The sequence below is a fragment of the Leopardus geoffroyi genome, chromosome A2 (assembly GCF_018350155.1).
Source record: "Leopardus geoffroyi isolate Oge1 chromosome A2, O.geoffroyi_Oge1_pat1.0, whole genome shotgun sequence".
NCBI lineage: Eukaryota > Metazoa > Chordata > Mammalia > Carnivora > Felidae > Leopardus > Leopardus geoffroyi.
In genome coordinates this window covers 9,758,142-9,820,577 of record NC_059331.1, presented here as the reverse complement: position 1 = coordinate 9,820,577, position 62,436 = coordinate 9,758,142, and the positions used below count along the sequence as shown (strand labels likewise).

Below are 62,436 nucleotides of genomic sequence, written 5' to 3'. Positions count from 1 at the left end.
GGCCCTGGGCCGGGACATTCCTCATCTCATCTCAGAGCCTCGGCGTAACTGCAAACTGCACGTTTTCAATATAAGGAAACTGAGGTTCAGAGAGGTGTGATCACTTGGCCAACGATATTCAGCCAGAAAGTTGGGGAGCAAAGATTTGAAATTCAGTTCTTCCACCCTGCTCCCCTCGTCCGTCCATCACACTGTTCTCCTCATTGTTTCTCAAATACCCCAGGCATGTTTCTGCCTCGGGGACCTTTGCACTGGCTGTTCCCTCCACCTTGAACTTCTCCTCCAGATGTCTGGACGACTCCTCCTTCACTTCCTAGAAGTCTTTGTTCAAGTGTCACCTGGTCTTCATGCAGCCTTTCCTGACCTGGCCCCCACCTCCTCAGCCCCTTTCTATTTTCCCTTAGCATGGATCACCCAACACACAATATATCTTTATACCTGTCTGTTTTGTGTGTGTGTGTTCCCTACAGATGTCAGTCCCATGAGGGCAAAGCTTTTTTTTTCTGGCTTGTTCTCTGCTGTGGTCTCCGGTGCCCAGAACGGTGCCTGGCACACAGCAGGCACTCAGCGAATGTTTGAAGAACGAACAGATGGGCGTGTGTGTGATCCCTATGCCACTTGACCACTTAAGCTGGCCTCACCCTGGCCCTGTCCCCCTATCCCTCCCTGTCGTGACAAAGGATCTGTTGGCTAGTTTGGAGAACTCCTATCCCTGTTGGCTGCTGTCCCTGGGTAAACTGGCCAACTCAGGACCAGGGCGTACGGGGCAAGCACTGGGGGATCCAGAGGGAGAGCTGGTGGCACCTGAGGTCCCTCCAAGCTTAGTGAGCTGGGTCGTCTGGGGTTATAAAGGGCCTTGGCACAGATATCCCTGGAGGACAGCATGGAAGAGGCATTTCTGCTAAATGTGTGCCCAACTGGACTAATGCCAGGCGAGGGATGGTTCTGGATGGGAGGCTTGTTCTGGGGTCCGAAGGAAGCATTCTGGAGGTGCAGCGTGGGGGGGGGGGGTGGGCGGTTGTAATTTGGTCACTTTCTATTTGGTCTGTTTCTGAAATGACAAGCCTGTGTGTGTGTCTCCACAGGGAGACCCTGGATTCTGAGAACTCCATTCCCCTGTGCTTAGCTGCTCAGGAGGCCATGTGGCAAGTACCCCACCCCTCTCTGGGCCCCACCCCGAGTCGGGGAATTCTGTGCCACCCCAAATCTTCCCCCAGGGCCCCACAGGCTGCTCTGCCCCCTCCTGCCCCAACCTGCCAGATCCTGCAGCTTGGGCCAGCCTGCCCCTTGGGCCCCACAGAGAAGAAAGACCCAGGAACCCCCCAGGCTGGGTCCCATGGGATGGGAACTAGGTGTGGCTTCCACCGGCTTCTTCCAATTCCCACTAAGATCCAAGGTGGGAGCCGGCTGAGCTGAACTGAGGAAATGGAGAACCCGGGAGGAATTCTGGGGTACGAGGTGACCCAGAGGCATCCAACCAGCCCCTATGGTCCCCTGCCTGGGCCTGCTGCTGGGTCCCCACTCCCCAGCGTTACCCTTACTTCCCAGGAGTTGGGTGGTGAACAATCTGACCCCCCCACCCCCAATTATATGACTTGCGAAACGTTGGGAGTGGGGGGAGAAAAACGGCCCCCAAAGCAATGCCCACACAGGTCTGTGTGTGTGTGTCCACAGACACACAGCCAGAGGAGGGTCCTCTGGCTCCAGAACCCCTCGCGCCATGGCACCATAGGGGTGGCCGTGGTGGCGATCTGGCGCCATCGGCCCCTGTCCCATCTTGGAGAGGGTGAAGTGGCAGTTAGGCATGCCCAAGGAGGCTGTCTTGGCGGTAGAGGGCACCCCGCCCCTCCTTTGGTTAGTTTTGTTCCTGGCCCCCCACCTGGGCACAAGGCCAGGCCCCAAGGCAGGGCCCCGTCCTGGGGAACAATGCCTCCGTGTTTCTCCCGATGGAGGGGAGGCCGGTGGAGGATGTGGTGGGACAGACGCAGGCAGGGAAGGAGGGAGGGATCCAGGGAGGGACTCTATCCCAGGGAGACTCCAGTAGCTGGGGAGTTTCCCAGAGCCCCTGGGTGGGTGGGGGATGGGGATGCTGGGAAGCCAGAGCCGGGAGGCAACCTTGATCCAGGGACCACCTGGACTGGGGTCGGAGGCTTCCATGGCAGCAGGAGAGGGTTGGATGGGATAAAAGGAGGGACTTCCTGGGGCTGGAGAAGGCACTGAGGGACTGGAGGAAGTGGGGATTGGTGTTTGGCAGGAGCCCAGACGCCCAGGCCCGTGCCTCCCAAGGAAGGGTACATACACAGCAGAAGTATGTCCTCCGTCTGGCGCCATTTCTCCCCCCCCCCCCTTCCCCATCTCCCCTGCCCCTGCCCACGGCCTCCAGCGTTTCTCTTCCTGCGCAGGGGCAGGACTTTGCCAAGAGGGGTTTGGGGGTGCGAGGGGCATTAGGACCCCTGCTTCTGTCCTTCCTCCCGCAGGGAGAGCCTAAGCTTAAAATCTGGGGCTGCTTCTCGAGTCCAGGACCCGGAGGGGGGGAAGCTGGGCTGGGTTTGGGGGCCCAGGTGGAGTCGGGACAAGGAGGGAGAAAGTTGGGGCTGAGTTGGGGGACCAGAGAGAGAAAGTGGGGGCGGACCGGCTCCGGGGGCACATGACGGCGGCGCCCGCCCCGCCCCGCGCCCGCCCCCTGTCCGGCCCGGGGGGGAGGAGACGGGAAGGTTTTAAAAGCGATTCGGCCCCGCGGCGGGCCGGCCAGTGAGTGGGATGGAGCCGGGCCCGCGACCGACCCCGGCCCGTCTCGGGTCCGCCGCCCGCCCGCGTCTCTGCCGCCGGGCCCGGGGCGGCGGCCGGAGCCCTGAGTGCCGGCTCCCCTCCCCCGCGGGTGAGTCGGGGAGGGAACCGGGAGGGAAGGCGGCGGCGCCGCGGCGACGGCGGCAACTTTTCTGCGCCGGACTCGTGGGCGGAGTGGGGGGGTGCGCCCGGCGGGTCCCCAGCGCTTGGAGAGGGGGAGGGCGCCGCCCCGCCGCCGGTGGCTCTGTGTGTGTGTGGGGGGGGGTGCAGCGGGGATCGTGCATCTGGCGGCGGCGGTGGCGGCAGAGTCCCGGGGCGCCCCCTACGGAGCGGGGGAAGGGCAGCCCAACATTTACCCCCTCCCCAGGAGACCCCTGGCCAGTCCCCCCACCGGAGACCCTTGAGAGCGTGGTGGGGAGGGCGGGTCCCATAGTCACGGGGGCAGGTCCAGGTGGGCCGGGAGTCAGCGGCAGGGTGGGAAGGGGGAGGGCATATGCCCGGGCTGGGGTGGGGAGGGATGGATACACACGGGTACCTGGGATCCTAGGGTGCCTCTCAGGGCTTTGGTGGGGATGGGGCTGGAGGAGTGGGTGGGTGGGGGTCTCCCAGAGTTCCGAGGATGGCGGGTGACACGGTGGTTCAAGTTCTTGACATGTCGGCCAACGAGTGGAGGGAAGGCCTTCCATTGAGCAGATGGGCTTGGGGGCCCCAAGGTGTAGCCCCAGCTTGGTGGAGATTGGGGCACCCCTCCCCTCCCTCTTGGCTCCTCCGGGCCCAGGAGAGAGGAGCTCATTCAAGGTTGCTTAGGAAGGGGGCCAGGTGTGGGAGATTCGTGGAGGGATGACTCCCCAGTCCCGTGCCCCGCGAGCGGCCCGCAGTCCTCATGCCCTTGGGCTGCAGGCCCCTGACTAAAACCTGAACCTTGTATTCTAGCCCCACACTGACCTCTGACCCCAGCACTGGACTTGACTGCCACCAGAGCCCCCAGCCCTACACTGACTTGCCTATTCAGCCCAGCCAGGCCCAGCCAGACCCAGTGGCCTCCCGAATGCCTTGAAGGTGCAGTTGGCTCTCTTGTCACCTGCCCCGTTCCTGCCCCAGTCCTAACCAGCTGCTTGCTCATGATGACGGGTGCCGTGTGAGGTTAAAGCTGGGGGGCGGTGTGGGACCCCTGGCATGAAGGCTGTCCTCTGGCAGCTCTTCCCATGCCCGCCAGAGCTGGAGGGCAGTACCGGACAGGTGCCGGGGCTTAGAGGCGAGGTGATGTGGGACACACCCTGTCCGCTCGCCCACGCACCCTGCCCGGGCCGGCCCCTGCGCATGTGTTCACACGCCGCAGTCCCGGGAAGGCACGTCCTGGGAAGGCACGGGCCCCGGGGCCTAGTGCCAGCTCCGTCCTAGCTCCCAGAAGGGCACCCGCTGCCCTCTGCCTTTGCAGGATGTCCTCTGGGAGCTCCTTCGAGACCCCAACTGGCAGGCCTCGTCTGTGGGCCCAGAGGGGGCCCTAAAATAGCTGCCGGCCTAGCCCAGGGCTGGCACGCGGAGCACATGCGTGACAGGGCGTGTCCAGGGGGGTCGGGCCTGTCTGTGCTAGCCCGGCCTCCAAGTCTCTGCAGACCCTTGCTCACTGGAGAGAAATCTCGGAGGCGGATGCTCCAGGGGTCCTCCCAGGGCCCCCGTACCAACCTCTGCCTGTTGTAAGTGGAGGCCAGATGTTCTGCGCTGGCCGCAGCTGCTGAGCAGCCCCTGTCGCTACTGCAGTCCCAGGGTAACTGGCATCATGGTCCGGGTGGGTGTAAGTGGGGTGACCTGCTTCCTATGGGCCCAGGTGGCACTTGGATATACCTTAAAGCATTTTTTCAGAGTGTGCCCTTCACCTTGGGAAGCTGAGCGGAGGGGCTCTGTTTTCGGTGAAGAATACTGCTGGGAACCCTGGGTGGTCGCAAAAAGACACCTTCCTGCCCCTCGCTGGGCTGTCTGGCCAGCCCTTTTCCACTCTGGACACGCTTTCTGCCAGGAGCAGACCTGGCTTTCCTTTAGATTTGCTGCATGACCTTGGGCCCGGCCCTGAATTCCTCTGGGCCTCGGTTTCTCCGTCTGTAAATGGGGAGCACCAGAAAACAAGCGGAAGAGAGTGCATTTCCCCTCCTTGTCGCGGGCGCTCGCCTTCAGATCCCTTTTGGGGCACCCTGGCCACCTTCCCTCCTGCCGTCAGGTGTCCTGGGTGGACAAGGAGATGTGTTGGAAAAGGCTGGTCACCTGGAGAGGTCGTACACGGAGGGCAGCGGGCGTAGGCGTGTGGGAATCCTTGGGCAGAGAAGGACGCCGCCATGCTGGGCACGGCTGAGTCATGCTCCAGCAGCGCCTTGCCCCAGGGTGCTGGAGCTGGCGCCACCCTGGGTGTGGTCACTGAGCTGTGGCCCTGGGCAGAGCAGGCCTGGGTGGTCTGGGATGGGGGGCCTGGGTGGTGAGCGGCCAGGAAGCTGACTTCTGAGACTTGAAGACCTTTGGCCTTTCCCTGGCCTGGGTCTGGCATCACCATCCAGGACTGTGGTCACCCACGCCCTTAGAATGCCTTGAGGATCCTGAGGACCCCTCAGCCTTGGGCCTGGGAGTTTTGGGGGTGCTGAGGAAGGAGGACAAGGCCCAGAAGCCCGTGATTCGCCTCGAGGCTGGCGGCCCCCCTGCAAAAGGCAGGCCAGGGCTACGATGGGGACGTATAGGGACAAGGCAAGAGGTGAACATGGCAATAGGGTGTGCCCCTCAGTTAAGGGCTCTCGGTGTGGATGTTGGGGGGGCCCCCTGGGAATTCCGTGACTGATCCTAGGGGGATTGAAGTTTAAGGCAGGGGTTGGAGTGTGGTGTGGTGTGGCTGGGCACAGTGGGGGCTGGGATGTGACTTGCACGGTTCCCCTATTTATAACAAGTGATTCAGTCCTCACTTACTCACCCCTTCCTGGGCCTGCCCCCTCCCCCCGGCCCTGGGTGGGCAGTGGGGGCCCACCCACTTGCCACTGTCCTGCCTGCCTCCACCCAGGTGCCAGCCTCTGAGCGTCGCCCATCGGGATGGTTGTTACGGTTGCTGTGTTGGGATCAGGGTAATGGATGGGGGGCTGGTGGGCAGGCGGCACTTGGCCGAGCAGCCCAGGTTGGCGGCTGGCTCTGGGCCCGGCCCAGGGAGCCTCTGCGGAGAGTCTAGGCCCATTAGGCAAAGCGTTAGTGACAGGCTGGGAGGGCGGGCGGTGGCGGGCAGGGCGGGGCCTGCAGCCCTTGGTATTTTCCGATCCCAGCTGCTCCGAGAGGGTGGAAAGTATTTGGGGACCAGGCTTGGGGGCGGTGGTGGTGGCGCCCCCGGCGGAAGCTGCCCCTGATTCATTCTTGGAGCATGGGGTTGGGGGGTGGTGACAGTAAGCCTGCCTGCTTGTGTCTCGTGCCTCCACGCCCTGGACTCAGGCATACATACATACATCCGTGTGGCTTGGGGCCTGCTCTGCTCCTCCGGCCCAGGGGCCCATCTTCCCCCCACGCCTCCAGCTGCCAAGGACTTGGCCCTCCCTGGACACCCATCTCCCATGAGCCTGAGAGGCACACCTTTGGTAACAGGGGTCCTGGCTCCTGGGCACCTGCACGGCAGCGCCCCATCCATGAGAGACCCAGGCCTTTTGTGCCTTTGGGGATGGGGAGTGGCCTTGGCCCCGGCCTGGGGCTCTGTGCAGGGGAAACCCCACAGGAAACGGGCCTGGCCAAATGGCCGCCCTTCCCGTTCTCGTCCCTGGGACACGAATGTGCTGTCTCACTTCCGGAGGCGGCCCAGGGAGGCTGGCCGCCCTGCAGGGCCTTGTCTGCTCCCGGTTGGTGCCCCCAAACCCTGAGGGGACAGGGCTGGGGCCTGATGGGAAAGCCGGTGGCCACTGTGTGTGTGTGTGTGTGTGTGTGTGTGTGTGTGTGTGTCTGTGCGTGTGCCCGCCCGCCCGCGCGTGCCTGTATGTATGGGAGGGGTCGGGGAACGGAGCAGGACATCTCTTAACACCTGTCTCCCAGTGACGGGCGCCACCATATGTGGGTGCCAGGGTCCCACCAGTGTTTGGAATCTTCACTGCCACCGTCTTTTCTGTTTCTGCCTGATGATGACAGCATGGCCCCATTCTAATTACATGTACCACTTGTGAGATCCTTACCACGGCATTATCTCTGCTTTGTGGATGGGGAAAGGGAGGCCCAGAGGGGTTGAGTGGCTTTCTAGGAGTCACCCAGCTAGGACGCTACAGAACCAGGGTTCAGAGCTGCCCAAACTGGCTCCAGAGTTGGGGTCTCCTGGCCAGAGGGCTCTTATCCTTAAGAAGAGCTCCGTTTACGACACACAGGCTGGCTTCATGGGCTTGTGATCGTGCAGTTCACGGGGTCTCCCCTGCTCGGAAGGACCTGAGCTTGGGTTAATGCTCGTCTGTCAGCGTCTTGAAATTCGCAAGTTGTGAAGAAGGGACCCCGCAATTTCATTTTGCACTGAGCACTGACAATCGTGTAAGGCAGTCCTGGTGCTGGGTGCTTGTGAATGACATACGCTCTTGGTGAAACCTCCCTGTGCTGTGCGGTTGAGGCCCGGGCTGTTTTACAGATGGGGAAACTGAGGCTTGGAGGGCATTTGGGAAACTGCAGAGTGGAGATTTGCACCTTGGGCCTGCGTCCGGTGCTCTGGGGATGTGTGTGCCCACGGGAAGAGCTGGGTACCCGCTGTCGGCATCCGCTCTGATGGGGTGCAGGCTAAGGCTTGGCCACTGAGGAGACGGGGCCACGGGAGGGGGGAGAGGCCCTGGTGGTTTCCTCCTGCCCTTCAGGCTTCTAGGAAGTGGCGCCAGCTGGGGTGAGATCACTTCCTCACCCGCCTGCCCGCCACCCCATCGACTTCCTCTCCTCATGGCCCTGTTTAGCCTGCCCGGGGCTTACGGGGAGGGGGGGGGGAGCGGGACAAGGTGGGGAACCTGGCTCTGGAAGTCCCTGCAGCCCTCTTAGCTCAGAGGGATCCTTGGAGCATCTCTACCTCTCCGGGCCTGGGCCTGAGCGTGTGGCTGCGGTGGGGGCCTCCAGCCTGGTGGTCCAGCATTGCCTTCAGCCACCACCGTGTGTGGGGAGAGGGCTTCCCTACCAGGCCTCAGCGGGGACGTGGAGCACAGATGTCTTCAAATCTCATTTACCTCCTTTGCTCTCTCTCCCCCCCCACCCTCAGGTGCCAACCTCCGGTCCCACCCGGTGCCCTCCAACCCCTGTGCCATGGCCGGCTGGGGTTCCTGGGGATGGGATTTGCTGCCTGTCACAAATCACATTGCCAGGGATTTCCAACCGACCCTGAGCCCTGCCTCTGGGGCTGCCGCCACCGCCTTCGCTGCTGAGGACGCTGCCCGGGGATAGGGCCGGGGATGGGAGGCCGAGAGGCCCCCCTCCCCCTGCTGCCTGCGTCTGGCCTGGGGAGCAGGGCTTAGCTGCTTGTGAGCAGAGTCCACACCAAGTCGTGTTCACAGTGGCTAAGTTCCGCCCCCCGGGACCCCGCCTCCTCTGGCCCTGCTGCCTGCCTGTCCCACTGTCCGGGCCTCCCTGGGCTCTGCCTCCCGTGCCTACTGAGCTGAAACACAGTTGATTTGTGCAGACTGGCTCAGTTCAGCAGGAACAGGAGTCGAGCCCCCTCGAAGCCTGTGCAGCCTGCCTTCCTTGGGTGGGCTGATTCCTAGGGGAAAAGCTGAGGACCCAGACCCAGACCTGTGTTGGGCGGAGGGACTTGGGGGAGGGGCAATATAGCCTGGAATGGGGTGGGTGGACCCAGCTGTCTGCCGTAGGCGCCCTCCCCCAACTCTGTACTTGGGGGTCCTGCCCCCTGCACGGTCCTACTTCCGGGTGAGGCTGGGCAGAACTCCTAGGGAGAATGGGCAGGTGGGTGAGTGGCCCTCCCACTAGAAAGGGAAGCCGTCTGGGTCCCTATCCCCTCCCAGTAACCCTCCCAGCCTGGAGCCTTGGCCTTTTCTCTCCCAGGACTGGTGGGACGTGGGCCAGGCCTGTACCTTCCCAGCAGCCAGTTACTCAAGAGGAAGCTGCCCTGGGCCCCCAGACCGTTAAATGCCAACTCCGGCTTCCGGAACCAGGCTGGCCTGACCTGAGTGTGCCTGGCCTCTTCTCCCTGAACCCTGCAGCGTCCTAACTTTGGGGGTGTGGGGAGAGCTGTGACACTCTCTGGGCACGTGGAGCAGGGAGCAAGGTCCCTTGTGGGCCCAGAAAGGACACAGATGGGCCTGTTGAGTCCACCGGTGGCCCTGCAGTGCACCTGCTACTATAAGACCTGAGACTGTCCAGTGTCAGATGGGATGGACTCTGCGACCAGGCAGAGAGAAGCCCCCTAGGCTGTCAGGGCTGGCCCAGGGTACCCTTTCACCCAGGGATAGGGGCATACTTCAGCTCGGGGCAGGGTCTGTGCTGTGTGTTGCTGCTGTCCAATTAAATAAAACCTGCCTCCTACCTCATTCCTGAAGGTCTGGTAGTTTGTGATTTACTCCCGTCCTCCTGTCGCTGGAGTTTTGGCTTTTCAGGTGGGGAGGACCGATGGGCTTGAATTTACTGTCCCTGCACCCTGAGCTCCTGACTTCCCAGGATCCCTATGCCTGTCCCACCTGTTGTGAGGAAGGTCGCAAGTTTAGTCACACAGGGCAGAGAAAGCTGGAAAGGTGACCTTGAGGGATGTCCTAGGATGGGGGCGAGGGGGGAGGGGTGACTCTCAGGGAGGGCTGATGCAATGGCAGGGAGAGCTGTTCTAGGAAGAATCTAGATGGGGGTCATAATGAGGAGTACCCCAAGCCCAGGGCCTATTGAACCCAACCTCAGGTGGCAGTGGGGGGTGACCCCGAGGGAAACGCTGGGCATTCAGAGATGGCTGGGGCCCGAGGGTCTTGAGCTGGTGATATTTGGGGGTGGTGGAGAGATAAGGGAGAATTCAGGCCTCAGGTTAGACTTGACCTGCTGGTGTCCGAGAATCCTGGCAGGGAACTCGTGCTTGAGGTGTGCGTGTGTTACGAGGGAATCCTCGGGCCCAAGGGGGACATTTCTGGATGACTTTGAGAGCTGAGGGGCCTAAGAAGGGAGCCCCGAGTCCGAGGACGGCATTTGTAGGCAGCTGAGACTGTAAGGGGTGAAGCAAATGCTCGGCACCGAGCCTGCCCCCTCTACCCTCAATCACGCCTCTAGGCGGCGCAAAAGAACACGCCGGCACATACCTGCGGGAACGGGGGAGGCGGGGCAGATGGGACCGTCTCCAATGGGCCCTCTCGGGCAGAGGGCAGTGCCACGAACCAATCGCTGTGCCCAGCGCTGCCGATGCCCCGCCCACGACCGCGCGCGCTGTCTCGGCGCCCTCTGGCGGTCAGCTCCACCCAGCACTGCTCTGTACCCCGCCTGGCCGCCGAGCCCGTCCTCGCTTGCCCCGGCCCTGACAGTGATCCAGACACACTTGTTCATCTATCCGCCACACCTTAAAGACGGCGGGGGCGAAGGGGGGGGCGGTGTCCTGCTTCTCAGGGAATTAGGGAAAGAAGGCAACCGAAGGCCTTCTTTGCGGCCCCCCAGACGGCTCACTCCATTTGGGGACTGGAAGCCTCCACGGCGGCGTAGGAATCCAGACACGCCCGGGCCGCGCCCCTCGCTGACCACACCCACCTGCTTTTCTCGCCGACGCCAGAACCCGCCCACGAAGGACGAGTCGAGGCCCGGGACTCCTGTCTTGTGTGTGTCTCCCCCACCCAGGTGCACCCAGCACCTGTCAGGGTCCCCGCTTTCAGCAACTTGGAGACAAGTACCTCCAACATTGGTGTCTGGAGGCAGGGCACCCCCTAGTGGCCATTCCCAGCAGTTCAAGGGCCATGGTGTCTGAGGTGGGCAGGGTCAGTGGCTTCACCATGGTACCGATCAGGTTCTGCCTTTCCTTACGCTTTGGAACCCCACTATTCTCGGAAATGATATTCTTCCCGACTCGTAGGGCCACTGTGACACGTGTTGTAACAGGTGACAGGTATAAAGCTCTCCTCTTGGGGCTTGCCCAGCTCTCAGCCCTATTATCTACACTACTGCGAACGGACGAAGAAACCAGCAAGCACTCCCATTCCACCCCTCGCTTGAAGCTGTGCCGGGAGCAGCCAAGGCTAGAGTTTTTCTGTCCAGGGATCAGGTGGTCCTGGTTCGGGGCGGGGGAGGGGGGTAGGGGACACACCTCAGTCTCAAAATTTGTGTTATTAAAAAAAAAAAAGGAAAAAGGAAATACAATATACGGTTCAATAAATAGAAAAAAAGTTACAAAATGACATGATTTTGTCCTTAATTACAAGAGGAGAAAAGACAGAAGGGGTGATTGGGCTGGGACACTCTCCCTCTTCCTCCCTGGGCCAAGGTGGGAAAGGGAGACCCAAGAGAGTCAGCAGCTGAGACTGAGACACAAATAGAAAGGCTAAATGAAGGGAAATAGGGAAAGGGAGAGAGTAAGATGAGGGGAGGAGCAGGGACACAGAGCAGGAGAAAGAGAGAGAGCCAGAGTCGGAAATGCCAGGATGCCAACCTGTCTCCTTTCCAGATCTGGGGCGGGGAGTCCCTGGCTCTCCTGCGCTCGTCTCCCCCACCCCCCCACACACCAGGTTTGGAGGACAGTGTGAGCCTGGCTCAGTTCCTGAGTTGTATCCAGTGACTAGCAGGTAGGGGGAGGGACAGTAGTGACCCCTTGAGCCTGCCCTGGGACCTTGGCATCCTCGGGAATGGGAGTCCTGGCCGGAAGGGGGTGAGGTATGTGGCTGAGGCCTGAGGCCTCTTCAAATCCTTCAGTGGGAATGAGCCATTGTCCCAGCTGGGCAGCCTGGAGGAGGCCCTGGGATGCAGAACGGGGCCCCTGAGGCAGTGAGGGGAGGGTACAAAAGGAGATTTAGATGCCCTAACAGGAGTCCCCTGGCCACCCAGAGTGGAGCGTGGGGCGGTCTGCTACGCTGGCTTTAAGAGCCACTTTCTGGAATGTCCTGCCTCGAAGCTCCCACCCCCACCCCCAGTCCAAGCCAGGCCTGCCTGTCTGGGGAGGGAGAGCTTGCCTATTGCTTTTGGGGTGCCCAAGGCGGGGTCATACCAGCTGCCCAAGCACACACCCCCTTCCGGGCCCCTGGGTGGCGGTATGGCTTCTGATCCTCACGTCTCGCACTCACTTGCACACTCCTAGGCACACGTGTGGCAGGAAGTCACCCCCCTGCCTCCCCCCCACCCCCCCCCCAGCAGGCCTCCAGGGGATGGCAGGCAAGATCTCCTAGCTGCGGCCGGGCTCCTTCCCTGACTTAATACTGAAACGCCACGTGGGCCTCCAGTGCCGAGGCCCTGGATGGGGCGCTGGTGCCGCGGAGGCAGGGGTGAAGGGGGCCGCAGCCCCTCAACCGAAGCGCTCCCGCACCAACAGCATGAGCTTTTTCTTGCCCTTGTAGGTCTGTTTGAGGTTCTCCAAGAACTGGGCGAACTGCAGATGCCCGTCAGGCGCCAACAGGAAGGTCTCACGGGCCTGGCCTAGGAACTCGATGAAGTCACCGTAGTGCCGCGGGCTGATGTGCGTGAGGCGCGAGTGGCTGGTGGCGATGTAGGCCGCCACCGCGGCGTCCAGGAGCTGGCAGAGCGGCGCCCGGTCAGCGCCCAGCGGTTTGGCAGCCCGACGGGCCCCCAGGGGCCCCAGGCCAGGTGCCGAGAGGGTCCAGCGGCGCAGGATGTCAGAGAGCATGGGGGCGCAGTGGATGCTGCGGATGATGAGGGGGACGATGGCAGAGAGCTCGTGGCGGCCCAGCGAGTGGCTGAGCGAGCAGGCCCAGAGCACATCGTTGACGGCGGGGTGGCTGTCCTGGTTGAAGGCGATGCTGAGCTGCGCCAGGGCCAGCGTGGCCAGCTTGTACGCCCTCAGTGGGAGGCCACGGTGCTCCATGTAGCGGGCCACGGTGAAGAGGTGGGCGTGGCCCAGACCGCCGGCCGCAGCGTCCAGCACGATCTGGTAGGCCGCCTCGAAGGCCGCGTGGTTCTTCTCGCACAGGGTGAGGGCGGGCAGGGCACAGTTCTGCGGGTCTTTCATGGCACACTGCAAGGCCAGGGTGCGCGCACAGGCCCAGAGCTCCTCCCGCCGGGGCGCATCCAGCTGCAGCCGCGACAGCGTGGCGTGCGTGGTGCCTGTCACCGCCACGATGGTGGCAGCCTCCACTGGTGTGAATAAGGAGTACCAGTTCTGCATGATATTCATCAGGGCCTGGGGGCCTGGGGGGAGGCAAGAGGGCAAAGCTGGCCGGGAAGAAGGGCGGGGACTCCCAGGTGCGGGCAGGGGTTTGCCCTGATGTGCTGTCCCCACCACCCAGGGCTGAAGACACAACTCCTCTGCCGCCACCCCAAGCCTGACGGAAGCCACACCCCACCTTTCCAAAGGAGCGGGGAGCAGCGGGGCTAGGTGGGGAGAGGGCACGCTTTGGAGCCGCTGTCCCTTCTCCAAGCCACTTTGGCCTGGCCAGCTTCTGGGCCTCTGTCCAGCTCTGTCCCTCCACAACCCCCATCGCACCAGCCTGGCCCTGAGCTCGGGCTGGAGTCACGGAAAAGGCCCGGCCTCTCTCTCGTGCCTGCCTGCCGCCATAGGGAGACAGACGGCAGGTTCACTGGGGGACTCTCACCAATCTCTGTGGCACAGCTGACCAGCCAACGCACCATCTCCCTCCGCCTCCAGGTCATGGTGTTCAGGGTCATCCGCATCACCTGCAGCGTGGGAGGGGACAGGGAAGGGGATCAGGGATCCTGAGGGGCCCAGGAGACTCGGAAATTAAGGGCTGAGTCAGTGAGCCACACAATCTGGACATGTGGCCTTGCCTCCTGGGGCCTTGGTTTCCTCGCCTATAAAATGGGGATTAAAGGGGCGCCTGGGTGGCTCAGTCGGTGAAGCGTCCAACCTCAGCTCACGTCATGATCCCGCAGTTTGGGGTTCAAGCCCCGCGTGGGGCTCTGTGCTGAGAGCTTGGAGCCTGGAGCCTGCTTCGGATCCTGTGTCTTCTCCTCTCTCTGCCCCACCCCTGCTCATGCTGTCTCTCTCTCTCAAAAATTAAAATAATAAAAACACTAAAAAAATAAAATGGGGATTAAAAATGGTATCTACCGCAAAGGGTTGTTCTGAAAGTGCGATTACTCAGGTAAAGCTCCTGCACAGGACTGGTTGCTTCTCTCTAGAAAGTTCCATGCTCCTGTCAGATTTCCCCCTGGAGGCCCAAAGCACCTACCCCACAAGTCCCACCTTCCCTGCTTGCCTCTCCCCCCCGGCTCCCTCCCCAGGTCCTGTCTGGGGGCTCTGCCTTCTGAAGGCTCCTAAACAGTGTGTCACCTCTCTAAGGGACCCCTCCCTGCTCTCACCTCCCACATACCCCCTGCCATGGCTCCACTCCCCCACAGGAGGTTGTTCTGTTCGGGGCTCATCCCGCCTTCTGCAGCCCCCCTGCTTGCCAGTTCTGGGAAGGTCCCACCCCATCCTGCAAGCCTGCCCCCCAACTGTTCCCTATCGTCCTGTTTTACTTCGCACTCTGAGGCCCCGCCCCCTCCGGGTCCCACACCCTGCTTTTGACTCCTCACCTCCAAGCTGCACCCCTGCTGGCCTCTGACTTGCCCCAGCAGGACAGCCCTTGCCCGGGCGGCCCCTGGGGACGGCCCCAACTCGCAGGCCCGGCCTCGGAAGACCTCAGACTCAGAGGTGGCTCCTCACCTTCAGGACCCTCCCCCGGGCCCCGCCCCCTCCGCGGTGACCTTTCCTTCCAGGCCGGTTCCCAGCAAGCCCCGCCCCCAAGCAGGCTCCTTATTGGCTCTGCTCCCTCAGCTTCAGCCCCGCCCACCCAGGGGCCCTAGCCGCGAGCACACCAGCCCCAGGCCCCACCCCAAGCCCAGCACCCTAGGCTCTGCTGCTTTTTGTGGCCCACCGGCTCACATGCGGAACCCGGACCCGCATCCTTGTCCTCAGTCACACCTCCAGAAGTGGACTGTCACCTTCAGACTCTGCCACAGAGTCCCTCACTCACAAGCCCACCCCAGCTGGTGACCCTTCCCTCATTCCCAGATACGGCTCCTGGCGGCCCCGCCCCCAGAGGTGTCGCTCACACGCAGGCGTGGCCTCAGGCAGCCTTCCCCTCCTCCCCCCCTTGACTCCGGCCCACCTGCAGGCCCAGTTCCAGCGCAATGCCCAGCAGCGTGGTGTCCGGAGGCGCGCTGGCAGGGGTGGCCGTTTTGCAGGCGTCCTGGGCCAGCTTGAAGAGCAGGGCAGGCGAGTGGATGTTCTGCTGGATGGAGCCCAGCACCGCATGCAGCCACTTGGGGTCTCCTGGGGTGAGGGAAGGAGGAGGGCAGGGTCAGCACACCTGGCACCAGACCCTGCTGCCGCCTGACCTGTTTACACAGCTTCCTCCCCACTAGGTGCACCCGTGTGAGGAGGGAGAAGCACCCGGCAGTGGTTCCGTAAAGATCCAGACCACTCTTGGTACTCCCTCACCCAGCGGGACAAAGCCACAAAAGGACCCCTAATTGTCAAGGGCATTGATTCTGGACCTAGAGCACCAGGGTCCCAATCCCTGCCTTGCCATTCACTAGCTGTGCGATGCTGAGCAAGGCACTCCACCTTTCTGTGCCTTGGCCGCCCCACCTGTAAAATGGGTTAAACTAACACTATGGTACCTGCCTCACGGGATGGGGAGCCCACACTTGAAAAGCTTTAACAGGGCAAGAACTATAGAAATGTGAGCTTTTATTGCTGTTATTATCACCGGGCCACACGGGCCTCCTCTGTTCCTCAAACATACCAGGCACAATCTAGCCTCAGAGCCTTTGAACTGGCTATTCCCTCTGCCTGGAATGCTCTCCAGGCCTGGACTGCACCCTCCCCAGATTCATGGGGAAGCCCGGATCCCCAGGATGATGGTATCTGGGGGTGGGGACTTCCGGAGGCACTGGGTCCTGAGGGTAGGGCACCGTGACGGCATCAGTGTCCTCCTGAGAAGAGGAAGAAATTGGAGCTCTTTCTCTGCCAAGGGAAGACACAACAGGAAGGTGGCCGTCTGCAAGCCAGGAAGAGAGTCCTCACTGGGAACCGACTAGGCTGGCACCCTGATCTCGGACTTCCAGCCCCCAGAGCCGTGAGAAAATAAACGTCTGTGGTTTGAGCCCCCTGGTCTGTGGTTCTGTCATGGAGGCTCCAGGTGACTCGGACAGCAGATATCGGCCATAGCTCAGGCCTCTTGGCTTAAGCATTAGCCTGCTTTAGGCACTCCTTACTCTCTTGCTTACTGAGTAACATAACTGTTTACCTTGCACGTGGTCTGCCTGCCCCCACTAGAACGTAACATCACAGGGCGCGGGATTCGGAACCGTGTTGTGTGTCCCTAGCGCCCGGGCACTGCCTGGGCCATCTAGGAAGTGCTCAAGGAAAACTGAAATCCGATGAAGGAGTAAAAAGGAGAGGGGAGGAGTGACAGAAAGGAGGAAAGAGAAGGCAGAGGGGGACAGGGGGCAGCCGCTGTCCTCACCCTTGGCAGCTGTCAGCATGGCAGAGGCCAGCTCGCATTGGCGGGTCTCCAGGTGGCCAAGGATGAACCAGCGGGGGAAGCGGTTGCTCATGATGGAGTCCAGCGGGTTGGGGTGAGTTTCTCCGGCTGGAAACGCGGTCTCCAGTACAGGCAGCCTGGGGCAGGGGACGGGGAGGGGGAGAAGTGCAAGATGTTCACCAAAGTACTGCTGATGCCCTTCACAGTTGATTAAATAAACGATACTCTATTCATATGCCAGGGCCAATAAAAATGTGAGGTTATTTGTGTCCTGATGCGGCCCCCTGTTAGCCTTTCTGTCACCCCTACTCTGTTCCAGGTACCGTTCCCCTCAATGTCCCTCAAATACAATGAAGCACAGTCTGACCTCAGGGCCTTTGCACATGCTGCTCCCTCTGCCTGGAACACTCTTCCCCAGACATCCTTACGGCTTCTTCCTCACCTCCCTCAAGTCTTTGCTCAAATATTTTTCAGTGGGCTCTTCCGTGCCCCGCCCCCCCCCCCCCCCCCCCGTGTGAACTTCCCACTCCCAACTTCTCCCAGGGCTTCTTTGCTATAGGTCACATCTGACACACAATATAGTTTACCTATTAATTTCTTTTTTTTTTTTAATTTTAAAGTTTATTTGTTTTGAGAGAGAGAGAATTCCAAGCAGGCTTCATGCTGTCAGGGCAGAGCCCGACACGGGGCCTGATCTCACAAACGGGGAGATCATGACCTGAGCTGAAATCAGGAGTCGGATGTTTAAATCGACTGAGCCACCCGGGCCCCCCTATCAATTTCTTGATGTCTCTCCCGCCCCAAAACCTCAGCTCCATGAAGGCGGGCATTTGTGACTATTTTACTCACTGCTGCGTATCCAGCAGCCAGAACAATGCCGAGCACACAAATGTTTGGGGGAGGACTTTACGGGCCCACTACGGCATATCGTTACCTGGCTCACTCTCTATAGATGTGGTTTATATTTAGAAAGTCCTTCTAAGTTGTCGGATGGGATCAACAGCATGGAAGAGGAGTCAAGACTGTTCTGGTTTCAAATATTACTGAAGTTTCCTCAACATGTGACTCTGGACACACTTTAAGTGTGTTTACGTGTAAAACGGGGGTCAACGTACTTATTTCTCTGGGTTGTTAAGATTACACGAGGCGGGGCGCCTGGGTGGCGCAGTCGGTTAAGCGGCCGACTTCAGCCAGGTCACGATCTCGCGGCCCGTGAGTTCGAGCCCCGCGTCGGGCTCTGGGCTGATGGCTCAGAGCCTGGAGCCTGTTTCCGATTCTGTGTCTCCCTCTCTCTCTGCCCCTCCCCCGTTCATGCTCTGTCTCTCTCTGTCCCAAAAATAAAATAAACGTTGAAAAAAAAAATTAAAAAAAAAAAAAAAGATTACACGAGGTGATGGGAGCCATGGATTTGGACCAGGGACCGGCACCGTTTCTTTGCACGAGTCTGGACAGCCGGGATTTTTGTCTGTGCAGGCCATTTGGTCCCTGTCCCAACAACTCTGCCACTGCCACGTAAGTTAGCCACAGACGATACATAAATGAATGGGCGTGGCTGCGTGCCAATAAAACTTCACTGCTGGACACTGAAACTTGAGTTTCATACGCTTTCCATGGGTCACAAAATATTATTTTATTTTCAAACACTTAAAAATGTAAAAACCAGTCTCATCTCCTGGGTTGTACGGTAACAGGTGGCAGGCCAAATCTGGCCCATGGGCTGTTAATTTGCTGGGTCCTGCTTAGATATCCACAGCTCTTCAGAGACGATTCTTTCCAAATATTCTGGAAAGATGCACCCTAAATGGGATCGTCTGAGATTGGGGACAGAATGCACTTTATTTGTTGGGCATGGCTTAGGACACAGAGGGCCTCTAAAAATTCCGCTGGGGCTCCCAGGTGGCTCAGTCAGTTGTGTCCAACTCCGGATTTTGGCTCAGGTCATGAGATCAAGCCCCACGTCAGGCTGAGCGTGGAGCCTGCCTGAGATTCCCCCCGCCCTCTCTCTCTCTCCCTCACCCTCCCTCTGCCCTCTGCAGGCACTTTTTCTCTAAAAGAAAAAAAAAAAAAAAAAAAAAAGCACAGGTGCAAGAAAGAGATACAGGATGCATCATGGGTGTAAAAGGAAGACCAACTTTCAATTTCCAGACCATGGGTTTGCCGAGATCTTGATTCTTGTGGGTTAGATAAGCAGAAAGTGGTGACACGGCTTGCCTCGGAAGAGATTTGGGTAGGTTGGGACAAAAATGTCTAGAAAAGGACTCTGAATTCTGTGCCGTGTGGATATCTCTCAAATTCAAGATCATAACACCCACGCATATTTAATAATCAAAAGCACAGGGCAACCGGGCTGCCAGCGTGAGGGAGACTGAATTAAAGAGGCTGTGAGTTCAGGCGGGAGGACGGGGCTCCAAGGGCGCCTCTCACCCTCCAGTCCGGCCCGGTCCCCTGGGCCAGTCCCCAGCCGCCCCTTCTCACCTCATGGCTCGCAGCGCGAGGCGGTAGGCCAGGTCAGGGTCGTGGGGCAGCAGCGCGGTGAACAGGTAGCGGGCACAGGTGTGCATGGGCACGCTCTCCCGGAAGAGCACCTCTCCGAAGCCACTGAAGGGACCCGCTGCAGGGGCATGCTGAGCTCAGCCCCCAGGTGAGGGCTCGTCTCCGCCCCTCCCCAGGCTCAGAGTAGGGGGTAGGCTGGCGCCAGGACAGAGGGGCAGGGGCTGGGGGTTAAAGAGGTCCCGGAGGTGGGGGTGCAGGGCCGAGTCAGAAAAGCGCCGGAGAATCCGAAGAGGAGACCCGGCCTCCCCGTTGGTAGGAGGCAGGACTCAGATACGAGAGGGCGCTGCACCCGCTCCAGGGGCGGGTGGGGGCCTCAGAAGGCAGGGCCACGGGCAGAGCCACTGAAGTCCAGCTGGGCATCAGGGACCAGGCTCCTCGACTCCAAGGTGGGAGAGGGGCAGCGCCTCAGAGGCCACAGCGGCTACCGGAACTTTCTCGGGAGCAGGGCCAAGGGCCGGATCTCACCTTTCAGGCGCTGCCTGCCGAGCTGGGAGCGAACTACGAGGGTCTCGAGGGTCTCGAGATCCAGCAGCAACCGACCACCGCAGGTGGGGGGCGGGACCCCGCCTTCAGGAGCGGGTTGGGGGGGGGGCGGGGCCTCACCTTCCAGCAGCAGCCCGGCCTGTCTGCGCAGCACCTGCACCAGCCGCTCGTCCAGCTCCACCTCCTCCAGCAGGGCCAACAGCTGCTCCTCGCTGCGCACCACCTTGTCTTGGGCGTACAACCCCTCGGGCAGGGCCCGCTGCTGCCCCAGGCCCAGCAGTGCCACCTCGAGGGCCAGCGCCAGGTAGGACTCCCCAGGGCTCCCGGGCACCGGCACGTGCTGGTAGGCCACCTTCCGCTTCTCGGGGCCCGAGTCTGTGGGACACGGGTTTCAGGTTTCAGGACCCGCTTCCTGGGACTCCAGCGGCTCTTCACCTCAAGCGGGGGTCCTGGGGGCTTAGGTTTAGGGGGAACCCAGCGGCTCCCAGCTCTAACCAGACACTTCCTACCAGCAGACACGTAGGTCTATGGTGGCCTCGCGGTCAGGAGAAGCGGAGTCTACGGGCTGCTGGCACCGGTTAGGGGGTGTGGCCAAGGATAAGGGTGCGGCCTCACTTTCTTTTCTCGGGGTGCTGGGCCGGGGAGGGTGGGGGGATGCCCCTCTTCCTCCCAGGGGCCCCAGTGTAGGCACCTGGGTAAAGGGCGAGGGTTTCCTCCTCCAGGCGACAGGCCTCCAGGAGCGCCCTGCAGAGGCAGCCAATAGGGTCCAGGGGGTGGCCCACCCAGCCTTCCGTGTTGGTGATGCAGGTGTTCCCTTTCTGCAGCAGCTCTGCAGGCAGTATGGGGGGGCTCAGTGCCTGCCCCTCCACAAGCCTAGTGTGGGGGGGTTCTGCCCTTGAACCCCTAGCCCGGCCTCCCAGAGCCTGCCCACTGCCCACCCACCCCGCAGCCATCTTCTCTGCCCCCTGAGCTCTGTAGCAGCCCTCACCTCCACAGCCTTGGCCTCCTGTCCCACAGCCAGACGTAGGCCTGGCAGGTCACAGGATGAAAACTGGGTGCTTTCTGAAACACCTAACCGGTGCCATTGTCCTCTTCTTAACCCCTCCCATCATTTTCCATCTCACCCAGCTGTCCCGACCCCCCACGTGGCCACCTGCCCCATCCGAAAGCCCATTCTCCGATCTCCTCCCACTCCTGCCTCTGGGATCCTGCCCATGTTGTTCTTCTACCTGAAACACTATCCCTCCTTCCTGTTCCCCTGGAAAACCACAATACATCCCTAAGATGTACAGCTCTCAGTGGTTCTGCGGCAGGGCGGGGTTTCTCTGTGCCTCTAGGCCAGGCCAGAACTCTGCCGGGGTCCCACATCCCCCAGGTTCCCGTTATACCCTGGGCTCAATTTCCTGATAAGGTGCCCTCCTGCCTCCCCATAAGCCAGTCCACAAACACGTTCTTTTTTTGGCCCATACACTGTGGCTTTTTTTGGTCCCCCTAATACGAATTTGAATTTGGTGCCCATGTTCAAAAAATTCAGTAAATTGGAGCACGTGGGTGGCTCAGTTGGTTAAGCGTCCAAATTCGACTCAGGTCATGATCTCACTGTTGGTGAGTTTGAGTCCTGCACCAGGGTCAGCGTGGAACCTCCTTCGGATTCTCTCTCTTCGCCTCCCCCCCACCCCCGCCACCCACTGTCTCCATCCCCCAAATGAATAAACTTAAAAAAAAAAATCAGGGGTGCCCGAGTGGCTCAGTCCGTTAAGTGATCGACTTTGGCTCAGGTCGTAATCTTGCAGTTTGTGAGTTCAGGCCCCGCGTCGGGCTCTGTGCTGACAGCTCGGAGCCTGGAGGCTGCTTCAGATTCTGTGTCTCCCTCTCTCTCTGCCCTTCCCCTGCTCACACGCTATCTCTGTCTCTCAATAACAAATAAACGTTAAAAAAAAAAAAATCAGTAAATTTGCACATCATACAATCCAGATTTCTGGCCTGTCTTGAAAATCTGGGCACACTGGGTCCACGTTCCTGAAAGACTTGTGGCTGGTGCACCCATCCTGTTCCACGGGAGCTGGAAGCTTAGAAACTACAAGTCCCAGGCTCCTTTGCGTGGGGTGCAGAGGCTGGGAAAGGATGAGGCTCTTCTGCAGCCTCCATGAGCAGGTGTGTGACTGTGCAGGGCACAGACACAAGGGCTTGCCAGAAGGTTCCGAGTGTCCTCCTGGATGCAGCCCACAGTGCAGCCACAGGCTGCTGAGCTCAATGTCAGCAGTTTGCTGTAATCCCTGTACGTCAGAAGTTCAGGTTCTTGAACCTAAGCAGTGGTATCCCTGACTCTTAATGCTGCAGCCCCTCCAGTAGTTTTGTGAGGCCTCAATCCCCTGTATTAAATTCTTTTCGGTTCCCGACACCTTCGGCTGATCTGGCTTTCCCGGTGGGACCCCGAGCGGTACCCACAGATGTCAGGGTTGCCACAGTGCCCAGCAGTCGGCATTTGTGTCTAGAGCCCCAGGGTAGTGTGACAGTCGTGGCACCCACCTTTTTTCTGCTGCTTGTAGCTTTCAAGCTGATGCCGTCGCTGCAGCCGGAGTGAGTTGACTATGGCCCCTGCCAGCCGCAGGGCCTGACGGGGGTATCCATGGGCACGCAGGGTGTCCACACGGGCGCACGCGGTGGGGAAGGGCTCACCCAGCCACAGTGGGCGGCCCTGGGGGTCAAAGGTTGGCTTTTCACCGCCCATGGTGCCTGTGAGGCTGGGGCCGTAGGAGTCGCTGGCCAGGATCCTCTGCAGGTGAGTGTCGCTCCAGTGCAGGGACCCAGCCTGCAGGGCGCGGCCGAAGACGGTGTGGCGGGAACCTCTAGCCCCCACCTCCTCTTCCTCCTCCTCCTCTGGGCCTGCGGGAGAGGCGCCCAACATGGCCTGGTAAGGGGGCCTAGCACTCGGGGCTGAGGCCAGCTCCCCTGACTGGGTGCCAGCTGGGGACTAGACTCTGGGCTCAGTGATGGCTCTGTTGGAGGAGCTATTATAGCCCTTCATGCCAATGGACAATGGAGGTGGAATAACTGTCCATTGGTCTCTCTGTCCGTCCTGCCCCTTCCCTGGACTCCATTCCTCTTTCTCTCTCCGTCTCTACCCCCACCCCCATTCCTCACTTTCTCCTCTCTCTCTTCCTCCGTCCCTCCATCTTGACTCTACCTGTCTCTCTCTTCTCAACAGCTTTTTCCTTTTCTCTCTGTCCCCCCACCCCTGCCTCCATGGCCAGGAGAGCAGCCCAGAACTATAGGCGTCTTAAACATTTCACTTCCTGTGACTCAGGCTGCCTGCCGCCCCTGCCTGGGCACTCCCTCCCTCCCTCCTGCTGGCAGGGGCTGGGGGCCCCTCTGCTCTCCCCCAGAGCACTGTGATGGGGAGAGACTGGGCACCAGGCCAGCTTTTTTTGGGGGGGGGAATGGCAGGGTCCCCTCTCCTACCTCGGCTGAGGGTCATGGTGGGCTGCAGGCTGGGCTCGTCAAAAGAGTAGTTGCCCTCTTCCAGCGGGCACACGTCCAGCTTGTCCCACTTGCCAAGCAGCTGCAGCCAGCTCACTCGCTCCTCTGGTCTGCAGTGGGGGCTCAGGACGACACACACCCACAGGGCCCCTGGGGAGGGAGGGCGGGTGGTCAGTGTGGGCACGAGGCAGGCTCAGCGTTCATGCCAATAGGAACGGGCACACACCTGTGGAGTGCCTAGTGCGTGCCGGGCACTGGTCTCTGCTGACCCCTCATCTCCAGCCTCTGAGGTTGCAACTGATAGTCTTTTCACCTTATAGCCCAGAGAGGTAAAAGCAGTTGCTCAAGGTCACACAGCTGGGAAGTCAGGACTGGAACCCAGACTCTTCCTCTTGCTGTTTTTTTTGTTTGTTTGTTTGTTTGTTTTTCCCTATAGCACTTATCACCATCTGTTTAGAGGGGTCAGCAAACTACCGCCCGGGGAAAAAATCGAACCTGCCACCTGGTCTGAACGGCCCACGAGCTACGATTGACTTCTATGTTTTCAAATGGTGAGGGAAAAATAAATCAGAAGAAGATTTTGGGACGTGTGAAAATTACGTGAAATTCACATAAATAGCCGCTGTAAACAAAACTGTATTGCGACGTTGCCACGCCCATCTGGTGATATGTCAGGGGCTACTTTTCCACGACAACGCTCAAAACTGAAGCTGTGAGAGACCAGTGGCCCACCAAGCCAAAGCCACAGACAGTCGCCTAATGGAAAAGGTGTGGTCAGAGGGGTTGCTAGTATTTGATAGGATTTTGTAGTGTTTAGTGTCAGCTCCAAGAGGGCAGGTATTTAATCTTTGTTTTCTGCTGCAGCCCCAGCACCCAGTACAGTGCCTCTTACATCAGAGGGACAAATGAGCAGAGAAAGGATTCAGGGGCCAGACCCTAATGTCAGGGTGGGCAAGACCTGGCTGCCGGGGCGGCCGCGGGAGCGGGAGCCCCGGGTCCAGTGCGCCGCCTCGGAATAGGCCTTACCCAGCTCGTCCCACAGCTGCCGGCACTTGTCGGTCATGCCAGCGCCCTGCTGCCGCCACAGGGCCAGGCGCGGGTCCTGCAGGAACTGCTCAGTCATGAGGATCAGCATGCGCGCCCCGTTGGAGTCCCGCATGCGCAGCATCTCCCGCACCTGTGCCGGGATGGGGGTGGGGCGGGGTGGTGAGGAGGGGGCGGGGCGCCGGCACCTCCCAGTCCCCGGCCCCCGCCGCGCCTGCGCAGCACCTTGCAGAACATGGAGCGCAGCTGCTGGCTGGCGCCGTAGTAGCCGCCGTTGGATAGCAGCTGCTTCACCTGCTCCTGGATCTGCTCCTCGTCCAGGTGCCAGCAGTTGGCATCCTCGATGCCTGCGCCCGCTGTGGGGTCTGGGGCACCTGCGGGGACGGAGGAAAAGTGAGGCCGGGGTTTCCAATCTCCCACCAACTCCCATCTGTCCACCACCCTCGGTCTACCTTGATCCCAATCAAAGCCCATCCCCCCTCACCGATGCGGTCAATACCACCCACTCCCCATTCACCCACCATCCTACATGATCGTTCGCTCACCCAACCCCCCACCATTCCCAATGGCCCATCCATCTCCCTACCGTCCATCCTACGCCATCCTCTCCCAGCCCCGTGTAGCTCCAAACCCTCCCGGAGCTCACAACGCCTCCTGGTCTGTCTCCCACCCGTACCCCACCCGACACCCACCCACGTCCACATACCCTTCATGCCCTCCACCTACCCACACGCAGGCCTGCTCCTGTGATCTTGGCGCACCCCCACCCGGGGGCTGAATCTCCCGGTTGGCTGATTTCCAGCCATTCACTCATCTGCCGGGGGCCAGGTCAGATCCAGGATCTGCACTTAACTAGGTGTGTGACCTTGGCTTCAGGCCATGGCGCTCTCCCCACCCCGACTCAAGGATCCAGGGGACCTAAGGATTCCATGGCAAATGCCTGCCTCGAGGCCACCGAGGTGGCTGCAAGCTGAGGCCGCGCCGCCCCATCAGGCCCCCGGGTGCCCTCACCGTGCACCAGGTTGATCTCGGAGCCCAGCAGGAGGATCTCATCAGCCAGGCGCTGGGCAGTGGGCAGCACCTCGGTGTGGTGGGCGCTGATGAGGTACTGCACGAACTTCTGCAGCTGGTCTCGGTTCATCTGGGACAGCGTCTCAGAGATGGGCAGCCGCAGCTCCACCTGGCGGGCGTGCCGAATTCGGTAGAGTGACAGGGCCACCACGTGGGCGCAGTAGAAGAGGTCCCGGTTGTCGCAGCCGCAGCTCACAGATGTGATCTTGCAGCGGTCAAAGCTGATGGAGACGTGGTAGAGGCGCTCGGGCTCTCCGGGGCCCCCCGGCTCCCGGATGTTTCCGCTCAGATGGAACCCTAAGACCAAAGCCAAACCAGCCGCCGCTGTGTCACCCGGGAGACAGGGGTGCTGTCCATGGTGCAAGGCAAGACCCGGATGCAAATCCCCGCGGAGTAACCTAGAGCAAGCCACTTAACCTCTCTGTGCCTCGCTTCCTCATCTGTCAAATGGGAGTGAATAGTGACATCTTCCTCATGCCTTTGTGATGAGGATGAAACGAGCTAATGCTTGGTAAATGTTTAGAACACTCACTGTAGGTATATAGTAAGTCCTAAATAAATGCTGGCTCCTGTTCTAATTCTGAAGAATATTATAATGATGACGTTGAAGGTGGTTTTCTCGGCCCTTGGGTTACCGTGGATACAGCCTGGGCTCCGGGGGCCCTGTAACTTCCTGGGAAGATGACAGAGGCCTATGACACTTGGGGGTGAGGGGCCGATGTGGCAGGCGAGGGGCCAGGTCATCCCATCACCCCCTGCCCCTCCCTGGCCCCTGGGGAGCCCAGATGCCAGGCTTATCCAACTGGTTGGGCAGCTCAGGCCCCAGCCGGCCCTGGCTGCGTCACGCAGAGAGACAGTGGCACAGAAACAGTGGCTTCCTCATACCGGCTGAAGATGGCCGAGCCTGGGGTGGGCTGGGCCATGTCCAGGCAAGGGGGCCTCCAGGCTGCCAGGGTTCAGGGAGGACCGTCTTGGCCAAGCCCCTGCCTCCAGTTAGGAGAAGCGGCGCTCCCACATGAGAGGTGTAGCTTTCCAGGGCTTACCCCCTTTCTGGCTCGACCTCTACTTGTCCGCTCCTGAGCCCCAAGACCACCCCTCACAGCTGATCTCAAGCTTCTACTCTAGGCCCCCACCTAAGCCTCGTTGCCTTAGGTCTGAGACCGCCAGACCTCTGATGAGAGCTCCCCCGAGGCCCTCTGCCTGAGGTCCAAGACTTCTTCTCACCTCTGGCTCTAGATCTTTGCCTCCAACCCTCACCTAGCCCCTGTGTCCTGAGGTCTAGGATCATTCTCACCTTTGGCTCTAAACCTTGGCCCTAAAGCATCACCAGGTCCCTCTGCCTGAGGTCTGAAACTTACCCTCCTTCTTGTTTACAATTGCTCCTTGACGCCTGCCTCAGGAGCGTCCTGGCTGAGGACTCCAGGACCACCTTTGCCTTTAGCTCAGAATCCCGTACCCACCCCCAAGTGGACTCAAAGCCTGAGGTCTAGGGCTTTTCATCACTCTGTCTCCACCTCTACCCCAATCCCCATAGTGGCCCTCCACCTAGGATCTAGAAATAGCCTCAGCCCTCAGCCCTCAGCCCTCAGCTGGTCCTTGCTGCCTAAGTTCTGGGACCTTCCTTCCCCTGCTTTCTAGTTCACCATCCTTCCTCCCAGCCGCATCTAAGCCCGCTGCCTGAGGTCCAGGCAGATCTCTGATCCTTAGCTCACAATTTCTTGCATAATCCTTCCTGGGCATGGAAGCCAGACATCTGGAACCTCCCCTCGCCCTGGCCCAGGCCTCCCTCCACTCCCCCCTCCTCCTCCTCCTCCTCCTCCTCCGCGCCTGCTCTGGACCTCCTGGCCTCCCCGGCAGGGGTGGGGGCCAGCACTCACCCACTTGCAGCACTCGGTCTACGGCCCCGCTCTGCAGCAGGTGCAACCCGCGGGTGAAGGGCACCCGGGCATCATGCTCGCCCTCTGGGGGCTGGTAGCCCAGCGACGAGTACATACATATCTCCCGCTCGCTGCGTGGGAACGACCAGAACACAATGCGCTTCTGGACCGGCTCTGGCACCCGGGAGAACCGCTCCTCAACCTGCGGGAAGGGCCGGTGGGTTAGAAACCCCGGCTCGAACCCTGGCTTTTGCCGCTCAGGAGTGTGACTTTGGGCAAGTCACTCTGCCTCTCTGTGCTTGTTTTTTCAAATGTGATGTGGGGATGTTAACAGCACTGCCCTCCTGAGTATCACGAGGATTAAATATTCATTTACATATGTAAATACGTTTGCAATAACTCCTGGCCTGTAACTTAGTGTTCCAGAACTTTCTGCGACCTCCCTCCTGGATACCAGGTCCGGGGGTCCTGCTGTAACATAGACCCACCTCCAAGGCTTCGAAGGGGCAAGAGAAAGGGAGACAAAAGTGATAACAATAGTGATCAGGTCTCCATTTTCTCAGCCTACACTGTGCTAAATGCTTTATGTATGTGATTTCCCATAATTTCCATAGCAACATCTCAGTGATACTAGTTATCATCCCATTTTGCAGCCTGGAGACTCTGAGGCTCAGAAGTGGGGTGAATTCACTTGTTCAGTCTCCCAGCTGGCAAGCTCCAGCTACCAAGACAGGCTCTGCTCTCAGTTTCCAACGGCCCACAGGAAGGGAGGGGTGTCCTCGTCACCCCGTGGGCTCTGGGCAGTGAACCAAGCCGATTGAGCCTGCGTTCCAATCCGGGCTTGCTAACTCACGGGCTTTGTGACCTTGGGCACGTTTCTCAACCTCTCTGTGCTCCAGTTTCCTCAAAGTGGGAGGGAGAACGACAAATCCCAGAGGGCTGCAGAGGACTCCATGAGCGAGAGTTTTCCTAGCACCAGGCCTGACCAGGGCAGGTACGTGGGAGACCCAGAGATGGTTTAGGATTGTGAGGGGTGGCAACCTCCCAGAGCCCCCAGTCCTGGGTTTCTGGGGGAAGTGGGGGGGGGGGCAGTGACTGGCTGAGGCCTTGGGGATGGTTTGGCAGATGACTAAGGAGGGATTTTTCCAGGCCGTGAATCAGAGCCTGCCCCATCCCCACTTGGCGGCCCAGACTCATCAGTCCTGCAGACTTCCTAACTCTGGAAAGGCCAGGGAGCAAAGAACACCCCTCAAAGCCAGACAGAGGACAGAACCTATGGGGGCTGCAGAAGGCTTGGTCAGATCCAGGCCACCTCTCCACTCTCCAGAGGCCCACTCTGAGGCTGGAAAAGGGGACTCTAACCTCACCAGCCCTGGGGCATCATGGCAGAGCCCTCAGAAACTACAGAGGTAGGGTTCCAGTGCACCTGTCCAGGTACTGTGACCCAGGCCTCGCCCTGCTGCTGATCCCCTGGAAGGACTGGGATGGCTGGGGGGTGGGGGGTAGGGGCGGGGGCAGAGGGAGGGCGAGCACTGGGGAAATAGGGGGATGTGGGAGGGTACCCTCACCCTGGAGGGGTTGGGCAGCCCCAGGTGGGAGGTGGTCTCAGAGGGAGGGGGGGCAGGACCCCAGGGAAGGAGCTGGAGGAGGAGGGGGGTTCCCCAGGAGACAGGTGGGTTCTGGAGGCACGGATCAGAGACAGAAAGGAGTATCTTGAGGCTGGGATCTGTAGAAATGGGGGGGGGGGTCTACTGGGGGTGTGGGGCAGCGATCTGGGGTGTCCAAGTGGGGGCGGCTTACAGGAGTTGGAAAGAGGAGTGAGGATTGAATGGGGTGCTGAGGATGAGGTGGGAAGAGAGGGACTACGGGGCAGGAGGAGAAGGAAAAGGAAGTGTCCTGAGCTGGGATCTAGGGCGCTGAGGGCATCTCTGTTCTTGTGGGATGGAGGGCAGGGATGGCAAAAGGAATGGGGGCGGGTCACAGGGCTTGAAGAAGTGAAATGGGAGGATGAGGGGGTGTTTCGGGGCGGACTTAAGGATCCTGAAGGGGACCTCTCTCTGGGAGTGTCTCATGTGGGGTCAGGTCCGAGACTGGAGGTTGGGCAAGGGGAGGAGAAGGCAAGTCGGAGAAGGGGCTGGGGGTGCGTCCCTTCCCCCCTCCACCCCCCCCCCGCCCCCGTCACCTGCTCGAAGGCCCAGCTCTCGGCTACTCGCTTGGCGCTGAGGTCCAGCAGCGCCTCGGGCCGGCCCCGGCCGCGCACGGCCCCGGCCCCGGCCCCGGCCCCGGCATCGCGCTCCTCAGGTCCCACGGGGCAGCCCCGGCTCCGCTTGGCCGCAGGGGGGTCCATCGGCCGGACCGGGGCCGGGGCGGGGCCTGTTGGGGGGTCGGTCCGATGCCCGCTTTGCTTCGCCGGATCCCGCGCCCCCTACCCGCCTTCCAGTTCGTCTTCCGCGCTCGGCCGCCCCGGGACCCCAGCCGCACCCACCCCCGCCCCGCGCCGGGCCGGCCGGGTGATGCGGCCCCTTTAAGACTCTTCACAACAATGAAGCTGCCTCAGTCGCCGCTTTATCCTCCGCCGTCGTCCCGCCCCCGCCGCCCGTCCCCATTGGCCCCCCCCTCGGCCTCCGAGGCCCTCCTCCACCATTGGCTGCACCTCCAGACTCGTCCCTAAATTCTCGCTGTTCATTCGTTGTATGTGCTGCCTGTCTTTTGGAGGAAACCCAATCAGAGAGCTCATCGGGCTGTGCTGTCAATCATGGGGCACCTGCGGCCAATCACAGTAGGAGGACCCCCGCGGCGCAGGCCGTACGCGAAGTTTCGGGGCGGGTCCTGGGTTCATTCACAACATTCCTCTCCCGCCCCCCTCCGGCTGGACAGCGCGCCCCGGGCAGCTGGGGCTGCGCCCACACACGGCTTTGTTTACTGAGGGTCGCTTCCGGGCTCCGCAAGGGGACAATCAACAAGGCTCGGCCAGGGAGCGAGACTGAGCGGCGGGATTCCAGGGCAGCAGCTCGGCCCCTCCTCCCTCTGGGCTGTGTGATGCGAGAAACTCTCTCAGCGTCTCTGGGCGCGGAGTCAAGTTTTGATGTTCTGGGGGATGGCGGGGCGGGCGGGGGGCGGGGAGGATCCCAGTCTCCTTGTAGAGCTCATGGGGGCTGCAGACCTCCTCTCTAGAAATAGAGCTCAACTCAAGCCCTAAGAGAGGAACCCCTAATCCATTCTATGCCCTGAACATTACGTTGAGTCATAGGCAGTTGCTGATTTTCGACCGGTTTTGACCGACTAAAATGGCAATTTCGTAAGATTTAACTAATACTTGTCGAATCCGATCACCTCTAATTGTTTTTCCGACCCATTTTGTCCTGGACACCGTCTCTCGCCCGGAAGCCGCCCTTGGTCTTGATCGCCGGCCCCGCCCCCACGGCCCACGCCATCCTTCCTTTCCCCTGTCCTTAGAAAACCCGACGTTTCCCCTTCGGCACGCTTTTCGCCATTATCATTACATTTCTGCATGTGTTTTAGCAGCTGTTTAGTTTCTGGCTCTTTCCTCTCCACCGAGACCCCCGGGGGCGGTCGTTTGTGTAATTGGTGCACTGCTACACCGCAAGCACCCGAACAGCAGCCGGCATACAGCAGTCAACCCGTAACTTACCGACCGAGCCAACTCAAACTCTGTTCCCGTTCCGCTGAAATGTCTACAAAGCAGGAAACACCGAAGCGGGCCCTTAAATGGCCCGATTGCTGTCCCCAGTCTCCCCACCCCATATGGAAACTGGCTTTTTCCTTCCAGGAATTTCCAGCTGCACTTTCTGGCTAGTGCCCAACCCACCATTCAGTAAATTCCCTCCCACCTGTGCTGTCCAGTAGGGTCACCACTGGCCACAAGTGACCTTTGAGCCCTTGAAATGGGGCCGGGCGGAATTGAGGTGTGCTGTAAATGTAGCAAGATGGATTTCAAGGACTTAGTAGAGGGCCACCTGGGTGGCTCAGTCGGTTAAGCGTGATCTCACAGCTTGTGAGTTCGAGCCCCACGTCTGGCTCTGAGCTGTCCCTGCTTCAGATTCTGTGCCTCCCCCCTCTGCTCATGCTCTATCCCCTTCTCTCCCTCTCTTAAAAATAAATAAACGTTAAAAAAAAGTTGCTTTAAAAAAAAAAAGGACTTAGGGAAAAAAAGGCAAACTATTTCACTAAGAATTATTTATTTAAAAAAAATTTTTTTTAACGTTTATTTATTTTTGATACAGGGAGAGACAGAGCATGAACGGGGGAGGGTCAGAGAGAGAGGGAGACACAGAATCTGAAACAGGCTCCAGGCTCTGAGCTGTCAGCACAGAGCCCGATGCGGGGCTCGAACTCACGGACTGCGAGATGGTGACCTGAGCCGAAGTCGGACGCTTAGCCAACTGAGCCACCCAGGCGCCCCAAGAATTATTTATACTGATGTGTTGAAATGGTAATAGTTTAGGTAAGTTTGGGTTAAATAAAATACATGATTCAAATTAATTCCACCTGTTTCCTTTTATTTTTTTTATGTTTTATTTGGTATCAGGACATTTAAAGTTACACAGGCGACATGCATGGTTAACTTCTATTGGACAGAAGTGGTCTTGAGACAGCACAACCTGCCATAATAGCAGCAGCAGAAACAATGTGGATAATAATGTGCTCTTGCTGTTCTGGCATATTATCACTTTTTTTTTTTTTTTTTTTTTAAGTTTATTTACTTTGAGAGAGAGACAGAGAAAGCACAAGCTGGGGAGGAGCAGAGAGAGAGAATCCCAAGCAGGCTCCACACGGTCAGCATGGAGTCTGAGGCGGGGCTCGAACTCACTAACTGTGAGATCATGACCTGAGCCGAAATCAAGAGTTGGATGCTTAACCGACTGAGTCACCCCGGTGCCCCTAGCATATAATCACGTTTAAGCCTTCCAACAGTGCTGCAAAGTGGGGCTCGTTGCCTCCGTTTCTCAGATGAGGAAACTGAGGCTTGGAGAGGGAAGTGCTTGCCCGAAGTTACCCAGTCTGGGATGCCCTAGACTTATTGCCAGAAAAGTTGAGGCAAAGACGGAACGATGGGGAAGGATAACTGGACTGTGGGGAGACGTGGGGAGGATGAGGAGGGACTTCAGTGAAGCCCACGTTTCAGGTGCTCCCCTTGCCAACAGGACCCCAGAGCCACCCTTACCCGTGATCCTCTTCAGCAACTGGAACGTGGCTGTGTCAGCTAAGCCCAGGTCCCGGTCCCTGAGGATGCTTCAGTGGGTGTCCTGAGACGTTGAATCAGAGAAGTCACCCCAGGCTGCTCTAGTGGGTTAACCATAGGAGGAATGGAGACTAGGGTATCACAGAGTGAGGATGTTATTTTATTCTCTGACATTAGATATTAATACTGTCACCATCCCCATCAGGCACAGAAAGGCCAGGTGAACTTGCTCAAGGTCCCCAGCCGGGAAAGGATAGGGCCCCACCTTCAAGCCCTGCGGGTGGTGCTGTCACATTGCTGGGGATCAAATGCACAGAGTTTGGGAAAACACCAACATTCTATTCCATTTCCCCGATTTTGCAGAGGAATGAGAACCAGAGGTCAGAAAGTTACCCCAGGCCACGCAGTGATCCCAGGAGAATATATGAGGTCCGAAAGGCCCCTGGGAATCTCTTGGCCTGCTCTCCTCCCAGCAATGCTTTTAGGAGAGGTTGGGAGCCAGGTTCCAGACATTCACATGTCCTCCCTTCTCCATGCAGCCGGCGAACTTGGGCTTCAGAGAAATGGAAGCCACGTTTATCCCGCCAGGCTGCTGTGAGCTCATTGTCTAGGCATCCACAGCTCCTGACCCCAAACCCACATGTATTTGAGACCCGTGGGAAATAGGGTGGCCCCGGCGGCTCAGACGAAGGGGGATAAGGGCCCCCAGCTCTGTGGCCACCCCACCCCAATTTTTCCAGGGTCCCTCCCTTCTGCCAGCCCCCTGCACAAACCCATGCCCTTGTTGACTCAGGCAGGAAACCAGGCGGAGCAGTTTCACTTCCTGGTTCTGATGCAGCCCCTCTGGCCTGTCCAACTGGCGAGATTTACTTCTTAACATTTCTTTTCTTCCCTTTTGGAACACAGGTTCATGGGCTGAATGTCAGGGCCCCGCCAGGAAAAACGGGCATTCAGGCGGAGGGGGGTGACGGAAGCAAGACAGGAGAGGCTTGGGAAGGAATAATTGTATCTGAAAAGCCACACTTAGTGACTGCTCTGGCCCTGGGGAGAGGGCCAGGGTGGCGGGCAAGAGATGGCCACGGCTGAGTGGCTAGTCTCGGGCTCCAATCTTTGGACAAAAGCAACTCTCAGAGCCCTCAGGCTCCAGAATTCTCCTGAGGGAGGGGTGTTAAGATCCACATTTAGCAGATGGGGAAACTGAGGCTCAGTGAAGTGACAGGACTTGCTCAAGGTCACACAGCCAGGAAGTGGCAGAAACTGACCCTGAACTCAAGGTGGAGGTATTTCCCAAAGTCTGGGGCTCTTGGTTTCAGCACCAACGGGGGGATTTCGTGGGCAGGTGGAAGGAAGAGCAGAGAAGGAAAAGCCACTCCGCTGGCAGAGGCGGTTTGGGGAGGCTGCAGGGGTTGGGGGAAAGGGGAACAAGTGGGTTGACATTCCAGACCTCATACCTGTTGCGCCTGAATGCCTTTTCCTCGCCCCTGGGGTCCTCCTCACAAGGGCTGGCGTCAGAGGGACAAAGGGAGCAGGTTTACGGGAGTCCCTGGCCCGCCGGGGCGCCGCCAGCCTCAGGGGCGCTGGCCTGGATTCGAGGTGCCTCCTGGTGGCTGAGGGAGGCACCAGAGGGCCCTTGGAGCCCACCTTCCCCCAGTCCTTGCCCTTCCAAGATTCCAGATAAAGGTTAAACGAGAATTTCCAACAGAGGAAGAAATCATGAGTCTCACGGACATATAAAGACGGACACGTGTTAAAATGTTTATTGAGCTCATGTGGGAAGCAGGCAGATGTTCTACGCGGTTCCAAAGAGAGTCTGGAGAACAGGCACTTTTACGTATCAGACTATTTACCCAAATCCACGTGCAGATGGGGGCAAATTGTTTTTTTCCACAGGGGAGGAGGGTTGTCAAAGAAACCTCTCCCGGACCGGATGGGATTTGCACGTCTACAGATAAGAGTGGTTTTATGTTGCTATCAATTGCTTACAATTTACAGAGCCGAGAGTTCAAAGACAATGCTATGAATCAGATTAACCCGGAAGGGTGTGTTGTGTAGAGATGATGCACTGAATAACCAGAACTGATTCATTGAAATGCAAAATTTTCCTTGCAAAAGAAAAAAAAAAAAGAAACAATACATTACTTCCTTCCTTCAATGAACACCTACTGTGCACCGTCCTAGGTGTTGGCAGACTCAGCAGTGAACAAAGGAGCAAAGGAGAAAAGTCTGGAGCAGAGCAGAGTGACCACTCCTGGGGGTGGAGGTGCGGGAGGGCCGAGAGGGGCTCCCGGAGGCGGCATCCGGGAGGTGGAGGGAACCACAGCAGGAGGCAGGACAGGAGACAAGCGGGCGGTGGCCAGCCTGAGGTTTGTTTTCTGTTCTCTCCACTAGAATGCCAGTTCTCAGCTCTACCTAGCTGTGCTTGCTTGGCACACAGTAGGTAGACAACAAATGCCCGGCGGGCAATGCGGCTTCCTCTCAAAAGGCAGAAGACGCTCGCTGTCTGCTTAGGGGATAAACCACCGTGCTGTGACCAGATGGCAGGGGCGCCCAGGTTGACCAAATGGGGCTCAAGGTGGGGCGTGCCCCCAGGGTTAAGACTCCCAACCCCAGGCCTGCCCTCCATCCTCCAGCCTCCTCCCCGCCCCCCCCCCCCCCCCACAGAAACCTGAGCGCTGGATCCGGGGAAACCCCAAACTAGTCTTTCCATCAAATTTGGGTCCTGTTGCCACAAGTCCCAATTTTTCTTTTCTTCTTTTTTTTTTTTGAATAGTAGGCTTCAGGCCCAGCGTGGGGCTTGAACTCATAACCCTCAGATCAAGACCTGAGCTGAGATCAAGAGTTGGACGCGTGGGGCACCTGAGTGGCTCTTGGTTTCCGCCCAAGTCACGATCTCTCGATCCGGGAGCCTGCGTAGGGCTCCAGGCTGACGGAGTGGAGCCTGCTTGGGATTCTCTCCCTCTCCCCCACCTGTGCTATTTCTGTTTCTCTCAAAATAAACTTAAAAAAAAAAAAGAAAAAAAAAGAGCCACCCAGATGCCCCAGCCCTGATCGTTCAAGTCGTAACTTACAATTTGTGTGTGTGTGAAACTGCTCACAAACAAAATCTGTCAATTAAAAGAGTAGTTCAGAGAGCCTGGGTGGCTCGGTCAGTTAAGCATTCAGACTCTTGGTTTTGGCTCGGGTCATGATCTCAAGTTCCTGAGATCGAGGCCCGCATAGGGCTCTGCACGGACAGTGTGTAGCCTGCTTGGGATTCTCTCCCCCTCTCTCAAAACAAACTTAGAAAAAAAAAAAAGCACACAGCTCAGCGGCATTCAGCACGTTCACCACGTTAAGCAGCCGCCCCTGCAAACCTTTTCTTCCTGCAGGACGTGACCCCAGCATCCAATGGTGGACCCCGCCCCCCCCCCCCGGGTCCCCCCAAGAACCACCCATCTGCTCTCTGGTTCTCTGTGGGCTGGCCCGTTCGGGACGTCTCCCATAAACGAGAGCATACAGCATGTGGCCTTTCACAGTGGCCTCCTCTCCCGGAGTATGGACTCAAGGTTCAATGTGGCAGCGAGCTGGCGCTTTGTACCTTCGCGGCAGAATGTGACTCCGTCGTGCAAACACGCCCTTAATCCTCGGTCTGCTCAGGGGTATCTGGGCCGTTTCTGTCTTCTGGTGACTGAAACTGGCAGTGCTGTGAACGCTCACATCCGAGCCGTTGGTCAGGCCCCCGTCCTCAATCCTTTTGGGCGCGTGCCCGGGAGTGGAACGGCCGGGTCGTGTGTAATTCTACGCTGAACTTACTGAGCGAGGGGCCACCAGACCGTTCTCCACGGCGGTCGTCCCCTACTGTGCAGAAAAATTTTAGTCGTTCAAAAAACTTTGACCACCACTCCACGGGATCGAGAAGAGCTGCCAGCGGTGGGTTAGGGTGGCCGGGAAAGGACAGGCCACCGAGGGAACGGTCACCCACACGGGCGGCCGACCGCACCCACAGGTGCCACCACCTCCCCTGGACAGCAGCTCAGTGTCACCCAGACCGCAGCCGAGTCCGTCAGCTGTGACCTGCTCCCCACACCCCTGGGGCATGGCGGGGGTGCTGGGGGTGCGGGAAGAAGGCCGACAAGCTCTTGGCTGATTCACAGGCACCGTGTGGTCCATGACCGAAGGGAGGAGGGACCCAGGAGGGAGCAGGAGAGGCAGCGGACAGGCAGCGGGGACAGGGGACCCCGTTAGCGGCTGTGCAAACCCCTGCTCGGTGGCATTTACACCACCCAGCCTGGGCATCACGAGGGTTGGGCTGGCTCGGGAAGCACCAGCACGACGCCTGGGCCACTCGCAGTACTGCACGCGTACGAGCTGTCGGGACTAAACATCGAGGTGGCCTCGAGCAGCTGAGCGCATCCGGGCTCACCCGGCACAGAGGCCCTACCAGGTGGCGTCAGCCCGTCACACGGGCGGGAAAGGAGCTCCCCGGGACGCCTGGCTGGCCTCTGGCAGAGGCAGTGACCTGGGCGTGCCTGCAGGGGGTGTCAGGTAAGCGAGGAAGCTGGTGGGAACGGCCCAGGGTGTGAGGGACGAAAAGCCTCTTCTTCGGCTCCTGGGCTGAAGGTGCAGAAGCCTCTCCGTCCCTCCCCGGGCACACGGCCAGTCTCCGGCGGAAGCCGCCGGGACTGGCCTGGGTCGGGGCACCGAGGCGCCAGCTCCAGAAACGGCCCACTCACGGGAGCACGTGAATGGCATGCGGGAGGAACGGCAGTCAGGTTTATTGCTCTGGGTTAAACCAGTGGAGGGAAGACCTGAGGAGGGGGACAAGGACGCAAGAAACCGGCGGGCATTTCCTCCGCTTCCGGGGTTCTTTGGGCCCTGGGAGCCTGACCGGGGCGTTTCAGGCCCGCGGCTCACCTGCTCTTGGGCTCACCTACTCCTTCCCCAAGGAAACTCGAGGTGCGTGAACCCAAGGCTCTGGAGAGCTCGGCTCCTCCTTGGGGTGCCACCTGCGGGGTCACCGGCGTGGATCTGAGCACGGAGGCTGTGCCGATGGCCTCCACTGGGCTGGTGTCCTTAGGAAGGCGTCTTGGTGGAGGAGGAAGAGGCTGCCTCCTTCCTCTTGGCGGTGGCCTTCAGCAGCGCCAGCTTCTTGGGCAGGCTGGTGCTGGCCTTCATGACCACGTCATGTTCGATCTTCTTCCGGATCCCGACCTCCAGGTCCTGAGGGGGCAACCACAGGGCGGTGAAACTGGGTCCTGAGGTGGGGGGGTGGGGGGCTGACCCGTCACCCTCTTTCTGCCAAGAGCTCACAGGAGACCGGATGAGCAACTTCCCACGAACGGTACCTGGGGTCTGGGGTTTAAACACAACAAGTCCTGTTCTCATCTCTGAACCTCAGCTTCTAAACGTCTACGCATCCCCATTTTACAGATGGGGAAACACGTTCTAGCAACGTGGAGGCACCTGCCCAGGGTTCCCAAGACAGGTGAGTGAAGGGGGACTGGAACCCAGCATGCCCAGAGCCTTTGGTCTCAGTTTCCAGGCACCAGTCCCCTCTTGTCACATGTTATCTCCACTTGGCAGATGGTGGCCTGGGGCTCTGACACAGAAATGTCAGAAAGCAAAGGCACATGGGTTTGGGTCCAAAACTGGTAGTTGAGTCATATTTCCCCAACTGCCCCATCCTGCCCATGAGTTCCAATGACCATGACCACCGCGACTGTCACATACCTAGATGCAGGGAACAGAACAGCAAACAAGACACAGAAAAGTCTCTGCTCTCAGGGAGCTGACACTCAGCATGTATATGCAGACAACGTATATACCCATAACCCACTAGGTGAGAGTGATGGTAAGTGCTGCTGTGGAAGAAAAAAACAAGGGATAACAAGCGAGGGGTGGGGGCTGTTACCAAGGACAGCCGCTCGGAAGTAATGCCTGTAGTCAGACTAGACTCAGAGGAAGGGACCCGCGTGGATTTCTGGGAGAAGAATCCCACAGGAAACAGCGAGTGCAAAAGTGCTGAGGTGGGATAAGGAGTAGTTAAGGGGCCAGTGAGCAAGGGGGAGAGTGGGAGATTAGGGCAGGGAGGTGACAAGGGCAGATCACGCAGGGCCCTGTGGCCACGGGGAGGATCTGAGCTTTTCTTGGGGTCACGTGGGAGACACTGACGGACTGGGAGCAGAGGGGCTCGGCCAGACTTGGGTGCTCACTGGCGCCCTCTGGCTGCTGTGGTGGGGGGTAGGAGATCAGGGAGGGTGCACCTGCCCTGGTCCGGGTGGTAGTTGATGGGGTGGGAACAGGAAGGGGGTCAGGGAGGTGGGAAATGGGTAGATTCTAAACTAATACTGAGGGCAAAAAGGACGGGATCAGACCCAAATGTGAGAGAAGGGGGGAAACGATGATCCCAAGTATCTGGAAGGACAGAATCTTCCTGAATCAAAAACGGTGGCAGGGTCATGTCGGGGAGGGAGAGGGAAGCATCAGGAGTTTGGTTTTGGATGTGCTGAGACTGAGACGCCCATGTGACAGTCCGCCTCCCGCTGCCACATGGAGGTTAGCAGGCCCTGGGGTCTCAGAAAACCTATGCTCTGAGCAAACGAAACAACTTGCTCAAGATCATGCATTAGTTCGAGTGGAGTACAATTTGAACTCAAATCTGACTCCAGTAAAACTAGTTTTAAATCTCTGTAAACTTCTTTATAAGCTCCACCCTAGCCACCTACATAAAAAAGTTGCATTTAAACACAACCACAAAAATGACAACCAACGCAGCTAACGTTTACTTGTGTCCCGTGCTGTTCTCAGCGCTTTACAAGTGCCCTATGGCATTAAATCCTTACGACTCTAGAAGAAAGGTGCAATCACTATGACCATGTGACAGGTAAGAGACTTCGGGTGAAGAAATAGCCGTTGACGGCTGCGATCGCACCCGCGCGGCCTTCCTTCGAAACTGGGGTTTCTACTTCCCATGCCACCTCCCCTCCCAAGTTCCACTAACGAACGGTAACAGCGAGAGCAACTGGCGGCGGTTTAACACTTCCTGCACGTCGGGCCTTGCTTCTACGGAGTCCGGTGAACGATGTGGGAGGTTCCGGTACCCACGGCACAGGAGGGCGGAACTGAGGCTCAGAGAGCGGAGTTCTCCAGGCTCCCCCCCTCCGCCCTTCGCCAGCCTCCAGGCTCCCCCACCGGCTCCAGTCTCCATCCTCCGCCCATCACCGCCTTCAGGCTCCTCGCACGCCCCCACTCACCTTCTTGAGCTTTCGCTGCTGCACGATGCGTGCCTTCTTGGGAGCGATGACACGACCTGGGAAGAGACGCACTCGTGTGAGGCCGGGGAGCCCCGGGTCCCCCTCGCCCCCCATAGCCCTCAACAGCTCCTCACCACCCTTCCTCGGGCCTCGGTTCCGCTCGGAGGCCGCCGCCACCTTGCTCTTCCCCGGCTTCCGCGCCTGGAACTTGCGCTGCCCTTGCGCCATGATGCAGCACGCACCGGAAAAGGCGGGGCTGCGAGAAAATACAGCCGGAAGACGCAGAGCACCATGGGATACAGTGGGGCCGGCAGGGCGCGCGCAAAGATTCACGGGACACAACGGGGCACGGCATTAAAGAGACAGACGCCCACAGACGTACATGATACGGAGGGCTTTGCAAAACCTTCCAAAGAAAGGTTAGGATGATCAGCTAACGCTTCCTGAGCGCTCATTTGTTTTGTAGAACTTAGTTTTATGCTCTTTGTACATAAAAGCTGGTCTAGGATTCTTCACCGACTGAGCCACCCAGGCACCCCTAAACATAAAATTTTAGTATCATAAACGTAAAATCGTCAAACCACAGCCTGCAGAGCAGGTGCCTGAGATCGCAAGTAAGATTTTCTTGGAATGAGGGCCAGTGTCAGGGGTGAGGTAAGGTCAAGTTGTGCAAGAAGCTGTTACTTGATTACTAAGCTTTTTGGTGTGCCGTTTAAAATTCTGCACCCCAGGGGCGCCTGGGTGGTGCAGTGGGTTAAGCGTCCAACTTCAGCCAGGTCACGATCTCGCGGTCCGGGAGTTCGAGCCCCGCGTCAGGCTCTGGGCTGATGGCTCAGAGCCTGGAGCCTGTTTCCGATTCTGTGTCTCCCTCTGTCTCTGACCCTCCCCCGTTCATGCTCTGTCTCCCTCTGTCCCAAAAATAAATAAACGTTGAAAAAAAAAAATTAAAAAAAAATAAATAAATAAAAGAAAAAAAAAAATTCTGCACCCCAGGTACCATCCTAGTTCCGGCCCTGAAGCAACCTGAGAACATTTTATACATGAGAACACCAAAGCACGAGGAGGTGAAGTGACTCGACCAAGGTCACACAGCAGAGAAAGTGGCTGAGCTGGGTTTTGAACTTGGGCAGGCTGGCTCCAGTTACAGGGCTCTTAAAGCCATGCAAAGGCCCTGTGTGCTCTCCCTGCTCTAGGAAGAAGTGTAGCTGCGGGGAAGAAAGTCAGTTTTGGGGCAAGCCATTCAATGAATAAGTTTATTACAAAACCTAAGGCAATGGGGGCAGGATATGGAGAGTCAGCTTGGTTACTTCTGGGGTCCAGCTGGGGTACCCGCCCTCAGGAGACGGTGGTGCTTAAGGCTGCCCGGAGCTCCTCAGGAGCAAAGACCCCCAGTTCTGTGATGATGCCGCCGGTGATGAGGTTGTGGGGGGTGACATCGAAGGCAGGATTCCAAACCCCAATCCCTGCAGGAGAGAAGGAGGAGGCAAGAAGGCAGTATTTGGCTCTGTGACAGCTCTCAAGCTGTTGTGTCCTGTCTCCCCCATGGGGGTTCGAGAATCCTTGAGAATCCGGGGATAGTCACTCTGCAAGTGCACGAGGGCGCGGGTTTTGGCACTCAGTAACAACCCTGTTGGCATCGTCTCAGAAGGTTTAGAAGTCTTACATACATCTATCCCGCTTCGGCCTGCTCCAAGGATCGCATTAAGAACCTCAGAGAACCCACCCGAGAGCCTTTGCACGCGCAGTCCCCTCTGCCTCCAACATACACACGACTCACTCACTGTTTCGTTTCCTTCAGGTCTTTGCTCAGATGTCACCTTCTCAGCGACGCCTTCTCTAATCATTGTCTAAATCTCCCTGCACCAACACTTCCCGTGCCTTTCCTTGCCTTTTCTCCTCAGCCCTTGCCCGCCTCTAACACACACTGTAATTTTGTTATTTATCTTGGATTGTCAGCTCCACAAAGCAGGGATTTTATGACTTTTTCATACCTGTATCCCTTGCGTTTGGCACAGCACCCAGCATCGGTCAGGTACTCTAAAATATTTGCTGAGTGAATAACCACCACTTACACAAGAGGCTGCAAACTGGGGGCCTGTGACGGTTTTCTCTGGCTCACAGTTCTTGTTTTTTTTAATGTTTGTTTTTGAGAGAGAGAGAGAGAGCACGTGTGTGCACATGGGGGAGGGGCAGAGACAGAGGGGGACAGAGGATCTGAAGTGGGTTCTGAGCTGGCAACAGAGAGCCCGATGCGGGGCTCGAATTCACGAACTGTGAGATCATGACCTGAGCTCAAGTCCGGCGCTTAACCGACTGAGCCACCCAGATGCCCCATGTAACTGTTACTATCCAATGAGCACTAAGTAAGGGTCAGGCGCGGTTCCTCATGTCACCTGGGCTGATTCGCTGACCAACCAGGGGTTTGTGAGGCGGGTCATAGTAAGAGTGCATCTCACAGACGTGAACGCTGGGGCTCTTGGGGATGGGAGAACGCAGGCAGCCTGCTCCAGGTGGGGTGGGGAAGCTGAGAGCATCAGTGTCTCTTCACAGGCACCGGGCTATCTTCAAGGGAGGAGAACGAAGTGGAGAAGAGCAGGACAGCTTGCCTGAAGTCTCCTAACTCATTAGTTGTACATTCCGACCTTGAATCTGACCTTCAAGACGCTTCTGTTCCAAGAAATGGGTCGAAGGAGCCGCTTATGCCCCAGAAGGCCCGTGATGCCCTGAATGCACCTGCCCCCAGGAAGGGGCCAGGGTGCCTAAAGGGACGTGCCCAGGTGCCGTGGTGCCCACCTCTAAGGGGCCGGCTTACCGGGGGCTGCCATCCTGACGCCACTGACGTCGGTCAGCTCCCGCCCTGGGCGCTCCTCGATGACGATGTCCCTGCCTGTCTCCAGATGGAGGTCGCACGAGGAGCTGGGGGCGGCCACGTAGAAGGGGATGCCGTGGTGCTTGGCAGCGATGGCCAGCTGGTAGGTGCCCACCTTGTTGGCTGTGTCACCGTTGGCAACCACGCGGTCGGCTCCTACGATGACGGCTGGGGAGCAAGATGCTGGGGTCCTAACCTGGCCCCGGACGCCTGGAAGCCCCGCCCACCGGCATCGCGCCCGCTGACCTGACACCCCTCTGTGGGCCATGGCGGCTGCTGCCGTGCTGTCGGCGATGAGCGTGGCGGGGATCTGCTCGTAGACCAGCTCGAAGGCAGTCAGCCGGGCTCCCTGGTTGTAGGGCCGGGTCTCCGTGCAGAAGGCGTGGTCCAGACGGCCCAGGGTGTGCAGCGAGCGGATCACCCCTATAGGGCTCGGCCCACCAGAAGGTCAGGATGAAACAGACAGCGACACTTGGGCCGAGTGGCTCGCTGTTTAGAAGCACAGCTCACCAAAGCCTCGCCAGGCACAGTCTCATCCCCGGGCCCCTGCAGTGATGGTTTCCTCTGCCCGGTACGTGTGGGCTTAGAGAACACCTTCTCCGGGAGGCCCTCCCTGATTCCTCGAGCTCACACAGCCACCCCCCCCCCCCCCCCGACCCCTTCCCTGCTCTTTTGTACTCATCACCCTCGAACGCAGCGTGCGTATTTACCGACTTGCTTGTGTTACTTCTTCCTACTTTCCTGTTCCTTGGGGCAGAGGTTTTGTCTACTGTTTTCACTGCTGGGTCCCCAGTGCCTAGAACCGTGCCTGGTACACAGCAGGTGCTTAGTAAGCGTTGAGTGAATAGAGGAATGTATGTATGCAGGAATGGTGGGGTACTCGGGTTCTTAATGGATGTTTATTGAGTGAATAAACGAGTATCTTGCCATCAAGGCCTCAGTCCCCAAGCACAAGGGCAGGACCCAGGCAGGTAGGCAAATCTCCGAGAATTTAGGGTCAAGTGGCATCTACTATTTTGACCCCCAGGACCTGTTCCCCACTGTCCTGGTCACAGCTACCCCAATCTTTCTTTTGGGGGGCCACTCCCTTCTCAGTCCTCTTGGGGTTCACATCGTGCCCATTCCGAGCATAAGGCTCAGTCTGGGCCCGTTGACCGATTGATCCTGGATGGGCAAGTGGCCCTATAAGAGCCCCTGAGATATAAGGAGACTTTTCCAGCACTGTCAGCACAGAGACCCTTGGCTCTTTTCCTCATGATCTGAATCCTAGCAGCCTCCCTGCTGACCCGTAGAGCATGAGAATGATGCCATCGCGGAGGGCAGGATTTAGGGGACAGGGATAGGTGGATCCTGATGCCACTATCTAACACCTGGATCCTGCCACACCTGAAGCCAACCACCTAAGCACTTCTGTACAAGAATAACTTCACCGGGGCACGTGGCTGGCTCAGTCGGGTAAGCATCCGATTTTGGCTCAGGTCATGATCTCATGGCCCCACATTGGGCTCTCTGCTGTTAGCACGGAGCCTGCTTCAGATCCTCTGTCCTTCTCTCTCTGCCCCTCCCCCACTCGCTTGCTCTCTCTCAAAAATAAATAAATGTTTAAAAGTACTTAAACTTATTAAAACAAAAAAAGGAACAACTTCACATCTTTTTGGTGGGTAAAGTGACTAGGGTTTCTTTCTCTAGCATCCAAAAGGGGCCCTTCCCCCTTCCCATGATGCCCACTCACCCAGGGCCGTGCCATAGCCAGCAGTGGCCAGGGCACCAGTGTTGCAGTGGGTCAACACGGTCACCTTGCCGCCCCCAGGAGCCACCTGCTCCAGGAGGTGGCGGGCTCCTAGGTCCCCGATGCTCCGATTGTCTCTGAGGTCTTTCTCCAGCATGTCCTCGGCACAGCAGATCACTCTGGGGCCGACAAGGGGCTCTCAGCACCAGCCACCAGGCCTTGGGGCCCAGGCTAGCCCCTCCTCCCTGCCCAACACCGCTCAGTAGGAGCCCTCCTGCTCACAGCCTCTCCAGGCTGTGGGACCTGCACTCTTCTGGACTGTCACCTGTCACACCACTTGCTCACTTAACGTATGTTTACCGAGTACCTCATGGGCGCTGGAGAGCACAGCACAAAAATCTCTGTCCCTGTGGAGCTCCCGCTAGGGTGGGGGAGGCAGGTGGTAAGCAATTAATGAAGGAGAAGGCATCAGAGTCAGGGGACAGAGATGGGGGGATGAGCTGTGTTACGTGAGGTGTGGGGAAGACAGAAACCTGAAACCTGACAGAGAGTAAGCTCTGTGGATACCCGGCCTGCAAGAGATGGCGCGTGCAAAGGCCCTGAGACAGGAGTAAGCTTGGTAAGATCAAGAAACATGCCAAGTGACCACATAGCTGCAACAGAGAAGAGTAGAAAAACAGAAGGGCAGGGAAGGGATCAAGGCAGGAAGCAAAATTCCTCAAAAGAAAAACTAGGAGAATGCAGTGGCTCCAAAAGGGATGAGGCAGATGGGGCTGGGCATGTTCTGGGGAGGCAGACTCAAGAGACTTGAACTTGAGTGCAAGGACCTTGGGACCCAGCTGTCCGGTAAGGGCTCTTAGTCCCGCTTGCGGAGCCTTGGACTGACATGCCGTGCCTCAGTTTTCCTGTATGTAAAACGGGTCGCTGTGCGAAAAGATGAGTCAACAGCTTCCACGCGGAGCAGTGTTTGGCCCAAGGCCTCCCTACCTCTCTCGGACCGTCTCTTCCGTGGCGCCCTCGCGCTCGGCCTCCAAGGCTGCGGCGTCGCCCAGCTGGCTGGCCGCGCGAGCCAGGTTGACCGCGGTGGGCCGAGCGGTGACCAGGAAGCTCAGCGCGTCGCGCACGAAAGCCACCAGTGCGGCGAGGCCCGGTCCCCCCGCACCCGCCTGCAGCTCCACGGCGAGGCTGAGACAGCCCACGAGCGCGATGGCCGGGGCGCCGCGCACCTGGAGGGGAGGGATCGGGGCGTCAGAAGGGGACGCCCCCCTCCCATCCCTGCCCCGTCGCTGCGCCGCGCGGTCCCACCTTCATGGCGCGGATAGCCTCCCAGGCCTGGCGCACCGAGCCCACTGCCTCGTAGCGGCTGTGCTGGGGCAGCAGCAGCTGGTCGAGGATCTCCAGCGAGCCCCGGGAGTAGCGGATCGCCTCCAAGGCCATGGTACCGCCGCCTCGCTCACGCCGCTCTGGAAAGACGAGGTGGGGGGCCCTCCCTACGCACGCGCGGGGATAGGACGCAAGGAGTGGGCAGGACCCGCCCCGCCCTTTCGGAAGGAGGCGCGTGCGCACAGCAACCCCACAGGACCGGCAGTCCAGGAGGCCGAGCCCGCCCTACCCCCAGGGCTGAGTTTGGGCAGTTAGCCGCCTTCTGGAAACCAGAGCGCACCGTTTCTGGGGCCACGTTGTTTACCGTTCGGCTGACTGGAGTTAAGGGCTCGCAGCAAGGTCCCCCAAATCCCGGGTGGGCACCCTTAGGTGCCTGATTTCTTCAGCCACAGAGAATGCTGAAGGTGGTCTCAAATAAAGGCCCGCATTGGGTATTTCAGAGACTAAGGGGCTCTTACTGTTGCCCAGAAACCTTCCCTTCCCTGCAGGGAGCAAAGGCTGGTGGGCTGGGGGCAGCCCCTGGGGCCACCATGCCCCATCAGGCGAAATATGAATCTGGCCAGAACCTCAGCACCAAGCGCACCGTGTGGCTGGGTCACTGCCGTATCCCCTGGGGCTACAAACCCCCACATTTGTTAAATGCTCTTCCTTTTCCCCGGTTTAAGGGGAGGTGGCCGGTTGGGTTTCTGGGTCGATGCCCTGCTGTTTCTGAGCTATTTCCTGTTCGGTTTACCAGTTCCCTCCAAAAGATGCACCATGGCAGGGAAGGGGGTAGGGGAGAGGGCCTTTTCGTGACCTTTCCAAGGCACCCCTACAGGCTGGGGAGAACAAAAACCCCACACTTGCATGCTCCGGGTTTGACTGCTTCAGGCACCTCCTATGTTCCCAGTCCTAACTGTGCGGTTCCTGCTGCCCGGTCCCCCCTCCACCTTTCGCACTGAGACTGTACTGCCTCCTCTGGGAAGTCCACTCTGATTGCAGGCCAACCTGAGCTACCACACTGAAACCCTCATGCTGGGCGGGGATCGTGGCTGTGGCCGTAGCATCACGCTGGCTGGTGAGGGTCCTGCGAAGCTTAGCTGGGTGGTGGGGTGCGGGGGGAGTCAGCCCCTGGGCCCATCTAGCAACCTGAGGCAGGGACAAAGAAGCAGGGCTTTAATGTTGGGATGTTGTCCCACAAGGCACAAACACCCTCTCCAGGACCAAATAAATAACTCCACTGCTGCAGGAAGGCGAGGTCTCGGGAGGGGCAGCGTCTGAGCGCTCGGAGGGCTGGGGGGCAAGCAAGGCTGCAGTCCGGGAGGGGCCTCCTGGCTGGGTCGCAGCCTCTGGAGCAGGTCCAGTGCCCAGAACTGCTCACTCACTCTCTGAGTCGGAGTAATCGGCCACCAGGGAGGAGCTGAGGGTGCCCGGGTGTGGTGTGTCCTGGGAGGCGGCTGCCTCCTGAGAGGGGCCTGGTGGGGACCGGGGTCTGTCCTGACGTTTCCCCGCCTGCCCCGGAGGTCCCCTGCTCCTGGGGGTCTCGGCTGTCTCCGGAGAGCAGTCTGGGGGGGATGCGGGCCTGTCCTGGGTGTTCCCCTCTGGCACCCGTGGCTCCCCAGGCTTGGGGGTCTCCGTGGCGAGCCGGAGGTTCTCCAAGACCTCTCGGGACCGCCGCCGCACGATGCCCAGGTCCTCTACGGTGATGGGGGAGCCGACGGGTGCGCATCTGCGGTTCCGGGCCAGCTTCTTCAGGACGCTGCCGGCTTTGCTGCTGCCGGTGCGGGGTCCCGGGGTGGAGGAGAACCAGGAGCGGCTGATGATCTCCGTCCGCTTGAGTTTCTGCTTGTCCTCGTAGGCTGGGGATGGGGAGGCAAGAGAGGGAAGGAGGTCCACAGCCGCCCTCTGCCTTGGCCTGCCGTGGCCCGCTCATGGCCGGGGACCTCCGTATCTGCCCACCCGGTCCCCCTTGCCCACTGGCCCCCCAACGCACAGTCCAGGGTGTGGAACTTGAGCAGGGCGGCCAGCTTGCGGTCGTCCTCCGTCTCGGGCACCAGCGGGATGGCCAGGCTCGCCTTAGCCTGCAACGCCTGGTCCCTCTCCTCCTCCTCCTGCATGGCTTTTTTCTTCTCCTGTGTGGTGGGGGACAGGGTGGGGGAAAGGTATGGTGGCTGTCGAAGACCCGCCTCTCCCCTGCCCGCTGACCCGGGGTGCATGACGCCACTCGGTTCCTCTTCAAGCTCATCCGAGGCAAGGGCCTCACGCGGTGCCCGGGACGTGGAAGCCACCCAGCAAGTGGGCGACGCGAGCAGACATCGAGGGAGGACTGTGCCCCCGGGGGTGCGAGTCGGGGTCTGCACGTGTGCCCTCAGCAACTCTGCACTCAGGCACTTGTACACTGAAACACGCACGGCCACGCTCCGTCGTAAGCGACTCTCCCCTTTCAGACCTTTTTTACCACAGGGTACAGCACAGAGATTTTGGCAATCGTGCGGCCATGGGTTGATGATCTCGGGGCTCCGTTCTGGGATGGCTGCGTGGACCCGTGAAATGCGTGTTAGGAGCTGAGTAGTAGGTCAGGGCCCTGCTGGGCCTCGGCTGTCCCCCTTGGCGGGGCTGGGCCTCACCTGTGCTCTAGCTTGAAGCTTTCTTTCCCTCGGAGAGTCTGCTGAAGGCAGAGCTGGGGCTCCCCGGAAGGGGCTACCTGCTTAATAACAGCTGCTGGGCCAGGGGCTTCCCGTGGGTGCCCCGAGGTAGGGACGTGGTCCGATGGGGACACTGAGGCTCAGAGGGCTAAATGGCCCAGCTGGAGCTGGCATGTGGTGGGGCCAGGGCCGCATCTGCGTTCTCCCCCCTCCAACGTCGGTGGCCCCTGCCCCCTCGTGGTCCCGACGCCACGTGGCAGCCCCACTCACCCGGAACCTTTTCCGCAGCATGCTGTTGAGAGCGAAGTCATCCTTCCAGGCGCTCTGGGCCTCCTGGATGTGGCTCAGGGTGGGGAGGGCCTTCTTGAGCGTGCTCCGGTCGGCCTCGCCGTGCTCCAGGCGAAACATGGCGTCCGTCTCCAGCTTCTGCTTCTTCTCATGCTCTGCCACAGCGAGAATGCAGCAGGGCCTTCGGGCTCGGGCTCAGGGCTGGCCTCCGGGCCCACCCCTCCCCCGTGCTCACCTGTCGTCAGCACCTGCTCGTTGTCCTCCATGTCCCAGCGCTCCTCTTTGCGCTGGGCGCCACTCACAATCACGTAGTCGCAGTTGGCGGGGTCCGTCTGCATCTCGATGTAGTTGACACACAGGTGGCATTTCATCCGGAACCTGGGTGGGCAGAGGGCGCACGTCAGGACACCGCGGCGGCCCCAGGCCACCCGTCACCCCTCGCCTGCTTCCTTCCGCTGGTGAGCATCATTCGGGAAGCGTTCACTGAGCACCTGCTACCCACCAAGCTGTGTCTGGGGTCATGGCTGTGGGTGAGACACACACCGTCCCATCGCCCCAGAGCTGACCTTCTGTCTGGAGTTTGCTCCTTCGTGCATTCAACAAACCCTCCCGAGCGAGGCTGCCCTGCGGCAGGCTTGGCAGCGGCTGCTGAGGACACGGCGGTGAAGGACGTCAACCTGCTCTTAGAGGGGCTGACATCCCAGCAGGGGCCACGCTTGCAGCAAATGCACAAGCAATCAGTGTTGGGGGGTGAGTGCTGCTCTGGAAGAGGCCTCTCTGAGAGGTGGTGTTGGAGCAGAAACCCAAGGAAGGAGAGGGAGCCTTGCAGATGTCTGGGGAAGAGCATTCCAGGCTGAGAGCATCGAGGTGGGGGGTCTTCCTGGGGGGGGGGGGTGTGTGTGTGAGGGAACTCAGGGGGAGAGTGGAAGGAGGTGAGGACACAGACGGGACCGGGCAGAATGTGCAAGGCCTTGTGGGCAGTGGGGAGGACTCAGGCTTTTTTTAGTCTGAGGAAGGTGGGAGCCATGGAGGGTTCTAGCCAGAGGGATGTGCCCGGACTGACAGACCAGGGCAGTTTCCAGGAAAGGACTGTTGCAAATGGCCATCAGGGAACGGCTGCCCTCCTACTGCGACCCCTTTGTAGCCCCCTCACCCTGTAGCTAACCAATGTGTCCCTCTGGGGACACCCGCCAGGCTGCCCCTACCTGTAGATGGGCGTTGTGTAATAATTGCCAACCTTCTTCTTTTCTGCATTGTAACGAACACCTGAGAGGAAAGGGAAAGAACGGAGGCTCAGGTTCAGGCCACCTGACAGGGGGCAGCGTCTCTGCTGACAGGGGGCAGACAGGGGTGCTATTCCGTGTACCCGCAGGGGAGACACCTCTGGAGAGCCCTGAAGTTCAAGGTGGGAAAGAGCTGTGTCCAGGCCACACAACAGGTGCTCAAGCCACAGAGGAGTGTGGGTGGCGGCAGGAGGGTCTGGGTTCAAATACCGACTTCACCGCATACCAGCTACGCGGCCGTAGGTCGGCTGCTCAGTTTCCCCACCTATTCAACAGGGACGACTATCCTGTTCACCACACAGCGCTGCGGTGACAACTACAGGGGCTGACGATACACACGCATCACTTAGCACGGGGGCTGGGACTTGGCAGGTGTTCAAGGAGGGTTGGCTTTCACTAATAACGTCTGCGTTTTCTGGTTTTTCACTGATTAGATGGTTCGTATTCTTGACCGGTTTAGTCTCGCTTATGGGGTGGAAAAAAAGCTTTAAACCACAAAAACAGAGCTTGGGCTGGCGGGTGGCATGGCCTGAGTTTCCCTTTCCTGGTGGCTGCTTCGGTTCACAGCCCTGAGGGTGACCCACCTTGGGTGTCAGGCTGCGTCCTGCTTTCTGTCCCCTGAGCACCCGGGGGCCTTTGGGGCAGGTGCCCCTGGCTGGGTCTGATCAGGGGGACCTACTGGGTGGGGAGGATTCACTCATCCTCCGTAGCAGTGGGGCGGCCCAGCCCCTCCTTCCTGCTCTTCTGTGGCCCCTGTGACAGTGGCCAGCCCCTACTGCCAAGGGCCACCGCTCCCGTTTACAGAATGAGCTGCTGCACCGGGCCAGGCGCTGCGTGAAGAGCTGAGGGTCCCTGTATCCGAGGAGGATGTGGAAGCCAGGTGGGTCATGTCACCTGCCTGAGATCTCAGAGCTGCCCAGTGGGGCCGTGACCCCACGTCTGTCTGTCTGCCCATCTGTGGCACGGACAGGGGTCCAATATTAAAGGTCACAGCACAGGCAGCAGCGGTTTAAATCCTGAGCCCTCGTGTGTACTCTGTGCCGTGGGTTATGCACTTGGCCTGCCACACGGCTCTCCTACCACGTGAATCTTATGGGTAGGTAAACTGAGGCACACAGAGACTAAGTCACTTGCTGAGGTCCGACTAGCTAGGAAGTGGCAAGGCTGGGCCTCCCGACTGCTCTGCGACAAGGTGTCCACAACCCACCAGTCACTCGGGTGCCCGTTTCCTCTCCGAAGCCTGATCGGGGGCCCCTGGTGGAGACGGTCTCTCCTGGGCCCAGTGGCCAAGGGGCTGGCCATCTGCGGGGCTGAGTGGTCGGGGGCGGGGCGAGGAACGGAAGGGTGGGCGGGGCTCACCCATGCCGATGTGGTTCTTGCAGCCATCGCACCAGATGTTATAGGGCATCTCAAACCTACACAAAGAGAAAAGAGCTCGTTGGCACCCGGTGCGCTCGGGCTCTCCCTGGGTCCACGCACCCGTGCCAGCCGAGGCCACGGCGGGTGGGGGGAGCCGAGGGGAGGAGCAGCGGCCCAGCCAGAGTTTAGGAACCTTGCTGCACTGTCACTGGATTTCTTCTCCGTGCTTCTATTTGCGACACGGGACCTGGCCGTCTGTGTACGGGAGCGACAAGGCTTCCGGTTTGAGACACCGTTATGTAAGGAATAATGGGGTGAAGGAAAGACACCGTACAGATGAGCTGAGGGCTCAGCAAACAGAGCGGCTGGAGCATGGAGGTGCGGGGGGGTTTTGTGTTTTGAAGTGACCTTCAGCTCTCGGCTTCCTGAGGCCTCTGCTGGGCCTCCGATCTTGATTCTTTTTCCAAAGACATTCTGACCTCGCGTGATTTTGTCAGTGGATCTGCTCAGGCCCACGATGGACCATGGAGACTGAGGTCAGAGTCCACGAAGCAGAGAAGGGCTCGTCCTTCCGAGGCAGCATAGGCTGGCTTCTGCTACTTGTCCTGGGTGGCCCGCGGGGGCACGGGCCAGAAATAAAAGGAGAGCCCTGCGGGAAGGGCCACTGTCCTGGCTCAGTGGCAGTATGGCTGTGATTCTTTGTCCTCCCCATATCCGTGCCCTTGGCAATGTGTCTCTGCAGCACGTCCTGTCGGGAGGTGGAATGAACTCACTGCCCCTCCCCCTGCAACACGACTGGGCCATCAGTGAGACAGAAGTGACAGTGTGCCAGCTCTGGGTTGTGGCCTCAAGAGTCCTTGCCTGCCTCCACCCAGTCTCTTCTGGAAGCTGGGTGCTGCCATGTGAACATGGCCAGGCTAGCCAACTGGGGGATGAGAGACATGTGGAGCAGAGCCCGGTCGTGCTGGCCCAGGCCATGCCGGACCAGGCAGTCCCCCAGGCAGGTGACCCCCAATGCATGAGAGAGCCCAGCCCAGGTCAGCCAAGCCCAGGTAAGGACAGCAGAGACATCCAGCTGAGCTGCAGAATTGGGAGCAACACGTAATACATGTTCATCATTTTGTTATCCGGCAACAGCTGACTGATACACAGACTTTCTGCTTTATGGAATTAAGGCCCTGCAAATGGGGCAAAATCAGGGGCGATGAATTCTCCCAGAGACCGATGCCAGGTGGCACAAATGCAGGGATCCTCAGGTGATGCCAGGGTCTTACCTGATAATGAGGATGCCTTGGGACAGCTTCCGAGCCCGCTCCCGTAGCGGGTGGCTATTGTGGTATCGGTTGAGAGAGCCATGCTGCACGGAAAGGACACAGGAGCGGGTTAGCACAGCAAGGCTGTCTCTCGCAGGCTGAGAGAGGCCTCTTTCTCAGGTCCTGTGGGCGGTATTAACAGCAGACTGTGAGGCACTAAGGCCTTGGTGGGGCAAGTGGGGTTGGAATCAGGAATATGTGAGTCTGAATCTTTGTTCTTCCGTTGAGGAGCTGAACGAGCTGCATGACCCTGGGGAGTGACCTCACTTTTTGCTTTCTAGCCTCTGTTTCCTCTATCTGTCGACTGGGGACAATGACTGTCATCACCTCTGGTGCTGTGGGGCAGACCAGGTGAGATGTCAGTACTGGTTAGTGTTTAGTGTTTACTGGGTACTACGTGTGTATCTTCTCTTTTTTTGTAAAGGTGACTTTACGATTTATTTATTTTTTCTAATTACCTTTTTTAGTGTTTATTTTTGAATTTTTTTTTTTTTTCAACGTTTATTTATTTGTGGGACAGAGAGAGACAGAGCATGAACGGGGGAGGGGCAGAGAGAGAGAGTGAGACACAGAATCGGAAACAGGCTCCAGGCTCTGAGCCATCAGCCCAGAGCCTGACGCAGGGCTCGAACTCACGGACCGCGAGATCGTGACCTGGCTGAAGTCGGACCCTTAACCGACTGCGCCACCCAGGCGCCCCAGTGTTTATTTTTGAAAGGGGGGTGAGGAGGGGCAGAGAGAGATGGAGACACAGAATCCGAAGCAGGCTCCAGGCTCCGAGCTGTCAGCACAGAGCCCGACACGGGGCTCGAACCCACAAACCATGAGATATCATGACCTGAGGCGAAGTCGGTCACTTAACTGACTGAGCCGCCCAGGTGCCCCTTATTTTATTTTTGAGTAATCTCTATACCCACCCCGGGGCTCGAACTTACAACCCCAAGATCAAGAGTTGCACCTCTACCGACTGAGCCAGACGGGTGCCCTGTGTCATCTTGTTTTAACCCCTCAAGGATCCTGTGACATAGGGCCGTTTTTTATTTTCCCCTTTTGACCTATGGGGAAACTGTGGCACAGAAAGGCCAGTCATGTGCCCAGGACCACGAAGCGGGGATGCGCCGATTCACTCACCGGGCCCTTACTGAGCACCTACAGCGTGGGACCACAGTTGTGAACAGGACGGATGAACGTCTCTGCCCTCAGGTGGACATTCTAGAGGGGGACATGGAACAACATCCATATGAAGGGATAGCGCATCCCGGAGTTATAACGGCTACGATGAGAAATAAAGCCCTAGGTGACGCCACAGAGAACGAGACGGGGGTCAGGGAAGCCCCCTGTGGGGAGAGACCTGAAGGAGAGAAGGGGAGAGACGGGTAGTTGCTGGGGGCTGGGGCCTATGGTCAAAAGAAGAAGAGATTCCAGGCGGAGGGAACAGCACAGGGAACAAAGAGGAAGGCAGAGGAGCCAGAGCTGAGAGTGCAAAGGGGGTCTGATGCAGCCCATGTGCTGGACTTCACCCTGACCTTCGCAGGAAATGGGCCATGCTGGGCCCAGGGTAAAAGGTCACTGACCACACAGCCCCATTTTCCACGAGGAATAAAGACCGTCCTGTGGGGCGCCTGGGTGGCTCAGTCGGTTAAGCGTCTGACTTCGGCTCAGGTCACGATCTCACGGTTTGTGGGTTCGAGGCCCATGTTAGGCTCACTGCTATCAGGCTGTCAGTGCAAGCCTGGAGCCCGCTTCAGATTCTGTGTTCCCCCCCCCCCCCACCCCCCAGCCCCTCCCCTACTCTCCCCTCACTCTGTCTCTCAAAAATGAATAAATGCTAAAAAAAAAAAAAAAAAAAAAAGACTGTCCCGAGACTCCTGTGACAAGTGCAAACCAGTGAGGCAGTGACACTTCAGAGGCCACCCGCGCTCCTGCAGCCGTGGCCCTGACGTCAGGGGGGGATGCCGTGCTACGTGGCCCCTGCTCTGTGGAGTCTCTTTGCTATCGTGGACACAGGGAAGGGAATCCGGCCTTACCTTTTCGGGATTGAAATCCGGAGGGTAATACTTGTTTACACCTTTCCTTTCACCCTGGAAAGCAGAAGAGAGATGTGACTCAGAGGGCCCTCCAGGAGGCCTGCAGGGGCAGGGCCCGGATGGGGGGCCATGGGGGGGAGGTTGAGGAACATCCCAGAGAAGCCCTGGGCTCTGGGTCGGACTGGGGACTGTGACTTGGGGACTGGCGAGCCGCTGTCGTCGCAGTGGAAAATTACAAGAGAATCCGACTCTGCTAAAGCAAGGGCTTCCTGTGTTTTGGGGACCATGACTGACAGCAGGACACATTAACACAGCCGCTGCGTAAACACGCGCGTCATACAACCAAAGCACAGCACAGGCTTCAGAAAGAACGCCTATCCAGCTGCCAGGGTCTCACTTTCTAAATGCTGGCAGCCGCCCAATAAATTGACCTGATGACCCAGGTAGGAGTGGGTCTCCAACTTGGCCGAACGTCGCGTGCACCTGACGAGTTTCTAAAATCCTGACGCCTGGGCCCCGTCCCTCCTGACGAGGGCTCCTCCGGGCCTGGCACCCGGACCCCCGGGCTTTTAAAAAGCAACCTGGAAACAGGTGTTTGGACAAATCGTTGTGCACGCACGCTCCTAGCAGCCGTACTGATGACAGCCAAGTGGCAGAAACAACTCAAACGTTCTTCAACGGATGGATGGGGACCCACCATGCGGCAGATCTGGACGGTGGAATATTATTCGGCCACAAAGAAGAATGACGTCCTGACTCCCGCTATGACATGGATGAACCTCAAACACATTGTGTTTGGTGAAAGAAGCCAAACGCAAAAGGCCACGTAGCGTATGATTCCACTTATATGAAATGTCCCAAATGGGAAAGTCCATGTGGACAGGAAGCAGACGGGTGGTTGCTGGGGGCTGGGGAGGGACTGCTCGTGGGGATAGGATTTCCTTTTTGGGGAGACGGGAATGCTTTGGAAATAGATGGAGGTGGTGGTTGTCCAACAATATGAAAATACTAAATGCCACTAAATCGTACACTCTAAAATGGTTAATTTCGTGTTGTTTGAATTTCACCTCCGAAAGAAAGAAAGAAAGAAAGAAAGAAAGAAAGAAAGAAAAAGGAGAGAAAGAAAGGAAAGGAAAAAGCTCCCTGGGCGATTTTAGTGCAATGCCAACTTTGAGAACCAATGCACCAAAAAGATCATGATCCGGAGTTTGGAAATACGTCCTTACAGCCTGGGGTGGGGGAGGGAAAGGGCTACTTCCGGGGCCTGACAAAGACCAGAAGAAAAACCCGGTGAGCAAGAGGCTGTCTACTCACCATCTTGCGAGCTGCCTACTGGTCCTCGCCCTCGACTGATCGGCTGATCTGAAGAGGTGATGAGACACAGATTGCAGACTGCGCGCTGTCGACTCCCTGCCTCAAGCCAGAAGTCTCTTGGGGCTCCCTGGAAAGGAAAATTGCTAACTATGAGGGCTCACAGTGCCATCACCCAAAAGTGTCTGGTAACAGGGACACCTGGGTGGTTCAGTCGGTTAAGCGTCTGACTTCAGCTCAGGTCATGATCTCACGGTTCATGAGTTAGAGCCTCGAGTCGGGCTCTGTGCTGACGGCTAGGAGCCTGGAGCCTGCTTCGGATTCTGGGTCTCCCTCTCACTCTGCCCCTCCCCTGCTTGCGCTCTGACTCTCAAAAATAAATAAACATTGAAAAAAAAATTTAAACTGTTCTGCCATGACCCTGAACATCTCTTCACCTCAGATCCTTCATCTGTAAAGTGTGTCCTTGGACTGGATTTTCCCAAGGTCGCTTCCAACCTAACAATGCTAAGTGCCCACCCCGGCTTGGGATACAGTTCCCTGGGGCTGCATCCCAGCTCCTGTCCTCACTAACTGGGTGACCTCAGCCAGTGTCTGAGCTTCCCTGAACTTCGACTTCCTCATCTGTAACGAGTACATGAGGATGACCGGACTGACTTTCTGGGGTTGCTGTGAATGAAATAAGATGCTGTAAGTGTTCGCGGGGGACCTCATTTACAGGAGCTGGGGCTCTTACAGTGGTTTTGCCACCCCAGGGAGCGGGTGTTATAGGATGGATGTATAGAAATTTCTAGTCGTTGGTGCCAGGAGTTATAAACCCCACTGGCTTAGGGCATAGTGCGTGGGCTTGGACCCCGATTCGGCTGCGTGCTAGCGGTTTTGACTTTTGGCAAAGCCTTTCTCTCTGAGCCCGAGTTTTCTCATCTGTAAAGGAGGGTTTATAAAAGTATCAACCTGATAAGGTTGCTGTCAAGGCTCAGTGAGTTGAAGGACTTCGCACAGCGCCTGATGCAGAGTTAAATGTTGGCACTTTCGATTACTTCTCATGCCAAACCATTTTACGAGCATCTAAATCTTCACCGTAACCCAGCGAGGCAGGGGCTCACTGGTCCCATCTTTCAGATAAGAAAACCCAAAGGCCCTTCAGACATAAAACTGCCTGGGGTTGGGACTAAGGTCGCGGCTGGGACCGGAGCCGGCTTCGGACATCGTGCCCACAACCGCAGTGCCCAACGACCCCCCGCGCGCTCACCCCGTCGAGCGACTCCGAGGTCGGGTGAAGCAACGACCAGACCCCCGGCCTTCACCGCCCCCACCGCCCGCACCGCCCGCTTGGACTTACCTGCCCTCCTCCTGACGTCACGCCGTGCCAGTGCCCGGAAGTGAGTCCCGAGCGCGCAAGGGGGCGTGGCGCACTCCCCGCGTAACGCAGACGCTAGCGCGAGGCGGGGCAAAGCGGCAGGGCCGCCCTGATTTGATTGGCCGACTGCCAAACGGAGTGGACCAATCCGGGTTTTCCCTTCCCAATGCGCGACAACACGAAGCCCCCCCCCCCCGGCCCCACCCACTCTGCCTGGCCCAATCCGAGGCCCGCTTTCCTGGGAGCTCCGTCTTGTTAGGAGAAGAGGTAGGGCGAGGGTTGGTCGACTGCAGCCCGCGGGTCAAATCGAACCTGCTCTCTGCGTTTGAAAGGCTAGCGATCTAAGAAATCTTTATTCATTTTTAAATGGTTGTGGAAAAAAAAAAAAATTTACCTTTTATGAATTGCGAAAATAATATGAAGTTCAAAATAATATGAAGTGCCCATAAATAAAATATTATTGGGAGACAGCCGTGCCCATTCATTTACCCACGTGTCCATGGCTGTTTTCCCACTCCAAGAGCAGAGTTGAATGGTTGCAACAGAGTGTGTGACCCACACAGTCTAAAACAGTTTACTACCTTTGCAGAAGTGGACCAGCCCATGTCTCGGAGAATGGCTTTTGAGTTTACTTTTATGCCCTGTAGGGCCCAACAGAATCTGTTTCTTTGTCATTCAACAGCCATTTATTAGGTGCCTGCTGTATGCGATTCAGAAGCAAACGACACACCCTTTCCTCTGATGAGGCAGCCACTTCCACTGGCAATTTATTCAGGACAGTGTGAGAAATGACGACAATACTAATACTACATGATTCAATGCCAAGCCCTGTTCTAAAGCCCACACAAGTCAGTTCTCACGTGATCATGGTGCTGCATATTGAGTGCTCATAACTCGCCAGGCATCATTCACCAGGGATCACCGCTTACATGTGTCATCTCAGGGAATGCTGCCCCTAGGAAATGGATACTCCATCATTCCCAGTTTGCAGATGAGGAGACAGGCCCAGAGGGGTTAAGTAACTGGCCTAAAGTCACACAGCTAGTGGGGGGTGGAAGATTGGATCTCATTCTGCTGATGCTACACCTTGTTCCTCTGATTCCTGAGCTATGCTGTTTCGGATTGTACGCGTTAAGCCTAAGGGCTACAGGAACTCAGAGGAATCTTTGACAAGAGTGGTGGTTTGGGAGTGGGCAGGAGTGAGGCAAGATCGCTGGGAGGGGTGACTCCTGAGCTGGATGAGAAGGAAGGAGGCAGGAGAAGGGGGGACAGGGCAGAGTAATGGTCACAGATCCTGATGGACAAGATGGAACTGTTGGAACTGCGTCCCACCCCAGTCTTGCTTACCGCGTCTGGATTTTGCTTGAATCCTAGTCCTGTACCTGACTGAAGAGAGTGATGGAAAAACCACAAAATGCCACTTGTAATATTTAGAGGAGGGGGCGTATGAGGATCCTTGGCTTTCAAGGGACATATAGAGCCTCTCTTATCACTCACACATAAGGCAGGTGATGGAATCCAGACATCAGCCTGAGATGTCAAATGCAGGCCAGTTCTATAAAGATGTCAAATGCAGGCCAGTGCCTGTGGGGCCAAGGGAACCGACTTAGGGAGAGGAGGGTAATTAGCCAGTCTGGGCAGGGTGGCAGGGAGGGACCTGAATTCTAGCTCTGGGGACCCTCAGTGAATCATCTCATCTCTGTTTGTGTAAAGTGGGATATCTTGGCTCCACCCAGGGGAAATAATGCAATAAATGCCCAAAGATGTACTTGTAAAGCATCCTGAATAAGAAAAGAGAATGCTGTGGGCTGGGAAGAGCATTCCGGCATCATAGTGCAGCTTTGGGTGCAAGGGGCAGGCTCTAAGCATCAGGAAGTTCTTGCCATAAAAAGCTGAGACCTGTTTCCCTGCAATTGGCCTTACCCTCAAGGGCCACAGAGGACCTCTTAGTTTGGGGACCTGGGGCAAGTTGTTAACTACTGTGTGGCTCAGTCTCACTATCCAAAGATAGAGATAATGATCCCTACTTGGTTGGAGAGGTTTCATGGGATAACGTTGAGAAGGCAGTTAGTATGATGCCTGGTCCTTTGTCTAGATTCCAAGGATGTTGAACTGGAAGTCTTTGGCTTAACAAATAGGCTCCCCCCCCTCATCCCACTGTATAAATTAACTGATATTGGGGTGCCTGGGTGGCTCAGTTAAGCGTCCAACCTTGGCTAGGTCATGATCTCACGGTTTGTGGGTTCAAGCCCTGCGTGGGGCTCTGTGCTGACAGCTCGGAGCCTGGAGCCTGCTTTGGATTCTGTGTCTCCCTCTCTCTCTGTCCCTCCCCTGCTCACGCTCTGCCTCTCTCTCTCAAAAATAAACAAACATTGGGGCGCCTGGGTGGCACAGTCGGTTAAGCGTCCGACTTCAGCCAGGTCACGATCTCGCGGTCCGTGGGTTCGAGCCCCGCGTCGGGCTCTGGGCTGACGGCTCAGAGCCTGGAGCCTGTTTCCGATCCTGTGTCTCCCTCTCTCTCTGACCCTCCCCCGTTCATGCTCTGTCTCTCTCTGTCCCAAAAATAAATAAACGTTGAAAAAAAAAATTAAAAAAAAAAATAAAAAAAAAATAAACAAACATTAAAAATAATACTAAATTAATTGAGGTTTATCAAAGCTGAAATAAGATCAGTACTTTTAACTTTTGGACTTCGGGATCTGAGGGCACCTCAAGGTTGAGTTTCTGTATCAGTTTATGCCAGTGAATATGGTCTGTAGGAGAAATGGCCTCAAAGAAAAGAATTGTATCCAGGATATCATCTTTAAGACCATGATTAGGACAAACTAAAATCTTTTAATTTTTAAACTTTTTTTTTAAGTTTATTTATTTTGAGAGGGGGAGGGGCAGAGGGGGAGAGAGAAAATCCCAGGCAGGCTCTGAGCTGTCATATATGCAGGGCTCGATCCCATCAACCATGAGATCACGATCCGAGCGGAAATCAAGAGTCGGACTTAACTGACCCAGGCGCCTCACTAAAATCTTTTGAAAATATTGGGGAGTTAGGCTTGATATAACCGTTGTGTGTAGACAAATGACATATGAAAGGAATTGAGTGGAGTCCCCCTGCCTGTATCACCTCCTGGGCCAAGTAGATTTTTACTACAGACGGCTCTTCTCCTTAAGAAGTAGTTGTCCATGGGGCGCCTGGGTGGCGCAGTCGGTTAAGCGTCCAACTTCAGCCAGGTCACGATCTCGCGGTCCGTGAGTTTGAGCCCCGCGTCAGGCTCTGGGCTGATGGCTCAGAGCCTGGAGCCTGTTTCCGATTCTGTGTCTCCCTCTCTCTCTGCCCCTCCCCCGTTCATGCTCTGTCTCTCTCTGTCCCAAAAATAAATAAACGTTGAAAAAAAAAAAAAAAAAAAAAAAAAAAAAAGAAGTAGTTGTCCAAAAGCCATGAACACAATTGACAATTTTTTTGTTGCTTATTTATTTATTTTGAGAGAGAGTGTGAGCAGGGGAGGGGCAGAGAGAGAGAGAGACAGAGACAGAGAGGGCATCCCATGCAGGCTCTGCGATGCCAGTGCAGAGCCCGATGGGGCGCTCAGTCTCACGAACTGGGAGATCATGACCTGAGCCAAAATCGAGTCAGATGCTTAATCGCTTAATCGACTGAGCCGCCCAGGCGCCGCCCAACTATTGAAAACTTCTTAAGAGGAAGTCTGTTCCTTTGTTGCTTCTGTGATGGATTCCAATAAAAACATGAAGAGGCTAAGTAAGAAACAGAACTCAGACCCTTTGGGACAGCAAGCCTCAGCACAAAGTTTGCTTGTGAAGTTCCATTTCCGAATGATGTTTCTTCATTGTGTCCACCTGCCCTGAATCATCTGCCTTCAGGTGATGTTTCCAAACAAGGGCAACATGGGGGGGGGGTGCAGGAATCAGGTTTAGGGACCACAGGACTGCCCCCACCCCCACCTCGTGTAATAAATCCCTTCTCCTGCCACCAGCAGCACATGTAAATGTCACCCTCCAGAAAGCTGCTGTGCACAGACCCAGTGAGGAAGGAGATGCTTTGTCAAATGAGAGTCCTGGGGGGGGGGGGGGGGGGGAGGGGGCGGGGCAAGACACAGAAAAAGGTGTGAAATGAGGGGAAGGGGAGAAAAGAGAGGGAGATGTCTAGTACGCTGATACTTTCTAGAACATAATCTCAAACTTGAAGCAAAATGTTTAGATCGCCTTGGGGCGCCTGAGTGGCTCAGTGGGTTCAGCGTCCGACTTCGGCTCAGGTCATGATCTCGCGGTTTGTGGGTTTGAGCCCCGTGTCGGGCTCTGTGCTGCCAGCTTGGAGCCTGGAGCAGCCTGCTTCAGATTCTGTGTCTCCCTCTCTATCTCTGCTCACCTCCACTCACACTCTGTCTCCCTGTCTCTCTCTCAAAAATAAATACACATTAAAAAACTTTTTTTTAAATGTTTAGATCGCCTTTAGTCGTTATTTACCCAAATATGTCAGGGACTCCTTGTTCATTCATTAGTTGGACACGTAGTTACTGAGTGTTACTAGGTGTCTAACCTTGCTCTAAGCACTGGGGATGTAGCCATACGCAAAACCGTCTTTTTTTTTTTTTTTCCCTCTCGAGCTTACATTCTAATGGGTTCAGGTTGGATTGTTCTGGGCAGACTACTCCCTTTGAACAGGATCTCAATTCCTTATTTCCAGTTCCTGTTCTTTGAGGAAAGGATAGACAGTCTTCTGACCTGTTACCCCAACCCGGCAACTGCAACATACACAGAAAGGCAGGTGGGTGCTGAAGAGAATGAATTAAAGGGATGATCTATGGCTTTTTGTCTGAACACCAGCGAGGTCAGAATAATTTCTGAGGATGCTTGGGACATTTCTACAGTTCAGCACCGCATCAGGGAGCATTTTAAAAGGCCAGTTTTAAGCTTCATTTTATTTTTCCTCACGGAAACATCAGGGCATCTTGTGCTTAAACACCGTAATTTGCCACAAACAAGCCCCTGACACTGCTGTGTTAAACATCACCATAATTTACTTGTTAGAATCAGGGATAATAATGCATTTGTCTGAGTGGTAACAACAGCCTGGAAAAACGGACTCTGAAAGATGTGTCTGAGGGACCAGGCCGGGGCGGGGGGGGGTGGGGGGGGCTGAGAGATGTTAACAAGAGACATTTGGAGGTGAAGAGAGCCCCTCGGCGGGAGGGGGGTGGCTTTAATAACTCCAAGGGGCAGGGCGAGGTGGGGAGAGGGGGTCTTGTCAGAATATGAGCATTTCCAGGCCCTTAGAAATCATCTCAGGGGCACCTGGGTGGCTCAGTCTGTTAAGTGTCTGACTTCGGCTCAGGTCACGATCTCCCAGTTCGTGGGTTCAAGCCCCGCGTTGGGCTCAAAGCCTGCAGCCTGCTTTGCATTCTGTGTCTCCCTCTCTGTTTCTGCCGTCCCCCCTCCCCCCCCCCCCCCCCCGCTTATGCTATCTGTCTCTCAAAAATAAACATTAAAAAAAAATCATCTCAGTATCTTCACCTGACAGAGGGGGAAAGTGAGTCCAGGGAGGTTGAGAGACAAAGC

The 62,436-nt window shown here is 57.9% G+C and overlaps 4 protein-coding genes and 1 long non-coding RNA gene across 12 annotated transcripts; 1 reads left to right on the top strand and 4 right to left on the bottom strand.

Annotated features, from left to right (window-relative positions):
* The first annotated feature begins 2,436 nt into the window (after positions 1-2,436).
* Positions 2,437-9,293, top strand: LOC123605381. Its single transcript, XR_006715743.1, has 2 exons — positions 2,437-3,846; positions 8,012-9,293. It is a non-coding gene; the product is annotated as an uncharacterized LOC123605381 (long non-coding RNA).
* Positions 9,294-11,077: 1,784 nt separating this feature from the next.
* ZSWIM4 (zinc finger SWIM-type containing 4) lies at positions 11,078-29,499 on the bottom strand. Its single transcript, XM_045492184.1, has 14 exons — positions 29,070-29,499; positions 26,888-27,089; positions 24,951-25,307; positions 24,165-24,313; positions 23,922-24,072; positions 22,878-23,045; positions 21,945-22,301; positions 20,107-20,244; positions 19,536-19,790; positions 18,855-18,990; positions 16,362-16,516; positions 15,000-15,163; positions 13,482-13,563; positions 11,078-13,077 (listed from the first exon to the last, which is right to left on the bottom strand). Exons 1-14 carry the CDS (start codon positions 29,232-29,234, stop codon positions 12,218-12,220), a joined length of 3,339 nt encoding a protein of 1,112 aa, XP_045348140.1. The 5' UTR covers positions 29,235-29,499; the 3' UTR covers positions 11,078-12,217.
* Positions 29,500-33,821: 4,322 nt separating this feature from the next.
* On the bottom strand, positions 33,822-39,566 carry CA2H19orf53 (chromosome A2 C19orf53 homolog). The gene is made up of 3 exons (XM_045492194.1): positions 39,457-39,566; positions 39,323-39,378; positions 33,822-37,289 (listed from the first exon to the last, which is right to left on the bottom strand). Exons 1-3 carry the CDS (start codon positions 39,548-39,550, stop codon positions 37,143-37,145), a joined length of 297 nt encoding a protein of 98 aa, XP_045348150.1. The 5' UTR covers positions 39,551-39,566; the 3' UTR covers positions 33,822-37,142.
* A 50-nt stretch (positions 39,567-39,616) lies between these two features.
* Positions 39,617-45,417, bottom strand: MRI1 (methylthioribose-1-phosphate isomerase 1). 3 transcript variants are annotated; one of them, XR_006715742.1, is made up of 7 exons: positions 45,226-45,415; positions 44,908-45,146; positions 43,924-44,099; positions 42,438-42,614; positions 42,135-42,359; positions 40,588-40,785; positions 39,617-39,728 (listed from the first exon to the last, which is right to left on the bottom strand). XR_006715742.1 is itself a non-coding variant. In XM_045492192.1 (7 exons), exons 1-6 carry the CDS (start codon positions 45,355-45,357, stop codon positions 40,658-40,660), a joined length of 1,077 nt encoding a protein of 358 aa, XP_045348148.1. In that variant the 5' UTR covers positions 45,358-45,417; the 3' UTR covers positions 39,618-39,728; positions 40,630-40,657. The 3 variants fall into 3 exon arrangements, 2 of the variants coding, with proteins under 2 accessions (XP_045348148.1, XP_045348147.1); XM_045492192.1 differs by having other exon boundaries at positions 39,618-39,728; positions 40,630-40,785; positions 45,226-45,417; XM_045492191.1 differs by lacking the exon at positions 39,617-39,728 and having other exon boundaries at positions 40,547-40,785.
* Positions 45,418-45,998: 581 nt separating this feature from the next.
* Positions 45,999-56,932, bottom strand: YJU2B (YJU2 splicing factor homolog B). 6 transcript variants are annotated; one of them, XM_045492188.1, is made up of 11 exons: positions 56,463-56,738; positions 55,512-55,638; positions 54,198-54,251; positions 52,132-52,214; positions 50,858-50,913; positions 49,421-49,481; positions 48,451-48,593; positions 48,198-48,370; positions 47,276-47,414; positions 46,668-47,141; positions 45,999-46,431 (listed from the first exon to the last, which is right to left on the bottom strand). In XM_045492188.1, the coding sequence occupies exons 2-11, from the start codon at positions 55,512-55,514 to the stop codon at positions 46,424-46,426; spliced, it is 1,194 nt and encodes a 397-aa protein (XP_045348144.1). In that variant the 5' UTR covers positions 55,515-55,638; positions 56,463-56,738; the 3' UTR covers positions 45,999-46,423. The 6 variants fall into 6 exon arrangements, with proteins under 6 accessions (XP_045348144.1, XP_045348142.1, XP_045348143.1 ...); XM_045492186.1 differs by lacking the exons at positions 45,999-46,431; positions 56,463-56,738 and adding an exon at positions 56,851-56,932 and having other exon boundaries at positions 46,444-47,141; XM_045492187.1 differs by lacking the exons at positions 45,999-46,431; positions 56,463-56,738 and adding an exon at positions 56,761-56,783 and having other exon boundaries at positions 46,444-47,141.
* Positions 56,933-62,436: the final 5,504 nt, after the last annotated feature.

What these genes read in the sequence shown, in the direction of transcription:
- ZSWIM4 (XM_045492184.1), bottom strand. Translation starts at nt 29,234, where the DNA reads ATGGACCCCCCTGCGGCCAAGCGGAGCCGGGGCTGCCCCGTGGGACCT. An exon ending in CACCATGACCCTCAGCCGAG is followed by an intron (nt 22,302 to 22,877) that starts GTAGGAGAGGGG and finishes CCTCTCCCGCAG; the next exon opens with GCCCAGAGGAGGAGGAGGAA. An exon ending in CATGCTGACAGCTGCCAAGG is followed by an intron (nt 15,164 to 16,361) that starts GTGAGGACAGCG and finishes CCCTCACCCCAG; the next exon opens with GAGACCCCAAGTGGCTGCAT.
- CA2H19orf53 (XM_045492194.1), bottom strand. Translation starts at nt 39,550, where the DNA reads ATGGCGCAAGGGCAGCGCAAGTTCCAGGCGCGGAAGCCGGGGAAGAGC. An exon ending in CCGAGGCCCGAGGAAGGGTG is followed by an intron (nt 39,379 to 39,456) that starts GTGAGGAGCTGT and finishes GTCTCTTCCCAG; the next exon opens with GTCGTGTCATCGCTCCCAAG. An exon ending in AGCAGCGAAAGCTCAAGAAG is followed by an intron (nt 37,290 to 39,322) that starts GTGAGTGGGGGC and finishes TTGCCCCCTCAG; the next exon opens with GACCTGGAGGTCGGGATCCG.
- MRI1 (XM_045492192.1), bottom strand. Translation starts at nt 45,357, where the DNA reads ATGGCCTTGGAGGCGATCCGCTACTCCCGGGGCTCGCTGGAGATCCTC. An exon ending in AGGCTATCCGCGCCATGAAG is followed by an intron (nt 45,147 to 45,225) that starts GTGGGACCGCGC and finishes CCTCCCCTCCAG; the next exon opens with GTGCGCGGCGCCCCGGCCAT. An exon ending in GAAGAGACGGTCCGAGAGAG is followed by an intron (nt 44,100 to 44,907) that starts GTAGGGAGGCCT and finishes TGTCGGCCCCAG; the next exon opens with AGTGATCTGCTGTGCCGAGG.
- YJU2B (XM_045492186.1), bottom strand. An exon ending in CAAGAACCACATCGGCATGG is followed by an intron (nt 49,482 to 50,857) that starts GTGAGCCCCGCC and finishes CTTTCCTCTCAG; the next exon opens with GTGTTCGTTACAATGCAGAA. An exon ending in CGAGCAGGTGCTGACGACAG is followed by an intron (nt 48,371 to 48,450) that starts GTGAGCACGGGG and finishes TCGCTGTGGCAG; the next exon opens with AGCATGAGAAGAAGCAGAAG.